This window comes from Vipera ursinii (genome assembly GCF_947247035.1).
Source record: "Vipera ursinii genome assembly, chromosome: Z".
NCBI classification, from domain to species: Eukaryota; Metazoa; Chordata; class Lepidosauria; order Squamata; family Viperidae; genus Vipera; species Vipera ursinii.
In genome coordinates, this window is record NC_139517.1 from 13,823,813 (window position 1) to 13,893,391 (window position 69,579).

General features: G+C 43.6%; 5 protein-coding genes across 6 annotated transcripts in view; 4 read left to right on the forward strand and 1 right to left on the reverse strand.

Annotated features, from left to right (window-relative positions):
* Positions 1-744: 744 nt before the first annotated feature.
* On the forward strand, positions 745-4,543 carry ASPHD1 (aspartate beta-hydroxylase domain containing 1; the record flags this gene model as incomplete). The annotated part of the gene is made up of 3 exons (XM_083376092.1): positions 745-1,501; positions 2,777-2,890; positions 3,935-4,543. The coding sequence occupies 3 exons, from the start codon at positions 745-747 to the stop codon at positions 4,042-4,044; spliced, it is 981 nt and encodes a 326-aa protein (XP_083232218.1). The 3' UTR covers positions 4,045-4,543.
* A 2,802-nt stretch (positions 4,544-7,345) lies between these two features.
* PAGR1 (PAXIP1 associated glutamate rich protein 1) lies at positions 7,346-16,130 on the reverse strand. Of its 2 annotated transcripts, XM_083376884.1 has the most exons (5): positions 15,825-16,130; positions 13,639-13,791; positions 10,726-11,125; positions 10,493-10,575; positions 7,346-8,666 (listed from the first exon to the last, which is right to left on the reverse strand). In XM_083376884.1, exons 3-5 carry the CDS (start codon positions 11,121-11,123, stop codon positions 8,482-8,484), a joined length of 666 nt encoding a protein of 221 aa, XP_083233010.1. In that variant the 5' UTR covers positions 11,124-11,125; positions 13,639-13,791; positions 15,825-16,130; the 3' UTR covers positions 7,346-8,481. The 2 variants fall into 2 exon arrangements, with proteins under 2 accessions (XP_083233010.1, XP_083233011.1); XM_083376885.1 differs by lacking the exon at positions 13,639-13,791 and having other exon boundaries at positions 15,955-16,021.
* Positions 16,131-16,758: 628 nt separating this feature from the next.
* KIF22 (kinesin family member 22) lies at positions 16,759-38,862 on the forward strand. Its single transcript, XM_083376870.1, has 14 exons — positions 16,759-16,793; positions 17,695-17,951; positions 21,840-21,967; positions 22,099-22,247; positions 24,549-24,989; positions 26,089-26,242; positions 27,368-27,442; positions 30,608-30,728; positions 30,893-31,064; positions 32,312-32,429; positions 32,517-32,590; positions 34,952-35,152; positions 36,551-36,610; positions 38,796-38,862. The coding sequence occupies exons 2-14, from the start codon at positions 17,701-17,703 to the stop codon at positions 38,829-38,831; spliced, it is 1,980 nt and encodes a 659-aa protein (XP_083232996.1). The 5' UTR covers positions 16,759-16,793; positions 17,695-17,700; the 3' UTR covers positions 38,832-38,862.
* A 6,023-nt stretch (positions 38,863-44,885) lies between these two features.
* KCTD13 (potassium channel tetramerization domain containing 13) lies at positions 44,886-54,207 on the forward strand. The gene is made up of 7 exons (XM_083378645.1): positions 44,886-44,998; positions 47,010-47,277; positions 47,924-48,093; positions 49,982-50,071; positions 51,189-51,241; positions 51,383-51,578; positions 52,665-54,207. Exons 2-7 carry the CDS (start codon positions 47,016-47,018, stop codon positions 52,905-52,907), a joined length of 1,014 nt encoding a protein of 337 aa, XP_083234771.1. The 5' UTR covers positions 44,886-44,998; positions 47,010-47,015; the 3' UTR covers positions 52,908-54,207.
* Positions 54,208-63,490: 9,283 nt separating this feature from the next.
* LOC310649039 (uncharacterized protein) overlaps positions 63,491-69,579 on the forward strand; it is a 6,288-nt gene continuing 199 nt past the window's right edge. Inside the window, exons 1-4 of the mRNA XM_083377288.1 lie at positions 63,491-64,625; positions 66,472-67,302; positions 67,986-68,018; positions 69,423-69,579. The exon at positions 69,423-69,579 is cut by the window's right edge and continues 199 nt beyond it. Of these exons, the coding sequence (XP_083233414.1) occupies positions 64,514-64,625; positions 66,472-67,302; positions 67,986-68,018; positions 69,423-69,472 (1,026 nt within the window). The 5' untranslated portion in view covers positions 63,491-64,513 and the 3' untranslated portion in view covers positions 69,473-69,579. The remainder of the gene's footprint in view (positions 64,626-66,471; positions 67,303-67,985; positions 68,019-69,422) is intronic.

Consider the following 69,579-nt stretch of genomic DNA (forward strand, 5'->3'; position numbering starts at 1 on the left):
TGATACGAGGAAGGAGAGGAAGACGTCAAAGGGAGGCATGGCAGATTAGAGGGGGGTGGGAGGGAGGGGGGAAAGCTCTAATCTTTTCCGGATGCCTCTGGTAGTCTATGTGCATGAAAAGAAATTACTGTAGACAATTGGCAACGGAGGAGTTCAGCCAGGAGGAGATAGAAAGAGAATCACAGAGGGAAAAGAGTGATAAAGGCATTTGGGGGAAAGACAGAGAAGGCAAGAATATTAGAAGATGGAATGACTGGGAAATGGACAAATGAACAGGTAGAGATTTTTTTAAAAAGGGTTGGGAGAAGGCAGGGAGGGGAAATCCATCTGTCTGGGTAAGGTATAATTTGTTTTGCAATAAATGGAGGGCACCAGCAGAGAAGGTAGTGAGGACCGGAGTTAGAACAGAGGGGAAATTACAGCAATGGAGGCAGATGAGAGGAGATAGACAGAATTGATAAGGCAGAATGAGGACCAGTTTAGAAGAAGAGGATACGGCGATAAACGGAGAGAAGAATGGGATGGTGGAGGGGGAGACAAGTGGCGAAAACGACTGACAGCAAGGCTCAGAAACCAGGCATCTGTCTAAAGAACAGATCCATGCAGCAGCCAAGCAAAATATGAAATGAGCAGGAAGAAATAGACAACGAGAGTTGAAAGGGCACCTGATGAATTGGCCTGGGCAATTCAGAATGGCTGGGCAGGCCAGCAGATTTGCATAAGATGCTCTAACTTTGCCCGAAGATGCCCAGCATTATGGCTGATTGGGGTCTCCGTGGTCTTCTCTCCCCGCTCCTCCCTGACCCCTCTACTTGGCACTCTCGACCAGAGCCAGCCATAGCTGTGCTAGGTTCTCTGGCCCTCTTCTTCATCTGGTACTGCTATCGTGTGGGGACAGGGCAAGTAGCCCCTGTGTCTCATCCACAAGGTGTGCCGACCGACGAAGGATGCCCTCGCCGTCCCCTCAGGGGTGATGCCATCAATCAGCGCCTGTATCGCAGCCTGCGAGATTACGCCAAGCGCTATTCGTGGTCAGGTATGAACCGGCTGCACAAAGGTATCCGGGACCAAGCCCATTATCAGCTAGGCGAACGGATGGCAATCCAGAAGCCCAGCGCCTTCTACCTCCCCGACTTGCCTTCGGCCCCCTATTTTCCCCGCGAGTCCCAGCGTCACGATGTGGAGATTCTTGAACTCAGTTTCCCAGCCATCCTACGGGAATTTGAGGGCATTGCCAGGGACTTTGAACCCGGAACGCCAGTGCCACGGGGATGGATGGTCAACGCCAACCCTGGCTGGCACAGTTATTACCTCTACCGACAGGGAGAGTGCATAGCACAGAATTGCCGCAGCTGCCCATGGACATATCGGGCACTGAGCGCGCTACGCACCTTTATCAACGCCAATTGCTTTGGAAACGCCTGCTTTAATGTCTTGCAGCCTGGAACTGTGCTACCTGGCACCTATGGGCCAACGAACACCAGGGTACGGTGCCACCTAGGTGAGCGAACGCTGGAGGAGCAATGAATGGGGCAGATCACAGCGCCTACTCGGAAGGGAAGGGGCCCCAGTATCTGAAAACCTGTATTGCCAGCATCTCCTTTCAGCGTAATACATGCTGTCTAATTCCTAAATGGGAGCTGTTTATAAGCTTGGTTTATCATTATTATTCTGTTTTATTAACTAAGCTATTTATAATTACTAGCAGCCAAACAAGCAGGTTGGAATAATTGTTGTGAACTGCAGCACTGCTTCAGATGCATTTGCTCCAGAAAACATCAGCAAATCTTATTTTTTTAGAAAATCTGCAGGTGACAAGTGGCATTTCAGAAGAGGCATTCTTTGTAGGATGCCTCTTCAGGGGAGGTGCTATGAGAAACAGGCATCATTGGCCAACACTTTGATTCACAGTGCAAATATGATAGGTAGGTGGGGTAGGTAGTACAAGCAGCATCAATTAAACTACTTTTATCTTTTTATTTAAGACAGTTTCAGCCCCCATCCCCGGTCTTATCACCAACTCTGGGTGGCTCCTAATCAAACGTTTTCTAATAGTTTAAAATTTTTCATTATCTCAAACTTAAAATCTCAGGCATTTGACCTCAGGTGAAGGCAGGAGGAGATGAACAGAGTTTTTCAGAAAAGGTGTTTTTTTTTTAATGTTGTGCAGATCTTCTTTTCCAGGTCTCCAATTATCTTCTGTGGTCCCAAAGGTGCTTTTTTCCAAAAGACAAATGGACTTCCTTGCTTCTTTTCTTTGAAAACTTTTCGCTTCTCATCCAAGAAGCTTCTTCGGTTACTGAAGAAGTTTCTTGGATGAGAAGTAAAGGTTTTCAAAAGAAAAAAAAATGCCCCAAGAAAGTCCAGTTGCCTTTTGGAAAAAAATCACCTTTGGGACAACCATGACTTGGAGGATTGAGAATCTCTGTAGACAATTATCTTCTGTAACTTCTATATTCCTGCTCTGATTGTCGTTTGCAAGACAGGCAGCTTTTTAACTTTCTGCTAAACCGAGAAGGGGGTCCCCAGGTTGTGGCCACAATTCTGGATGGGGAGATAAAAATTCTGTAGCCAAAGGAGATACCCATTCTTGGTTTTGCATATGACGGCTCCCTCTTTCTCACAGCCTAGGAAGTTGTTTCCATCATTAGTGCTTTAAACCAGCATGTTTCTCTCCTCTCTCTGGCATGAGGGAGTGGGGTGGGGAGGTGGGATACAGAGCATCCTTCACTAAGCCTCCCTCTCACAGCTTCCTTCCTTCTTCTTCTTCTTCTAGGCCTAAAAGTGCCACCTGGTTGCGAGTTGGTGGTGGGTGGTGAACCACAGTGCTGGTCTGAAGGATACTGCCTTCTGGTGGACGATTCCTTCTTGCACACCACAGCCCACAATGGTAAGAGAGCACAGAAAGCAGACTGAAGTGAGTTGACTTCAAAAATCTGTCTTCCCAAAAAAGCAGTTGGGGGACTAGGACTTCCTTGAAAAGTTCTCCATTGTATAAATTTGTTCCAGGAAGACACGGCCTCTTCAAAAGGTCCCAAGGTATGATGGACCCAATTAAATGCTGTCCTATTAAATTCACAACCATCTGACTACCTCTAGGCAATTTTTTTTCCTACCATTCCCTCTGTGTAGGATTTTGGGAAGTTTTCCAAAGAGAATGTATATTGCACAGTTTTAAGACTCCACCTAACAGAGAGTTGGGGTGTTTTATTTATTCCCAGGGAAAGGTCTTTCTTGCAGGAATAATCTGTTCAGGGCTGCATTGGGGAACAATGATGGGCAGGGCTGCAGCGCGTGAAAGGTGAAGTCCAAAGATAAAATAGGTAGCACCGAAATCCTCCTACCCATTTTCTGGTATTCTGTTATTTTGGTGATTGTTTGACAACACCAAACATGCATAATTGGCCAACACTCTGCTTCAAAGTGTAAGTATGATGAGTAAGGTGGGTAGGTAGTACAAGGAGCATCGAGTAAACTCATTTTACGTTTTTATTTAAAACATTTATATAGCCCGGGTCTTATGACCAGCTCTGGGTGGCTCCTAATCAAGTTTTCTAAAAATTTAAAATTTTAGGCCAGAGTTTTGCGGAATTATCTGGGCACACAAAGCAGATTAACTACAATTTCTAAACCATTAGCTATGGTGTGGGGTTTCTGGATTTGTCCAACATGCTGTTCTAAAATATAGTTGGCAGGTATCACACTAAACCACAAACTAGCCAACCCCATTTATATACCATATGTTTGCAGCATCAAATTATGTCTTTTTGACGTGATTTCCCCCCCCCCCTTTCATTTCACCTGGCAAGCTATCAGGGTGAGAAACATCATTTTGGTCAGATCTGCTCCAATTGTTGAAAAGGATTTGAAATTAAAGCCACATATAACATTGGGACTACTTGCGAGATGATAATTGCAACCATCTTTGTTACAGGCTCCCCCAGCGACGGACCTCAGGTGATTTTTATTGCTGATCTCTGGCACCCCAACGTAGCAGGACCTGAGCGACAGGCATTAGATTACATCTTTGCCCCTGGTCGATAGACGCTTGACCTAACAAGTATTGTGGGCATGGACACAATCTCACAAATATTTGCTGCTCCTCACAAAAAATCAACCACCCCCTACACTGTTGTCTTGATCTAGATTCATTGTTTTGCAGACTGAATTAGGTCCAATGTGTAACGCAAAAGCCACAGAGAGATTTGCGAAGCCATGAAAAATGTCTTTTTTCTTCAAGGTGATTCTGTGCCCTTTCAGAAGACTAGAGATTTCCGTGATCTGGGACATTCTGTTTTCCTTTCTTGCACTGTATAGTTCCTTGTGGTTCATTTCCTCTTATGGCACTGTTCTGTTCAGCCTGTGCAGGTGGGAATGTTGCTGACTACACTCTAGTACTAGTTACCTTCAAATTTAATGAAGTATATGAAATCCACGTTCTGTATTAATAGTATAGATTTCTCCAGGATTATTTTGGGAAGGAGGGTAAGAATTAACCAAAGTATAATACTCTGTTTCTACCTGTCTGTGACAAATTGTAATTCTTCCACAATATCTGTAGCTCAACATTTGTGTCAAGGGATTTCATTTCGAAAAATTCTAGCCAGCTGTATTCCAATAAAATCCTTACAGACTCATGTTTTTTTTTTGTCCAGACATTTTTTTTCTTGCAGGAGAAACCATTCAGAACTTACTCATAAGATGTGCTTTATGAGATTAAAGGCACTAGCCACAATTTTACTCTTGAACATCAGCCAGGTTTATTTAAAAAGTGCATTAAACTCTGATGTCGGGAAGTGCAACCAAACACAGTTGAGGGAAAATTACATGGGATGAAGATTAAAAGCTGCAGGAATTAAGGTGGAGATCTCTAAAAAAGTCACTGGTCACTGATAGGATAGTACTAGTATATGAGGAGATCATATAATGCACAATTGCCATGAATATCACTATCCCAAATCAAGCAAGCTCCTTTTCATTCATGTTTCCTGTACACTTTTAAAAATATTTTTAATTAGAATGCCACAGTACAGGTAGTCCTCGACTTACGACCACAATTGAGTCCAAAATTTATGTTATTAATGAGACATTTAAGTAAATTTTGCCCCATTTTACGACCTTTCTTGCCACAGTTATTAAGTGAATTGCTGCAGCTGTTAAGTTAGTAACGCGGTTGTTAAGTGAATCTGGCTTCCCCATTGACTTTGCTTGTCAGGTCGCAAAAGTTGATCCCATGACCCCGGGATGCTGCAACCATCATAAATATGAGTCAGTTGCCAAGCATTTGAATTTTGATCATGTGACCATGGGGACACTGCAACGGTCATAAATATGAGTTAGTTGCCAAGCATCCAAACTTTGATCTACTGACCATGGGGATGCTGCGACAGTTGTAAGTGTGAAAAACGGTCATAATTCACGAGCAGGGGGCTGGACTAGAAGACCTCCAAGGTACCTTCCAGCTTCTATTCCAGACATGTCAAACACAAGGCCCGGGGGATGGATCTGGCCCGCGAAGTGGTTTCATGTGGCCTGCGAAGCCATCCTGGAAACAATGAGGGAATGGCTCCTGCTCCCTTGGCCCTAGCCCAGGCCAGTTGGGAGCCAATGTACAATTTCGTGGTGGTCATCTATGCTGAAATACATTCAGTCTTAGCTTCACAAGGCCATCTGGAAACAGTGAGGGACCGGCCCATGCCGCGTCAGCACTGACCCCTGGGCGCACGCTAGGGAGGTATCACCCTTTGTGAGGAATGAAGAAATGCACCATCGCCTGGAAGTGGCCAGCATATGACCCTGCCTATTTTGGGCAGGGTAGGGCCTGGGCAGCGTTGCGCTTCTCTTCAGATTCGTGCCATCCGGCTCAGCCTCTCGGCACTGTCAGGAAAGTGCCCCACTGCCTGCCAAAACCGGTGCAGGCTGGGGGCTGGGCAGCATTGTGTAGGTAACATCGACTGTCATGCTGCTCATGGTGTCCCCTCCCCCAGAGCCCACCAAGCCGGATATGTGAAGTAGGCGAGGACCATGTGCTGGCCACTTCCAGGCGATGGTGCATTTCTTCATTCCTCACGAAGGATGACACTTCCTCATCTGCTTTCTTGCCTGTTTTTCTCCCTGCCTCATCTCAAATACGGTATTTTCCCACCACTCGAAGGAAGGAAGGAAGGAAGGAAGGAAGGAAGGAGAGGGAGGGTCTGAGGGAAGTCCTGCCTTAGTCCTTCCCTGCTGCCCTTTCACCATCCCCTTGCCCCATCCTCCTGGCCTATCCTGGGGGGTCTCCGATCCTATTGCTAAGGAAGCTTTGGATACAAAGCCAGGTCTCCTCACATGGAGAGGGAGTGGGCCTCCCTTTTGACTTTGCCCTCGTACCCATCATGAGCAACCTGGCTAAGGAGAGCAAGCACAGCAGCAGCAGCCTTGAGGAGGAGGTAAGTGCAGCTGGGCACCACCTTGGGGAAGTGGAGCTGGGCTTAGTGCCGTGGGTTCTTGACGGCTGGGCTGGGCATTTGACCTCCATGCCACCGTCCAACCTCCCCACCAAGGCCTGAGAGGAACAGTGAGGCTCCTCCAGTGGACCATGCCTTGGCACTTGCCCCGGTCCCATCTCCTTCTGCCAGAGACCCTCAGATCTGTCCCACTCCTGCCCAGACCCCCACAAGCACCCTTGATGTGAATGATGTAGAGCTGGGCGCACCCACCCAGCAGGCCACACCCACCCAGCCTGCCAAGGGCAACTGCAGTGCTGATGTGGCCCTCAATGAAACTGAGTTTGACACCTATTCTATTCTATTCTATTCTATTCTATTCTATTCTATTCTATTCTATTCTATTCTATTCTATTCCATTCTTCCATTCCATTCCATTCCATTCTACTTTTTTCAGTGCCATTGTAACTTTGAACAGTTACTAAATGAATTGTTGTAAGTCAAGGACTACCTGTACAATAAAAGTACAAAAAGTTTAAAAAGAAAGAGAAAAATGAATCAAAAGAAAGAAAAAACAGAAATTTGCCCTCCTATTCCTATCTCATTCTTTGCCTTCTTTCTGGTTCCCAAACTCATAAGACATCAGTTTAGTCTTTTCTTCTTACACCAAAAACTCCATAGAAGACTTCCAATCTTTTAAGTCTTTGTCGTTTCCCCCCCCCATCAGATTCCTGTCCACATTTTGTTTTAAATCCTCACAGTGTGAGTCACTGTTGTTCACCTCTTATACTTGTTCTTAAGGGTTTTTGGCAGTGGGATCTTATTATCCCTCAACTAATACTTCTAAAAGATACATGGATAATATGCTAAAAGAAGCAAACTGCGCACAAAAAAGAGCATTTCACACTTTTGAAGTGGAATCTGCTAAGTTTATTTGCCAGATGTGTGTCTATTTGTCCAAGTCTAATTATGTCCAGCAGGAATTCTAAATGCAGTTTTCTCTTTTTCCTACACAAGTTCCCAAGAGGAGAACCAAAAGACTCACTGTGTCCTCTCCCATTATGTTGTGGAGGAGACCACAGTCACATTTTCCATCTATGCATGTAAATAAATGTAGACGTGCTGATGTTTACAAATCGATTGTAAATTAACAGTTGATCAAGGTTTGGTCACCGTTTAAGATTTCTGATTAACAAGGCCATATTGCTTGGCAACTCTAGGTAGGGTACTTTCATTCACACGAAGGGAGGAACTGTTCTTTTGGCCTCCTGTAAGTTCGGAAATGGCAAGGGATTATCCCAGTGGCTGCACTGCCCTTTCACATCCCAGGACATTTGTGACAAGGCACCCCCAGGGCTTCATCAACTCCGAAATCACAGAAAGATTGAGGGCGAGCAGACAAAATGGGGTACAAGTAGCCTAAACTGGGACAGAATTTCTGTGTCTAAGCAAGGCGGTTGTTAAGCAAATTACACCCGACTGAACATTTTTGCCAGTTGTTAAGTGAATTGCTGAGGTTGTTAAGTTGAATCCAGCTTCCCTCATTGTCTCTGCTTGTTGGAAGATGGCTTGTGAAGGCCGCCAATAGGGATCACGTGACCCTGGGACACTGCCAATATCATAAACACACGCTGGTTGCCAAGCGGCTGAATTCCGACCCTATGAACCTGGGGACGGTCGTAACTGCAAGGACCAGCCATCAGTTATTTTTCACTGCTGTGGTAACTTTGAATGGTTGCTAAATGAATGGCAGTGAGGACTGCCTTATATGGCAAGTGAAACTGTTAAGTCCTCAACAAGTCCTCTCCTCCTGACTGGCAACTCTTTCCATTAGTGTACGAATAGTTCACAGAAATTAAATTAAAAGCAAACTCACAGAGTTTTATTACACCCCAAAACTTGAAAGCAAGTAACCTCCAGCAACTCATACAGGGATCGGAGTCAAATTCCAGGGCACTAACAGATGCGTTGGGTTTATGCGGGAGTTCTTTCCCCTTGCATCTGAATCCACAGTCCCAGTCCATCCTCCTCTCTCGGCTCCTCTTGCACATTAACGTTAGTATTTGCGCTGACGAAGGAAGAGACCAGAGGGCCGTTTTGGAGTGGGTACATCATCTGAATCAAGGTCAAAGAGGTCACAGCCAGTCTTCATAATTTGCTCCTCCAGCACTTTATGGCGCTTCATGTCCGACAGCACTTTGTCCAGGCGAGCTTCTCTTTTCTGACTCTTAGCTAATGTCCCTGGAAATTAATCACAAACCATGAATGGAAGATGAAGTTCCTACATCCTGCGGGCTTAATAGGCCAGCGAGGTAAAAAATATAATGCACTTCTTGCTGTTCTTGCAGAGAATCACAAAACAATTAAAAATCACGAGGAAGCAGGTGGGAGAAAACTGCCTAGCCACAGCATTTATTTGTTGGGTTAAGAAATTGACATCTTTGCTACCTATCAGTAAATTATCTCAATACATTTTTATACAGACAGTCCTCGACTTACAACCATTTGTTCAGTGAACTCTGATTTAAGCCATTTTTCTGTCTAGGATCTTCTTTCTAAAAATCTATTTTTTTTTTAATAAACCCTAGTGCAAGGGTCTTCAAACTTGGCCCTTTTATGACTTGTGGACTTCAACTCCCAGAATTCCTCAGCCAGGCAGCCAGGCATGCTGAGGAATTCTGGGAGTTGAAGTCCACAAGTCATAAAAGGGCCAAGTTTGAAGACCCCTGCCCTAGTGGGAAAGGTGGATGGGGGAACATCACAGACTCTGAAAATATAACCATTATACACACACACACAAACACACAAACACACACACACACAATGTACTGAGTCAGTATTGATCCCTGGTGCTTGGGACTTTCTTCTTTTTCCTTAGAGACGTCTCGCCTCTCATCCAAGAGGCTTCTTTAGCTCTGACTGGATGGTGGGGCTGAATTCTTCAGTCAGAGCTGAAGAAGCTTCTTGGGATGAGAAGCGAAACGTCTTCAAAGAAAAACAAGAAAGTCCAGTTGCCTCTTGAAAAAACACCTTTGGGACAACCATGACCTTGGATGACTGAGAATCTCCATAGACATTTTCTTGGCAAGGTTTTTTATAGAAGTGGTTTGCCATTGCTTCCTTCCTAGGGCCGAGAGAGTGGGACTGGCCCGAGGTTATCCAGCTGGCTACGTACCTAGGGTGGGACTAAAACTCCCGACCTTCCCGTTTCTATCCTAGTGCCTTAACCACTCGCCAAACTGGCCTTCTCTGGAGTTTTCAACTTCCATAAAAATGATTCAATGGGTAAAATTATGCAAGGTAGGAAGAGCTTTTGCCTTTTCTCTCCTGCATAAGCTAGAAGTTGGAGTCATCGAATACATGGTGGGAGATTCAGGACAGCCAAGAGGATGGTAGTTCTTCAATCAACTTAGCATCGGAGGAGGGATGACTATCAACTTTGCATTATAAAAGGGCCAGACATCAAGTCACGGAGAATGATTGTACTATCCACAACTGCTAGTAATCATGGCCGAACATGACCAATCATGAGTCACTTTTTTCAGTGCTGTTGTAACTTCAAATGGTTGCTAAAAGAAGGACTACCTGCATAGGGCAAGTGAAATTGGTCCTCAACAACTGCTCCTCTCCCATTTGCTAAACAAGCAGTTTGTTTATATTTGAATATGATATGATGATCTGAATATGATGGCGCAGTGTGTAGAACGCAGCACTGCAGGCTAACTCTGCCGACTGCCAGCAGTTCGACCCTGACTGGCTCAAGGTTGACGCAGTCTTCCACCCTCCCGAGGTCGATAATATGAGGACCCAGATTGTTGGGGGCCATAGGCTGACTCTGTAAATCGCTTAGAGAGGGCTATAAAGCGGTATATAAGTCTAAGTACTATTGCTATTTTGCAATAGGTAACCCAAGAGGGAAGGTCCTTACTGCACCCCCACCCAGCTAATTGGCTTCCCATGAGCAAGTGGTGGGCCAGCTTGGAGGCAGAATGCTGCATTCCTTAATTCATTGGCCTGGCAATGCTCTTCAGACTTCTTATGGAAACTCAATTGCCTTCCTTACGTACCAGGAGTTCTCCGTCGATCAATCAAGGAGCTTTTGGGAGAGGCAGGCTCATCGTCAAAGTCAAACTCAGTAGGCACATGAGGTCTGGAGCAAACAGAGGGGGAAAAAAGAATCAACCTGGCAATATCTCAGCCTCTCGTTCCTCCCCTTAACATAACCTCAAATCTTAAGATTCCTCACCCCCACACAAACACCATCCCAAATTAAGCCAAATACAAAAAAACCATTTCTCACTTCTCCTCTTCCTCTTCTTCCTGGTGTTCAGATTGTCCTTCAGATTTATCCTCATCTTCGCTGTCAGGCTCTGGGGTTGGGTTGCGCCGAGGGAGGATTTCGGCCTGAATCTCCAGAGTCCCGTGTTCAGCAATGAGCTCGTATAAACGGCGGATCTCCTGGGGTTCAGGCATCCAGGTATCTGGAGAATCCAGCTCCTCGTCGCTGCAGGGGACACACCAGTCCTCTTCAGCAGATTCATCACCCTTCCCTGATAATTCCCCCTCTGTTTCTCTGGCGGCGGCAGCATCTTCTTCCTCAGCGGCAGAAGCTAAATCTGGAGCAGGCCCATCTTCCACTGCCAAGGATTGCATCCCTGAGGTCACTTCCCCTTCCTCCACAGTGCCGGCCTCTTCCATGGCTGTAATAAAGAGAAGATGAGGCCACAGGATAAGCACAGATCTGGTGAACTCGGAGCTGTCAAGATTCTAAGATAACTGGCTAAACATTAGCAAATAAAACGCTGTAGCTATTCTAGTGCAGGGCTTTTCAACCTTTTCATCCATTGTACCACTTTTAGGATAGGGCAACATCCGAGTACCACCAGTCGCCCAGCAAGGGGTCAAAAACTTGACGACCCAAAAAAAAGGAAAAAAGTGATGTACAGGTAGTTCTCGACTTATAACAGTTCGCTTAGTGACTGTTCAAAGTTACAATGGCACTGAAAAAAGTGCCCACCAAGCCACAGCCAAGCAAGACACCTGCCTGCCTGCCCGCCCGCCCGGCGCCGCTCTTCCTCCTGTCCGAGGTTTTCATTGTTGTGAGCATTTCTGTTGAGGATTGGCAGCGGGGGTGGGGTGGGGGTGTGTTTGGTTTTTATTCCCTCCCCCTCTGCAGGGTGATTGCAGCAGGTTTTGGTCACTTCCCATGACCCTGGGACACTGTGACCGTCATAAATATGAATCAGTTGCCAAGCATCTGAATGTAAATCACAAGACCCTGGAGATGCTGCAACATTCCAGCTGATCGGCGGTTCTTCTGGGCTCAGAAGCGCCAGGATCAGCGCCGAGCTCCAGTTGGAGCCTGAGCCCTGACAGCCCTGCAGCTCCAGCCGTCTCTCGCTCAGCCTGTGCTGTGCTGCCACCGGTTCAGCTCATTCCCCTCCCCCACTACCACTTTTCTAGGATGGTCATGTACCACCTGCCAGGTGCCAATGTACCACAGGTGGTACCCGTACCACTGGTTGAAAAGCCTTGTTCTAGTGTTTATCCCCAAATGAAGAAAGGCACAACATAAAGTTGGGTTATTGAAAAGTAAGGTAAAGAGTCCCTGCGGATTTTACTCCACTACCCGTTGCTGACTGTGAGGGGCATTGCTTATCTCCATTTCAAGGCCATTGAGCCAGCACTGTCAGAAGACCTTTCCGTGGTCAGGTGACCAACATGACATCACGGAGCACTGTTGCCTTCCCACCAAAGTGGTACCTTTTTATCTACTTGCATTTGCATGCTTTCGAACTGCTAGGCTGACAGGAGCTGGGGCGAGGATGGGAACTCATCCTGTCGTATGGTATGTGGCTCTCCAACCTGGACTGCCGGCTTTCCTGCCAACAAGCCCAGTCTCTTAACCACTGAGCTGCCCCTGGGTTCAAAATATCCTGCTGAGACACAAATCAAGCTGAGATCTCTCCCTGTAATTCAATCAATCTAGTTCACAAGGTTGCTTGGGTCACCTAAGGAAAAACATACTGAATTCCCCAAAGAAAAGATGTAATGCAAATTCCAAGACTGATTATTGGAAATTATTTAAAATTGCTAGAGGCAAACCCTAAGGGAGCTTTTGTCAACCCAGTGGAATTCAACTTATCCTTTCACAATTATTTGGAGAGTACCAGTGTTGACAGGATTGTAGTTTGAACTTCTATGATTGTCAACATACTACCATTGAAAAAACATCTTCTGATTAGATGGTATTTTGGACACAAAAGTGCCGGTTCACAATAAAAAATAAATTTTTACCTTTGCTCATTTCGCAGGGATTTGAAAACTTGGCTTTTTGAGCTGTCTGGCCCAGACTGAGGGGTTTTAATTATTTATTAATGGGGTTTTAGTTTAAATTCAGGGACTTAATTTAATTTTAGTTTTAATCGATTTTAACTTTGTATGTACCGTATGTATTTTTAATTTTTCCCTGTAAACCGCCCTGAGTCCTACGGGAATAGGGCGGTATACAAGTTTAAATAATTAATAAATAAATAAATAAATAAATAAATAAATAAATAAATAAATAAATAAATAATATATTTATGCCACTAACAAATCGTCTATCAAAACAGCAAAAGATAAGGACTTCTAGGAGAAGTATGATGAACTGAAGACAGCTCTGTGAAAGGAGCACCAATGACCATGGCAAAGCCCAAGGAACCAGTGAGTAGACGGGTTCCTTGGAACTTCTCTGGATAAGGAAAGGACAAGAGATCACCCACATATACTCCGGACAATTGCTCTTCATAGGAGACCATGGGACAGCAATCTTCCATGGGTTTGAGTAGTGGGAGACAAAGGAATTAGCCATCTTGTTCACAACCATGGTGAAGCCTTTTAAAAGACACTAAGTTTGCAAATCTCACTTTCTAATGACTTTCAGAAATTCTCTGCTAACTATTTGGAAGGTATTAGAGAGACCTTTGGAATAACAGGATTTGAAAAGTCTTCATTGGATGGGTTTATTTTCAGCCTTGAACAAACAAATTAATTACAAGATTAAGAACTTAAAATTTTTGAAATAAGCAGCAAAAAGCTAAATATGATTTTGATCTAAAAAGTCAGAAATGGATTTAAGGAAGGGCCAAGGTAATTTGGAATACTGACTTTTGCTATAAGCTTTTGGAATTAACTATATAAAAAAGCAACTTCTCATGCAAAACATACTTACTCTGGTTAGGTTTTAATAATATCTTTTATTAGGCCTCCAAGAATGGGCAAGGAGGTTTTTTAAAAGGCCTTTTCACCAGGGGAATTAAAAGCAGTATACCAAGACGTTTTTGATTCCAATGGTTTTTTCAGAGATGGAAGTCATGATGGAAGCCTATAATAATTTAGAAGAATATACATACTATTACAAAAAGTATTTAAAAGTATTACAGGTGAAATTACAATCTTGGATATTCAGTTGCTTAAAGAGTTGCAGGAGACAAACATCACAATCCTACAGAAATCTAAACAGGTGTATATACAGTAGTATAACTTTATGTATAGGTGGATTGCCTTTCAATTAGTATACATAGTCTGATTATTCCAAAATTAATTACAACATTATTTTGAAGAAGGCAGTATAGATATATATGAATCTGATGGATGAAACATGAGTTCTCTGTGTCTCAAACCAAGTTTTCTTTACTTCAGGTCTATTATGTGTAATCATGGGCAATACTAATATAACAATTCACTAGAGTTGTTGTAACAATACAGCCAGTTTGGTGTAGTGATTAAAGGCTAGAAACCAGGAGACCATGAGTTCTAGTCCTGCTTTAGTCAAGAAAGTCAGCTGAGTGACTTTGGGCCAGTCACACACAGAGCCCAATCTACCTCACAGGCTTGTTATTGTAGGGAAAATAAGAGGAGGAAGGAGGTATGTTCACCACCTTGAGTTACTTATAAAATAATAAAGACAGGATAAAAATCTAATAAACAATAGCTAGAAAACATACACAAAATGTTGTCCGTTGAAAACTGTACAAATACAGGTAGTCCTCGACTTACAACAGCTCATTTAGTGACCGTTCAAAGTTACAGCAGCACTGAAAAAAGTGACATGATTGTTTTTCACACGGCCATTGCAGCATCCCCGTGGTCACGTGATTAAAATTCAGATGCTTGGCAATTGACTCATATTTATGACCGTTGCATAAATATCCCGGGATCAGATGATCCCCTTCTGCAACCTTCTGACAAGCAAAGTCAACAGGGAAGCTGGATTCATTTAACAACCATGTCAGTAACTTAACAACTGCAGTGCTTCACTTAACAACTGTGGCGAGAAAGGTCATAAAATTGCGGCAAAACAGAATTTTGGGGCTCAGCTGTGGTCGTAAGTCCAGGACCACCTGAACTGTGAACATTCTATTTAAAAATATTTTGAAAAGCGTACAGGAAACATGAATGAAAAAAAGCTTATTTGATTTGGGATAGTGATATCCTGGACAAATATGCATTAATTATGTTCTCCTCATGTACTAGTACTATCCTATCAGTCGGGCAAAATTCACTTCAGAAATGTCTCGCTTAGCAACACAAATTTTGGGCTCAGTTGTGATCGTAAGTCGAGGACTACCTGTATTTTCTGAGAGTTGCAATTGAATGGAAGTGAAGAAATAATCAGTAGCCAAAACTAAACAGGTTTTCACATCAATGTCATAAACTAGACCAGGGGTAGGCAACCTCGGCTCTTTTATGACTCATGGACTTCAACTCCCAGAATTCCTGAGTCAGCTATGCTTCACATCAATGTCATAAACTAGACCAGGGGTAGGCAACCTCGGCTCTTTTATGACTCATGGACTTCAACTCCCAGAATTCCTGAGTCAGCTATGCTTCACATCAATGTCATAAACTAGACCAGGGGTAGGCAACCTCGGCTCTTTTATGACTCATGGACTGCAACTCCCAGAATTCCTGAGTCAGCTATGCTTCACATCAATGTCATAAACTAGACCAGGGGTAGGCAACCTCGGCTCTTTTACGACTCATGGACTTCAACTCCCAGAATTCCTGAGTCAGCTATGCTTCACATCAATGTCATAAACTAGACCAGGGGTAGGCAACCTCGGCTCTTTTATGACTCATGGACTGCAACTCCCAGAATTCCTGAGTCAGCTATGCTTCACATCAATGTCATAAACTAGACCAGGGGTAGGCAACCTCGGCTCTTTTACGACTCATGGACTTCAACTCCCAGAATTCCTGAGTCAGCATAGCTGACTCAGGAATTCTGGGAATTGAAGTCCATGAGTCATAAAAGAGCCGAGGTTGCCTACCCCTGAACTAGACCATATTCATATCTTTTTTTGGGGGGTGGGGGTGGGAAGAAGACTCTGGAGCCACGCTTTTCTGAAGACCTACCCCAAATCTCCAAATGTTAACCGTGAGAACGAGTCAAACGAAGTGAAGGATTTTCGGTACAAGGAGTTCAGCGCCGTCTTACGAGCTGCAATCCTGCGTTCAAGTGCGGGGTTGCAAGCGAGATACTCACGGCTCCAAAGTATTTTAACTGCTTTGCAAGCATCAAGACGCCTCGGATTTAGACGCACGCCAATAGGAGAGCGGCGAGCTTCTCACCAACCTAAAGGCACGCATCGTCTTTTTTCAGAAATGGCACTCTGTATATGCTCAGAGGCACTACCTCCCCAGTCCCAAGGGGCGGCGCTAAGCCCCAAGCAAATGATTGGGCCACTCAGCTGCCCATCCACGCATCGGAGCTCGCGCCCACTTCCCCTCTAGCGAGACCGCAAAAGTAGAGCCCAGCACAATCGATCGCAGTTTAAGGCGATGAATCCAGCCCCGCCCCCTCTGAGCGTTAGAAAAAGGCAGGAGCGCGCGACTTGCTTTGGCGGTGCATTGCGCATGCGCTATCCTATCTATCTATCTATCTATCTATCTATCTATCTATCTATCTATCTATCTATCTATCTATCTATCTATCTATCTATCTATCTATCGCATGTATACAAAAAAAAAGTATCTTGTGGGAAAACTGGTTCAATGTCAAATAGAAGGCGTGACCGTATTAAGGTCGATTTTACGTGACATCCCTCCCACGCCCTCCGTAGCACTTCCGTTCCGAATTCGCCATGTTTTACGACGCATCTTCTCCAAACGCCATTTTGTTCCACGGCGCGTGCGCAAATTTCCGTTCTGTTCCCCTCCCTTCACACTGCTCTAGAGCTCGCCGCGAGCGTTGCGCATGCGCAGATGGTAAAGGTTGTTTCTTTTCTCCCATTGGTCTGTTTCCTATTACGGGGCGGGCGCCAAATACAAACGGAGATTGGGATCCGACTTTGCACGGGCTGAAGCGGTTTGGACTTGGTACAGGTGAGTGCAATGTGTGGAGGAGACACTTTTTTTTTGGAAACTGATATTTCGAAGTAAATCCCATTTTAAGTGCTTAGAAAGAAGTCCAAGTCCCATCAAAAGCCTCCTTGCAAAATAGGACTCCGACCCGACTTCAGAGAGGTTTTTGCATCCAAAAGCCAGCATTGCCGTGAGCTCACCGCCCCTACTTGTGCTAACATCGTGGCGTCATGCCGGCGCTAGTGTCACTGCAAGCACAACATAAGAGCCTTTGAGTTTCAACTTCAGGATCTGGCCTTCTAAAGAGCAGTCAGGGTTGATCTCCTCTAGGACTGACTGGTTTGATCGCCGTGCAGTCCAAGGGACTCGCAGGAGTCTTCTCCAGCACCGTAGTTCAAAGGCCTTAATTCTTTGGCGCTCAGCCTTTCTTATGGTGGAGCAGTGGGCTAATGCCTCCTTAAGTAACACCAGCTGCCTGCAATTAGTGCAGGTTCGCATCCCACCAGGCTCAAGGTTGACTCAGCCTTCCATCCTTCCGAGGTAGGTAAAATGAGGACCCAGATTGTTGGGGGCAATTAAGCTGACTTTGTAATAATGCCACTTGGGGGGGGGCGCGAAAGCCCTAATAATAAGCAGGCATATACATAGAATGAAGGCTACTGCTAAGCTTGTAAGCCGCCCTGAGTCTTCGGAGAAGGGCGGGATATAAATGGAATTAAAATAAATAAAATAAAATAAATTCCCATTTGCACTAGCGTTGCGGCATTGCGTGGGCACTAGCATCACCCGAGCGTCGGATGGGCGCTTGTGGCCCCATTTGCATCGTGGTGCCTCCCCCCCTAAGCCCTGGACCACCAACCCAGAAAGGTTGGTTTCCGCTGCGCTAATACATTTGTTCAATCGTGTATTTTTCCCCCCACAGGTATTCATGACAACTCATCAGCGATTAAGCCGGGCTGACTTCCGCCGCTCTGATAATGTCATGACAACTCATCAGCGATTAAGCCGGGCTGACTTCCGCCGCTCTGATAATGTCTCTGAGCAAGTACAGGTTTGTGTACGACTGCGCCCAGGTGTGGGGACAGGACAAGGTCAAGAAGCTCCATGTGTACGAGGTGTGGACTCCAATTCCTTGGAAATTCTCAACTGGAGAAATGAGATGAAGACTATGAAATACAAGTAAGTTGGGTAGGGGATTCAATAGATTTGAATGACTCTTAGTGTGCCTAATTTTCCACAGGATTGAACTATGCTGCAATGAGCAATGACAGATGCTTTTTCTTCTGGGTCATGCTACTTTTTATAATTAGTCTCATTGCATGCATGTACTATGGGAATGAACTGGGGGTTCATTGTATGGACAAGAGTCTGTTTGAGCTAGTGGTTAAAATACAAGGAGATGTTGAGTTTTAGTTCTGCCTTAGAAATTAAATCTGGTTGGGTGACTTTGGGTCATTCTCTCTCAGCTCAACCCATCTCCCAGGATTGTTGTGGGGAAAATAGAAGGAAGACATCCACACTCAAGGAGTATGCTCACTGCCTTGAGTTGTTTTTTTTTTTTAAAATAAAGCCAGGATATAAATAGTAAAATGCCAACAGTCTGTTGTGGTTCAAAGCTTCAGGAGAAAGGAGTCCAAGAGCCGCATAAGAACAGATACATGGTCGTGAGATATTTTGATACCGGTGGATATATGAAGACGGGTAATTTGGTACCTTTTGCTAAGGTCCAGCAAATATATCTAATTGCAAAGGAGTGTGGGAATTGTAAACAGGTCCTATATTTTTTTAAAAAAAAGTTATTAATTTTCCAGTTTTACATCCAAATATTTAGGAAGCAGTGTGGTGATTGGGTAATCAATAATCCCATAACAAGATCTTTCGAACACGTCTCAGGTTACATCATCAAAAATTCCCTCTCTATTTCCCTTGATTATTATATCACATTCAAATTAATACATTTCTAATTATAACTCGATCAGTTAAGACATTTATCAATGTATTTTTACTTATACATATCCTGTTTTTAAATTTTACCTGATTTCAATTACAGTGTTCCAATTTTAGCCTTTAATATCCACAGTATTTAGATTTCGGGTAACCCAAATTTCCCTTATTTCATTACAAAATAGTTGTCATATCTAAAATACACATATTGTTTACTTAAATGATGATGATGACCTATAAAGCTCTAAATGGCATGTGTCCGGATTATCTCAGGGAGCACCTGCTGCCAGCATCAATTTCCCATTGTCCTGTGCGCTCCCACAGGGAGGGCCTCCTTAGGGTACCGCCGGTCAGTGAGTGCCGGCGGGTGATCCCCAGGGGAAGGGCGTTCTCGGTGGGCGCGCCTGCCCTGTGGAACTCCGGACCGCCCCTGACCTTCTTTCGTTTCGCCGGGACCTAAAAGCTTGGTTATTTGATTTATCTGGCCTGGACTGAGGGGTTTTAATTTTTAAACTTTTAATTTTTAAACTTTGGGCTACTAATTTTTATTTAATTTTGTTTTAATTCTGTTTTAATGCTTATTTTGTCTCTTAACTTTGCCCTGTAAACCGCCCTGAGTCCTTCGGGAATAGGGCGGTATATAAAACTAAATAAATAAATACATTCTTACATTATTTCACAAGTATATTCTATTTCTCATCCTAGTACCTCATCACTTACTAATAAAGTATCCTTTATTGTCTCAATCCAACTTCCATATTATAATTCAAAACTATATTCTAATGGCTAATTTTCATTTCCCTTGTAAATCTAAGTCCTAAATATTAAATCAATATCTTTTAAAATCTCCTTAGCCCATTAAGTGAGATTTTAGGCTCTTCCATTATAAGTGGGGGGGAAAATCCCATTTTTTAAGTCTAACTCTAGCTTTCTTTTTGTGCCAAACAGGCTTCCATACCAGTGCCTTTAAATCCTCAGATGAATCTCCCTTCATTCCTACACATCTTATTTGAATCAAGGGAGACCATCCAGTTATCAATTTTTCAAAGGAACTGGCCCCTTTGTAATCATTGGATTGCTGCTCTAATAGTTCAAATCTCCATGTTTGGTTTAGAATATTTGTCGTCAGTTCAGTCTGGTCTTCTTCCGGTTTCATCTGGCTTGAGTAAGAAATCATGTCCAATATTGTGATTGTTGTTTGGTTGTCTAGGTTAGGTTCTCAATATGCTGTACTTGTTGGATCTTTAGCGTCCTCCATCTTAGTGTTGCTTTCTTCGGTTTCTGTTGCTTTTTGAATTGCAGATTTTTTTAGTTGAAATCAAGGTTTGGCTATCAAAGTTCTCAGTAGATTGTACTTTTTGTTCTTTAAAGTCCTCTTTGATATTAATTTCTTCCTCTTTTGTTGCTTTTTGGATTGTAAGTTCATCAGTTGAAATTTGGGCTTCATTTTGTAAATTTAAGGTGGCACCTTTGTCTTTCAATCCTGAATTCATTAGCTCAGTAGCTTCAAGGATTTTTTCAAGTATAAGTTTATAGTTAAGTTGTGGGTAGTATTCCTCCATTTCTATGGTGTTTACAGATAGTCCTTTAGTGGAGGCTATTTTTGATAAAAGTCAGTGAATGTCCACCTCCACTATTCCTAGAAGTTGTTTTAACCACCCAGCTGTTTCAAATTCTTATCTTTTTTAGATAGTACCAATGTTAGACACAAAAATAGTCACAAATTGATATCCACTCTGTTTGTATTACAAATAGAAAAGAAGTTTATTAGACTTCACAACAAAGTCTAAAAAGTAACGGTTTGCAAAATGTGGTGGATTCAGGAAGGCAAACAATGTAGCCAAACACTGAACCACACCCCAAATTCCAAAATCACATATTATTATACATCCTATCGCAATGCCCCATTCCCTCCCCCATGGCCCCATTGGCTTAGGCTTTGGAGTTTACAATCTATCAGAAGCGCCAAAACAGAATACATTATCTCTGCCCCTGTTTGCTTACATTATACTAATAAGATCCCTCCCCTACTATCCTGTTTCTAGAGGAGAGATGTCTCCCATCTTCTACACCTGCCAGGGGTACCAGGCACCAGAAGGTACTTAAAAACAATTCCTAGATGGTGATTCACACTGGGCCCCGTGGTAACTCCTGTTCTCCCCCTCCCTCCATTTGAGGCCTGTATTTTTCCCCATATACTCAAAGCATCTACTCAGGCAATTGATTATAAAATCATTATTATAAAATATAAAATATGATTACATGATAATACTAAAACCATATATGTTTTTATTTTTAAATTTCCTCGCTACTTCCAGTTATTTTCCACACCAAGGACAAATCTAGGCAATAAGCAGGTCTCACAAAGAAATTCACTTGCTATACCAGGCTTCACCACACGATGTCCCCAATAGCATGTATAGTTTTTTTCCAAACTCAAGTTAGGCTTTTATACAGTTTAAAAATTTTTTCCAACCTAACAAGTAGATAAGGTAATAGGTCCCCATAGAAATAGGAACTTTTTGGGACCCCAAATATCCAAAAGGTACAAGTCCAATTATTTAATTGTTTAGTTTAGTTGTTCTTTTCTTTTCAAAGCTTTATTTTCCCAAGGTAGGCAGACGCCGCCATGTTAAAAGGGGGGAAGAAATTTCAAGAGGCTTTTACAGGAAGATAGTTGGGATACAAGAAAGGTAAGGTAAGGTCTCACCCAATTCCTCTGTGGTGCTTTCGTTGTGCTTGGTGGTGATTTTGGCTTTCAGCTGGTATGGCTTAGTGATCGGCCATATTGATGGCCGATCTTTTCTCTGTCGGTCCAAAGGAGCTGTCTCAGATCAAACAGAAGGACTGCCGCCCTTCCACGATCTGTCGAGGATCCTCCTCACAGTCATCGCCCCTCCAGGGCAACTATTGATCCTTTTCAGGGTCTCCCAATGAAGGAAAACTAGGTGGCAGAGAGAGCGCTCTCCCCGAACGTCCGCCGGTGCAGCGATTGCCAACAGGTCCCATACTTTTTGTATCTGGATTTGCTGTCCCATTTCTCAAGACTGTTAAAGAAAAATTTCAGAGAAGCCAGTAAGCCTCTGTCCTGCATTCCTTTAACATCCATACGTTCTTCACCAGGTTTGATGCATTTTATGGTGAGGCAGCCACCCAACATGATGTCTACATGGGGTCAGTCAAGCCTGTCTTACACCATCTGTTGAAGGGGCAGAATGCCAGCGTATTGGCTTATGGACCAACTGGAGCAGGTGACTATAAGGCAGTGCTACAAAGAAACCAAATGACCCCAGAGGGGTTGGGGTCATCTGGGGGAAAGAACTGGGCTAAAAGGATATGATGATGCTATACCGTTCTCATCTTGTCTCCTGCCAAATCATAGGCAAGACATACACCATGTTGGGAAGTCCAGATTGCCCAGGTGTGATCCCTCGAGCGGTTCGAGATGTCTTGCAGATGACAAGGGATGCTTCAGAAGATAAATGCAAATACTCTGTCTCTATGTCCTATCTGGAAATCTATCAAGAAAAGGTAAAAATGCGTGGTTTACATAATTGTGCAAAGGGGAAATTGAGCCCGGTAAGTATAATGGCGCAGAATGGCAGGATTTTTCTGGGAAGAAGGGGATTTAAAGCATAATGGAAATAAAAAGCCAGATCTGTTGGAGAGAGCATGTCCAATTGATCATGGCAAATGATAGATGTGCATGTGAACTTTCTTTTTTTTCCCCCCCCCCATGCTGCTTTAGGATTTATCGCCGCTTTTAATGGAAAGTGTGTTGAATGTAAACATACTATTTGTTTACTGATTAGTATAGGAAGTTCTGGACAATCCTTTTTCTACTTTCATTCCAGGTTATTTGAACACATGATGGGGAGGGGGAACTAAAGCAAGAGGCAGTTGGAGTCAGAGCTCAGACTGAGTAGAGTTAGACATTGAGACACAATTTCTTATATGCCTCACATTTCCATTCTTTTCTGATAACTTTGCCAGTCCCTCTCTCTCCCAAGAAGTAAACTTAGGGATATTTCTTTATTTAGCATGCTTGTACATTGAGAGCAAGGGAGTCTACAATGTTATTACAGAGTAGTTTGACTGCCTAAGATTGCTCGTTTGTTTAGTTCATTATCCAGAGTGCACTGCAGGGAGCCAAGTAGCGCCACACTGAGTGGCTAACATAATAGATACCTCTTATCGAAAATCTCAGCTTAATCTCTTGAAGGGAGAGTTTGAAGTTACGTTAATTAAAGCAGACCAGTGTTGCTTAACCTCAGCAGCTTTAAGCTGTGTGGACTTCAGTTCCCAGAATTCCTCAGCCAACTTAAAAGTTGCTGAGGTTGAACAACACTGAAGTAGACCGTGAATCCTTAAGACAACAAGCTTGTCTACCTTGGCCTAGGAGATTGGCAGGTTGATTGGTGGTGCAACATTTGTCCCTCACTACCTCCTGCTCTTCCAACTCTTCTCTGATCACACACACACACACACACACAATATTCTACATGGCCCCTGGCTGGAATTATTTCAGTTCTAAAGATTGATGAAGAACTGAGGGATGATTATTGGGAAGGAACAGATGGCAAGGAACCACTTGCAAAGGAAAAGAAGAAAGCTAATAGCTACTGAGAGTATAAGAGGGGGAAAGATATGGACAATAGAGGACATGTGTAGGAGATGACCAGGTGGGGTTGAACACATTAATTTGGAGTCGCTATCATCCATAAGCTCTCCCCCTTGAAGTCCATTGATTCTTATCTGGCACCAATTGCCTTGACCGTTAATAGAGCAGATTCCTATGAATAGGTAGCAAAAAATAATCTCGTAGTGCTTTTGAATTCTCTCTGGGCTCCTGATTTCCTACGTCTCGACACACGTGAAGAAAAGACTGGAGAGGAAAAAAGGGGTGGGAATTTATAGTTCTCAGGATTCTGTTGGGCACCAGCTATCATCAGCCCAGCATTAGTGGCTAGTGCTGGAAGATGACAGCTCTCACGGAGACAAAAGCAATGCAACAGGGCGTGTTAAGGAGAAAAATGTTCTGTACCAGCCTACTACCGGCCCTGCAGAAAAGGCAGGGACAACCCCTTTACAAAACGGCAAGAGGCTGGAACTAAGCCTGCCAAATTTATTGACACAAAACAGAGCAAACCCAAAACACGAACAATGAAACGGGAGCTATATTTGCCTTCAGCAAACCAGCCCTCCCACACATTCCCCTTTTAAACAGTTCAAGGCGTGGCTTCTCTCTGCCTCCTTCCGAGGTGCCCCATTGCCTTCCTCTGTTTACTCCTGATTGACTTCCTCCTGTGTCGGGCGTCCTTGAACAGGGCCAGCTGTGGGTCATCTTCATCCCCGCTGTCAGGCTCACACAGCTGGGTCTGCGTCATAACCAGATGGGAGGGGCCTGGCTGAGGGCTCTGCAGAGCCTCAAAGCTATCCTCAGCAAGCTCTCCAACACCCCCCTCCTCCTCCTCTGAATCGTCCGACCCAACTGCCGAACCCACAGGCTGACCCTGAATCACAACAAAAAAAGCCTCTTATGCCTGAAGCAGAATAGGCAGGAAAAAGGCTCGTTTGACTGAAATTAGTCAATTTTTCTTGAAGAGAAAAACAAGAAACCAATGCAGAAATTGATTCAGGATCCTGTCATTGGAAAAACGAGATTTGAAACAGTTTTTTAAACAACTTAAAAATCAATGCCCAGATTACTCACCTTTGGGAAAAATGTGGTTGCTGGAATGTATTAGCTTATCTGGGGGAAAGCTAAACAAGGAGTGAGGGTTAAAATTCCGCATCCGCCATCCAAACTAGGGTTTTTCCTCCATTCCTCAGGTTTTGGACCTTCTTCAGCCCACCCTCCGAGACCTGCCCATCAGAGAGGATCGTAACCACAACATCCTGGTTCCAGACTTGACCCAGAAGGAGATTGCTAGCTTTGCAGACTTTGAAAGCCATTTCATACCGGCGAGCAAAAAACGAACGGTGGCATCGACTCAGCTGAACCAGCGCTCCAGCCGCAGTCACGCCGTGTTGCTGGTTCTGGTGAACCGGATCCAGGACTGGCCCACGTATGCTCACCAGACTGCGAAGCTGTGCCTTATCGACTTAGCCGGCTCCGAGGACAATCGAAGAACGGGCAACAAAGGCCTACGCCTGAAAGAGAGTGGGGCTATCAACAGCTCCCTCTTTGTGCTCAGCAAGGTGGTTGATGCCCTTAATCAGGGTTTGCCCCGAGTTCCTTATAGAGACAGCAAACTGACCCGCCTGTTGCAGGTAATTGGGATTCTCTCTTTCTCAAACCACCCCAGTGATGCCCTCGACATGATGTCCCATTGCCTGGAGGCGGTCCGGGTCTGGATGGGGAGGAACAGGCTTCGACTCAACCCTGACAAGACTGAGTGGCTGTTCGTGCCGGCATCCCGGGAAATTCCGATTATTCCATCTCTTGCCATGGGTGGTGAGCTATTACCCCCCGTAGATAGGGCGCGCAACTTGGGGGTCCTTCTAGATTCACAGCTCTCTTTGGAAGAGCATATTGGAGCTGTGACTAGGGGGGCCTTTGCCCAGGTTCGCCTGGTGCGCCAGTTGCGGCCCTATCTAGACCGGGATGCCTTGCGTACAGTCACTCATGCGCTCGTGACCTCTCGTCTAGACTACTGTAATGCTCTCTACATGGGGCTGCCCTTGAGGTCCACCCACAGACTTCAACTGGTGCAGAATGCAGCCGCGCGAGTTGTCTTCGGGGTTTCCCGATACTCCCATGTTACACCTTTGCTCCGCAAGCTGCATTGGTTACCGGTTGCTCTGCAGGTGAAGTTCAAGGTGTTAGTGATGACTTACAAAGCCCTTCATGGCATGGGTCCGGATTACCTACGGCAACACCTGCGGCCGGCGTCAACTTCCCTCCGTCCAGTGCGCTCCCACAGAGAGGGCCTCCTCAGGGTACCGCCGATCAAAGAATGCCGATTGGTGGCCCCCAGGGGCAGAGCGTTCTCTGTGGGCGCGCCAGACCTTTGGAACCGCTTACCGGTTGAGCTCCGGATGGCCCCCGACCTTCGCTCCTTCCGGCGCGATCTCAAAACCTTCTTTTTCGAACAAGCTGGCCTGGTCTGACGGGATGGGGTTGGGTTTTTATAAACAGTTTTAATTTTAATATGTATTAATTTTATGGGCATAATGGTTTAATGGCTTTTTAATTTTTGTATTCTGTTTTTATTATGTATTGCCCTGTTCATCGCCCTGAGTCCTTCGGGAGAAGGGCGGTATACAAATTAAATTATTATTATTATCTCTCCTCTCCCCCCCCCCCCCAACCGGGATGGGAAGGAGTTGGCATCAAGGACTGATATTTCCCCTGGAATCTCTCCTCTAGGACTCTCTGGGAGGCAGTGCCCACAGCTTGATTATTGCAAACATCGCTCCGGAGAAGAAGTATTACTTTGACACTCTCACAAGCCTCAACTTTGCTGCAAAGTCCAAACAAGTTGTGAATAAATCCTTCACCCAAGAAGCCCTGCCGCAAACTGGTAAGTCAGGAATTATGAGGTCTGGGCTTTGGAGGAAAGTTGGGAATTCTGGAAGCCACCAAGCAACGAAAAGGCTGCTCTGTAGCCTTCAGCACTTGAAGCTTCCACGATTAGATTAAAGGGGGAAATATCGGTGTGAATTGCTCTACCCAGAAAGGCTAGGCAAGTGGTGGGAGCGCGGGGGAGCCAGACCTTTTCATCATGGCACCTACATTCCGGAACACTTTTTCCCAAAGTCTAGACCAGCCATGCTGGCTGGGGAATTCTGGGAGCTGAAGTCCACATATCTTCAAGTTGCCAAGTTTGAGAAATAGCGGTTTACACCAGGGCTTTTCAACCTTTTCACCCATTGTACCACTTTTAAGATATGGCAACATCCGAGTACCACCAGTCGCCTAGCAAGGGGTCAAAAATTTGATAACCCCCCCCCCAAAAAGAGAAAAAAGTCACGAAGTACAGGTAGTCCTCGACTTAACAACAGTTCGCTTAGTGACTTTTCAAAGTTACAATGGCACTGAAAAAAGTGCCCCCCAAGCCACAGCCAAGCAAGACGCCTGCCTGCCTGGCGGCGCTCTTCCTCCTGTCCGAGGTTTTCATTGTTGTGAGCATTTATGTTGAGGATAGGCAGTGGGCTAGGGGTGGGATGCTGTTTGATTTTTATTCCCGTCTGCTGGTTTTGGTCACTTCACATGACCCTGGGACACTGTGACCGTCATAACCAACATTCCAGCTGATCGGATCTTCTTCTGGACTCAGAAGCACCAGGATCAGCACCGAGCTCCAGCTGCAGCCTGGTGCTGATCCTGGCGCTTCCGCTGAGCCCTGACAGCCCCGAAGAAGCGCTGATCCTGATACTTCCGCTCAGCCCTGACAGCCTTGCAGCTCCAGCCGTCTTTCGCTCAGGCTTGTGCGGTGCTGCCACTGGTTCAGCTCATTCCCCTCCCCCGCTACCACTTTTCTAGGACGGTTGCGTACCACCTGCTAGGTGCCAATGTACCACAGGTGGTACCCGTACCACTGGTCAAAAAGCCCTGGTTTACACCAAGTCTTAATGTAGTAAAGAAGAAAGTGTTTCAAAAGGTTTGGGGGCAAAAAAAATAATCAAATCTAAACCTGCCTATATAGGTAATAGGAAACCAGCAAACCCTGGGAAAAGTGAAACTCTGAGCAACCAACCAGAAGCAGGAAGTTCTCTCTCAGGTAAGTTCATGAAAGGGGAGGAGGGCTGACCTCATTATACCTTCCATTTTGGGGAGGTGAGATCTTTCTTCAGTCTTGGAATTAACACTCTAGAGTAGCATTTCTCAGTTGGAATTTTGAGAGGTTACTAGGAGTTCTGCCTGAGGTTGTAATTGAAGAAGAATAAATAAATCTTTTTTAAAAACTTCATACACAATGCAATGTTAGCAATCACCGTGGTGGGATGCTTTCACACCGCATTCGGCTTCTGGCCTGCTGATTTGCTGTTGTTGTTGTTGTAAATGCTGTAAAACATGGACCGTGTGTGGGTTAGGAGCATATTTGCATTGTTAAGTTTTCACATTTCATATTTTCTGGTGATGTTTATGCCATGGTTCCCTGAGATCGGGAAATTATTTCAAAGATTTCTCTTTGAAATAATCATCTTTATTATTCCTAATGTCTTAATCTGTGTTGTGTAGATTCCTACCTGAAAGATGGGAGTAAGTTAAAATCTCTGGGATCTCTGAAATTTATTTTTCCTGTTATCTTCATTTCTCAAATAACATTAAGCTACATAATAAAGGTGTATCTAATCTTTTTCTGAACATTCTGACAAGGAGGCCATCCTATACCACGTATTGCACTTTGCTAGCTGCAGAACGGCAAGAAAATCGGAGTTCCACTTGCTTCTTCCTGAGTAAAGACTGGGATTTTCCATATAAAGAGTTGGTGGGGAATTAAGGGGCCAACCTACCAAATTATAGTTTCAGGCATCAAGTAAAATATTGTCTGATTTTTTTTCCTTCTGTGACCGGAGAAATATCCTTAGAAATTTTCTAAATCATGGAAAGAAAGGTCCTTCCAAAACGTGACAGATGAAGGCCATATTCCAAGCTCTTATTTGTTACCCGCTGCAGTCAAAACAATTCTTTCCTGATAACAAAAGAGTTATTAGTTCCATTTGTTAAGGACTCTGTGAAAAGGGGGGGCTCAGATGACCCTGCTTTAATTTGAGGGTTCTTTGATATTCTCTGAGCTTGCTTGCTTGCAGACATTTCATTATCCAAACTAGGTAGCATCATCCGTGCTAGTAAGAAGTGTAGTTTGCTGTCAGTTTATATTCTAGCGTGGCTTGCCATGTCAGTGTTGGTGGGGGCGAACTAAGAGATTTTTTGGTTGTGCTGTTTACTGTTGGCTCTTTGGCAGTTTCTCGACTGGCGTATTGCTTATTTGATTGCTGGCCTGAAGTTAACCTTGGAGTTAATCTATGGCAGGGGTGTCAAACTCAATTTCATTGAGGGCCGCATCAGCATTGCGGTTGCCCTCAAGGGGCTGGGTGGGTGTGGCCTGGGTGGGCGTGGCTGCCTGGGTGGGTGTGGCCAGAGTGCATATGGCCTACTGGGTGGGCGTGGCCAGCTCTACATCGTTGGCATCAAGGGTGCCTATGGGGGCCTGGCCAGGAGTGGGACAGATCTGAGGGTCTCTGGCAGAAGGAGGGTCTCTGGCCAAGGCAGTGGGGGCCGTTCCCTCACTGTTTCCAGGATGGCTTCGCGGGCCACATGAAACCACTTCGCGGGCCGGATCTGGCCCCCAGGCCTTGTGTTTGACATGTCTGATCTATGGTGATCTGGGGGCTGACTGCTGGTGGAGAGCTGCTTGGCATTTTTTTCTTTCTTTTTGGGCGGGTGATAGCCTCTTTTGCAAGTACGCGCACACCCGGCTGGCCACTCACCCGGCCCAGTTGTGATTAGGCCACAGCCCAGTAATGAGTGAGCCATGCCCCACAGGTTGGGGACCCCTGCTATAAGCCAAGGTGCTTGTGGGACAACACTGATAGTCCTCAATGTACGACCACAACTGAGCCCAAAATTTCTGTTGCTCAGTGAGACCATTGTTAAGTGAATTTTGCCCCATTTTACAACCTTTCCTGTGACGGTTGTTAAGTGCTGTTAATTAAATCACTGCAGTTGTGGACTTAGTAACACGGTTGTCAAGTGGCTTCCCCATTGACTTGGCTTGTCAGAAGGTTGCCAAATGAATCAGTTGCCAAGTGTCTGAATTTTGATCCTGCCACCACGGGGATTTTGTGACGGTTGTCAGAAATAGTCATAAGCCATTTTTTTCCACTGCAGTTGTAAGTTGGTACAATCATTAAATGGACTCCCAAAGATGCTTTTTAAGGAGGCAACTGGACTTCCTTGTTTGACGGAGAATCTTCATAGACACTAAATGAATCGTTAAGTCGAGGACTACCTGTGGAATATTATATCGGAGACTACAGCTGAGAACACTTTCCTGGCAAATTTTCCATCCTACCTGATCTCATAGCTTCGTAGCAACACACAATAATAATACTAATACTAATACTACTACTACTACTACTACTAATAATAATAATGGGATGTTGTCTTTTACAAATTCAGTTGGTTGGCCTATTTTAATGCTCTTTTTATTTTGACACATGATGGAATGATTTTGAATAATACACATCGTGAAGGGCAAAATCATAATGTAAGAGACAAGGTTTCTTTTCCTAAAAGCTGCCAATGGAGTTGGACAATAGGGAAGAGACGGGTTTTGAGAATTTTATTTCTATATACTTCTCTATCAGATAAACAAAGGGCTTTGTTCTGGCGATGGACCGAGTCACAAGCCAGCCAGTTTTAGCCAACAGAATTGTATGAAGCAAGCCTACCTGACTAGTTTTGTGGACCAGCCTATCACGCAATGGCAGGAACTGAATTGACTGAATACAGTTAATGACCTCAACTTATGGCCACCGTTGAGCCCAAAATGTCTGTTGCTAAGTGAGGGTCCTTGAGGTTTTTGCCCCATTTTACAACCTTTCCTGCCACGGTTGTTAAGTGAATCGCTGCAGTGGTGAAGTTAGAAACATGATTGTTAAGTGAATCTGGTTTCCCCGTTGACTTTGCTTGTCAAAAGGTGTTCACATAACTTTGGGATATTGTGGCCGTCATAAATATGAACCAGTTGCCAAGTGTCCAGATTTCAATCCCAGGACCGTGAGGATTGCTGCGACAGTCATGAGTGTGAAAAACAGTCGTGGGTCATTTTTTTGTGTGTGCAACTGTAACTTTTGAGCAGCCACCGAACGAATGGTTGCAAGTCTTATCCGTAAACCGTGACTGTTGGGCAAAGACAGCTGATCCTCTTTTTCCACAGATGCCAAGAGGCCTTGTCCAGGCTTCAGAGATGCAGGCCCTGAGGCCAAGAGACCTTTCCTACAAGAAGAACCTTTCCTACAAGAAGAACAGCCAGGGCCACCTGAACTGAAGCCGCTCAGGTGAGTCACCAGGTATTTGGTAGCTTTGGGTGCAGTCCAGTTCTTTCATGCCACAGAGCCAAGCCACCTGCCGAATGCTGGACGCAGGAGGGATTGTTGCTCTGGCTGGCGTGTTGGAGGAGCGAGACGGGATCTGACATGGGGCGGGCCTTTTTCTGTACTAGTGGTTTGCTGCCTCTTGAGAATCTCAGCCCCACTTTGGCTGAACGATTGCTACGATTGGAGGCCCTAGAGAAAGAACAAGCTGGGAGCCAGATGTTACCTCTCCTTAACACACCACGCAGGGAACGGCTGAACGTCCTGAAACTCCTGCATGAGACACGCCGTGAGATGAAGGTCTGTCTTTTGTGATGTGACGTGACTTAAGTACAGTGGTACCTTGGTACTCGACTGCTTTGAAACTCATCGGATTTGGTACTCGGCACACAAGCCAGAACATGTCGATATCGGTTGCCTTGTGACTCAGCTATATTATTCCTTATGGGAAAAATCTGATTGGTACTCATCGCGCCTCCTGGAACCAATGAACGATGAATACCAAGGTACCACTGTAATAGGAATGCAATATTTAGTTGGATGCTCAGATTAATTGATTTTTTTTAAAAAAAAATGGTCCTCATTAACCAGTCAGATTTTTAGAAGAAGGCTGGGTCTTTCTCTAGTCTTTTAAAATAAAATTCACCCATACTGAAAACTGAGCAGAGTTTAACCCATTCTTTAAACCAAGGTACTTGTTTTCTGTTTGATGCAGATAGGAATATTTCTGCTGAGTTGAAGCTTTTTAAAAGAAGTGTGTGTGTTGTCTTCAAAGCCTGTGTGCGAATCACAAATGGATGCATTTGACTGAAAAAGATGACACCCTAAGCATTTCCTCTGATAATTGTTCTTTTCTCTCTTTTGCCCTCCTCACTTTTTTTTAATTCAGAGTTGTGGGAATGGTAGATGTTAGACTTCAAAGAGGTTTTAAAAAAACCCACTGATTAATATTCTGATTTCTGCTGTGCTGATCCTGTCCAGTTCATGCATTCAGAAAAAGTAACCGCATGGTACTATTCATGTTCACAATAAGCAATAGAGGAGAGAAGCACTTACAACAGGGGTGTCGGGATGTGTCGCGACATATCGCGACTTTTCTTCCGTTGCCGGCAATGAGGTGGGCGTGGTTTCGGCATGACGCGTGCAGCCCACGGGCCGGCAGTTTGACACCCCTGACTTAAAAGCAAAAGATTGATAAGAGTGGAGACTTGGAGGAAGGGCAAAATGGAGGCCAACGAACCAGTGATCCATGGCCCCAGTTCCATTTGAATGGAACGGTGAAGAGAGAAATTAAAAAGGGAGGGATTTGGACGGAGCAGGTAGCCCCAACCTCATGGCAGATGCTGTTAGGTAAATTCAGTGCCACTTGTGCGTTGAAGGGAGAGAGGTTCATAGCAATAGAGGCGATGACTGACTGCCGTAAGATCACGGTTGAACTATTAGTTCAATAGCAGTCTTTTCTTTTCCACAAAGAAATCATGCAATGTTCTTCCTTTTCCCCACCTGCTCCTTAAATTAGCCCTTATTTTACCCCCTGCTTCTTCCAGAGAGTTAAAGAAAAGCAGTTAGAAATGGAAGCCGAGACGCTGAAGAACAAAGAAGTTGCGCTTTCCCCCCGAGCTGCAAAACCCCGAAAACAGGCCAGGGTACTGCCCCTCCAACAAGGTGAGAAGGTTGGGGAGGCTTTCGAAGTCAGACTTTCCTTATTCTCCTGTGTTGCAAGATCCCAATTTGCTTTCTTTTCCTCTCCAGTGCAAACACCTGTCAAGAGTCAACAAGAGGAAGGTGTTACTAAGAAACAGAAGACCAGAGGCCGAAAGAAGAAGGTGGGTAAATCAATTTTGGCTCCCTTTTGATGAAGAACAGGAAGGGTGGCAGAATTTTCCCTCTAGCCGATTTGCCACATGTATGTATCACAGTTTTAAAGGCAACTCAACAAACATCCCTGGGAAAGAGCCATTTCAGACCGTCAATTGGAAGCCTACGTCCTCCAGATGTTTTGTTAGCTGCTAGCATCCTAAGCCATATTGTGACCAGCCAATAGCAACTGAGGGTGCAGCCATTTTTGGAGGACCCTTAGGGAGAACTGGGATAGGGGACCTTATTGGTTCATGAAAATTACTACCCAGGTTTGAGGGCCTTCTCACCTTCCCTGTGCAAATTGGGGGTTGAATCTTGGAAACCAGGCAACAAATACTGTAGTAGCTCCAAGTATGAGAGACTTTGGCTTTGATGCCTTAGTGCAGGACGGCCTTGTGCTCTTTTCTGAGGTACATTCACGCACTTTAGACAATTGGTTAAGGAGAAGGAAAGACTGTAAGATTGGTAATGCATACTAATAATGTCCTCGCTCTTAATTAACAGGACTGTACACTGTGATCCAAGAAACTGCAGAATAATTGTTAATAGTGTGGGGGCACGTGTCATTTTAAATTAAAATTTTGCAGAGTATGATTCACACTAGGTGCTGATTATCTGAATCGTAGTTAACTATGCCACACTTGGCTGGGGGTGTGTGTCATAAACACAGTAAGCAAAAACCTATGATTTATGGCTTACACTAAGACAGAAGGAGATAATTTTAAAAAATGGATTAGACGGTCTATAAGGAGGAGGCAGTGGAACCAATCAGACACTGCAATTTAGGTTTGTGGTCGGTGGAAAGAGTAGAAAACTTGCTGTTTCTAATATCTGCACCGACCATATGCTTCAAAACTAGATCTGATTGGTTCTGCTACCTGCTACTCACACTCTGGGGAACAATTTCATTTGGAAACTGTCCAGCAGCTTTAACAGCGTAGGATGGCCAGCAGGAAGAGAGAACGGTAGATGTTTTGGCCCTAGAGACATGGATTTCCTAGAAAATTTGGCCAACGAGTATGATTCAATTAGCATATTTGTCTTATTAGTCATAGTCTTCACAGGTATTAGGGCCAAATCGTTTGACGTCCCGGGGGCGGGGTGGAGGAATCAAATGTAGCTGCTTTATCAAATTTGAACATTAAATATACAGAACATCACAAATATTTTTATTTAAAATTTGAAAAGACCATTGGGCAATAAGGAATGCAAAAATAGTAGCAGTGTAGTTTTGCTTTCTCGTAGTCGCTGTTGTTGTTTTAAGATGAACCACTGCAAAGCATTCTGTTTTGAATTTGCCAAACATTCCCAGACTAAAATATTTTCCACAGGAAAAAAAATTACCCTACATCCTTAGCATTGTTACTACCGTCACTAAATAAAAGCAGGTCATGGGGGAGGTAGTCAGGGCAATGGACAAGCAGCCCTGAGAAATAGCTTTGTCCAGAGACTTCTCAAACCTGGTAGTGCTTCTGCGTCTTGTCATATACTATAGCTTCAGTGTATAGGGAACTACTAGGCAGACGAATTAAGGGCCGGTCAATAACTCACCAAAACATTGAAGGCCAATAGATACCTAACAGTGGTGAGGAAAGCATATTTTGGGAGGAATGAGATCGTGTTAGCAAGATAGAAACTTAGAATGTGTCTTAGTTAAGGCAAACTTGAAATCCTCTTTGCAGTATGCTTTATCAAAACTGGTACGAGCTACATGAACATAACTGATACGTTTCTTTTCATTAAGGCAATAACTCTTGAGGCTAATTACAGTGGAGGGGGAAGTAATTTGAGGGTTTGCCAATTATGAATATTTATGCATCATCTGTTACCCCTGCATGGGTAATAGTATGCACCTGGACTTATTTTTTCTCCTCCTTTCCTGAAATGTATATATATATGCATCCTTTTGTCTGTAGGAGCCCCTTTGTCAGGCGCTTCCCAAACCCATTATTTTCTGGAGGGAATTACTCCAGCACCCACAGAATAAACAATTACTTCGTCAGCCTTATTGCTTTTGATTCCACAGTGTATTGTGATGTAGGCAAATTGATTGGACCAGTGGATAACAGGTCTTTTGGGGAAAAGCTCCGAGCAGATCTCGTAGCTTAGACCAGGGGTCTGCAACCTTTACAACTTTTAAGACTTGTGGAATTCTGGGAGTTGAAGGCCACAAGGTTGCAGACCCCTGGCTTAGACAATCATTTCTTTGCCATGATTCTTGTCTATATTAATAGGAGGTGGGAGTTGATAAACGGCTATGTAAGAGGGGTTTGGTTTTTAAAAAGCAGCCTCATCAGTCACTCTCTGTTTCCACGTTTGTTTTTCAGATTTTAGACGACTCTGAAAACAAGGCTCCCCTTGACTTTGAGATGACAATCCATCCAGATCAGCTGGCTCATAGCAAAGCTAATATTCTGTCCCTCATGAACTCAGGTTCCGTGAAAGATCTTATGGGCCTGCACCTCATTGGCAAGAAAAAGGCACAGCTCATTGTGAGCTGGAGAGAAAATCATGGATCTTTTGAGAAGGTGAGTGGTCTCAAGAGGGCAGAGTTTACTTGGGGACATATTGCTGACCCCATAATTTCTCACACCTAGACAAGCAACTCTTTTTATCATCTGAGCGCCACACTTTTTTAAGTAATAACAATCCGATTCCATTAATCATGTATTGCAGCCGTTGCGTGCCAGCTTTCTTTCTTTGGGGCTTGGGGAATCATAAAGGTGACACCTGCTTATGTCTGTGATGCCCAACAGAGCTATTGTTTGTAGTTAGACTGTTGTAAATTGTTCCAAAAATTTAGACAATCCAAAGTCCTCATGGTATTGTACTTTGTGCCCCAATAATAATAGTACCACTGTTGGTTTCTTTCAAATGTTTGCAATCTTCATTTGCAAATAAGCAACCTGTCTCCAGCACTGTTAGTTTTTAAGAAGAGACAGCCATTTGTCTGAAATGGTCTAGGGTTTCCTGCCTGAGCAGGGGGTTGGACTAGATGACTTCCAAGATCCCTTCCAACATTATTATTGTTGTTGTTGTTGTTGTTATTATTATTATTATTATTATTATTATTATTATTATTATTATTATTATTATTAAATCTGAGTGTTTTGTAATCCTTCCCAATTCCACCATCATCACCACCATTACCTCCTCCTCCTCCTCGCCTTTGAAAACCATCAAGGGCATGGAAGTGTTGCACCGAAGATAGGTGATATAAATGTTAACCTCTAGTATAATTTATATCCTTTTATTGACATTGCACTACAACAAGCCAAAACAGTTTTGCCACCACAACCCGACCATTTTGCTACCAGAACTTGATTATTTTGGTGGCACTATACAGGCGGTCCTTGACTTGCAACCATTCATTTAGTGACTGCTTGAAGTTAGAATGGCATTTTAAAAATGACTTATCACAGGTTTTCACCCTTACAACGGTGGCAGCATCCTTATGGTCATGTGATCAAAATTTGGGCACTTGGCAATTGGCATGTATTGATAATCACACTGTCCCGGGGCCACGTGATCACCATTTGTAAACTTCCCCGCTGGCTTCCAACAAGCAAAGTCAATGGGGGGAAGCCAGATTCATTTAACAGCTTCATGGTTCTCTCAACAACTGCAGTGATTTGCTTAACAACTCTGGCAAAATAATAATAATAATAATAATAATAATAATAATAATAATAATAATTGTAAAATGAGGCAAAACTCATTTCTCAGGGAGAAGGGCGGTATATAAATGTTATTAAATTAAATTAAATTAATTTCATGATAGAAAAATTGGGCTCAATTGAGGTCTACTGTATTAGGGAGAGTTCTGAGGATCATAGTTCATAAGGCTGTGGATTGCCCAGTGCTGTTCGAAATGATGGGCTATAGTAGCTTACTGTATCGTGGTTTTGGTTTTTTTCTTTTTATAGGTACAGGATCTTGAGAAAATTCCTGGTATTACAGCTAAACAAGTAGACTCTTTTATGGAGGTATGCATTTAGCCAAGTTTCTACTCAGTTCAGAGAGAAAGATTGTCTAAATTATGTGATTTCATTGGATCAGAATTCCAACTGGCGGTGTGGCTGGCGGCAGGGAATGATGGAAGTTGTCACTCAATAGCTGGAAATTCACCTTTGTGTGTTGTGGGGCGGGGCTGAAAATAGGATATCAAATATGTAAACATTCTGTTCTATTACAGAATCCCAATACTAATCCAGCATCTACATTTATGAGTTAAAAGTTTAAAAAATTTAGCACCAAAAAAAAAAGGTAATCAGTGGTACCAAATGACTACAAATAAGTATATAGGTTTTTTTTACTCAAAGCCAGAAAAGTTGCTAGCTTCATAATTCATTAAGAAAAATAATAATTTTACTTTTTAATGAGAAGTGATCTAGCACTTCAAAGGATAAATGCTATGGACTCTCCTGTGTTTCCTTTTTACTAAAAGCAGAGTTCGACTTGCTTACTAGCAACGGAGGGGAGACTTAAGTGATTTATTCTTACTCCACCTTCCTAGATAGAATTCCTTGCCACTTATAGTGACTAGGTTAATAATGAAACATATTTTTAATTAAGGTAGAGTTTCTGAGTGCTGTATTAATGGCTTGATACTACAGTGGCTGAATTTACATGTTCTAATAAGGCATAATTCCCAGTTTAGCATTTGATGGATTATGAAACTATTATGTGCTGAATTACTGAAGACATTTCATTCCCCTTGGTTGCTCACTTTAGAAAACCGGGAATCTAAATTTAGCATAGCTTTCCATTATATTTCAACATAAAACATAGTTAACTCAAGGAGAAATTAGATGCTAGAGTAAAACCAAGCCTCCAAGCTATACACACACAGCTTGGAGGTGGAGAATATGCAAGAAAATGATGATATGGTCAAAATACTCACTTGCCTAATAATTGTGCACACAGTGTACAAATGCTGGCTTATTTCGGATTGTCCCGGGTTTGCAAGCAATGGAGGCTATGTTTGATGTAGCAGTTTTATTTAACTTACATTAAAAAGGGAATAAAGGATAAAAACAAAATAAAAAAGGAACAGGGCACAAAAAGAGAGACAATTGTGTACCCAGAATTGGTCATGCTTAGAGCAGAGCTGGTGAAATTAATTAAACCTGTTAGTCATTACTAATTTGATCCATTGATGGATTTATTCTCAAAGTAGAAGCATCTGGATCCAGACTATGGTAGGAAAGCTTCCATGAGAAATGATAGGTTAAGGGAGAATGGTTTTTTTTTATCTGTCCCTGTTTTATATACATAATTTTTATTAATCTTATCAAAATATATAAATGAAAACAATGGGAAAGGGAGGGGGAAGAGAGAAATATAGGAGAATGGAGGAAAAGGCATTAGCTTCTGACTCTTCATTGCAATAGAATAATAACATTACAGCTCCAACTTACAGTTTTGCATAATTAATAGCCATTTCTATAACAGCAAACTTATCTAATCAGCAAAAGCTGAAGACAAAGTTTTTATTTTATTTTTCCTTTCAAGCACAAATCCAGAAGCGGAGGTTTTGCGTAAGTGCTTTTTCAAAAGGCACCTGGACTTTTCTTTTTCCATGAGAAGACGTTTTGCTTCTCATCCAAGAAGCTTCTTCAGTTCTAGCTGAATGGTAGAGAATTCACCACCACTGAATTCTCTTTTGAAAAAGCACTTTTGGGTTGCTAAACCAAGTTTTCATCATAGAGGTAATCGGGCAATCCCTACTGATGGAATAGTTCAGATAGTACAGACATGTCAAACACAAGGCCCGGGGGCCGGATGCGGCCCGTGAAGTGGTTTCATGTGGCCCACGAAGCCATCCTGGAAAAAGTGAGGGAACGGCTCCCACTGCCTTGGCCCTGGCCCAGAGACCCTCCTTCTGCCAGAGACCCTCAGATCTGTCCCACTCCTGCCCAGGCCCGCATAGGCACCCTTGATGCGAACGATGTAGAGCTAGCCACGCCCACCCAGTAGGCCACACACACTCTAGCCATGCCCACCCAGTAGGCCACGCCCACCCTGGCCATACCCACCCAGCCCCCTGAGGGCAACCGCAATGCTGATGTGGCCCTCAATGAAATTGAGTTTGACACCCCTGAGATGATAGCTATATTCTGTATCTGTGATCAATAAAGGTTTAACATTGCTTTTTTTCCAATTGTGCAGGCAAATATCATCAAATGTCTTCGAAAACTTCAGTAACTGGACTGGCACTGAAACAGCATCCCCCATACCACGCTTTTTTAATTAACATTGCTCGTGTGTTCGTTTTTATTTAACTAATACAGGTACTCACCCTTCCATCCTTCAGAGGTCAATGAAACGAGGATCCAGATTGTTGGGGGGAACAGGCTGACTCTAAACCGCTTAGAGAAGGCTGTATAGCATTGTGAGTCTATTGGTATTGCTATATTAGATGTTAAAATCTCAGAACAGTATTTTTAATGATTACATTTCTCATCCTTGGCCCTTCACTGTAAACAATCCAGCATTCACAACTATCAAGGCATCAACGTAAAGAAGATGGGAGCATTTTTAGTGGGCAATAAAGGAAAATCGTTAGTTTTTAAATTTTGGACAGTGTTGTCTCACACCATTTTATTTTATTTTTTTTAGTTTCCTTGGTCTTTGTCAAAAATTCTGATTTTAAGCTAATTTGGGATATTATTCCAAAGGTGTGTATACATTTTCCATCCTGTATTAAAATTTGGGTGTAACCAACTTACAATGGTTATTTTGTATTTTAAAAAGCATTGGCCCAGGCAACTAGGTTTTGTAGATGATAAAGTTTGGAATATGTCCTCTCACTGCTAATGGTCAAGGATAACAGTTGCTTCTGGGTTTTCTGCTGTGGGTGGTATGCTTTGGACTCACAGAAATCAATACAAATTATTTTCAAACGAGTTGACTAGTAACCCTTACGAAGCCAAATGTCTATGGAGATTCTCAGTCATCCAGGTCATGGTTGTCCCAAACGTGCTTTTCAAAGACAACTGGACATGAAGCCAGTTCTACTCACCAGTAAATTCTTAACACAAATGATGCTTCCTGTTTAATATCTTTGCAGAGCACAGTCATGACAAATCGAATGAGGCTTTATTAATTTAATCTGAAAGAATCTTGACAAAAGTATTATGGGTAATGTATGAGAACAGACACAAAACATTTCTATTCTCACCAGAAACTTAAGCCTCTTAAAATTCACGTGTAGTGTTTATTAACCTGCTAACGCAGGGGACCCCAACCCCCCCGGTCCGTGGAGCAGTACCGGTCTGTGGCATGCCAGCAACTGGTCTGCACAAAGAAGCAAAGCCCCATCCGCAGGATGCAGGCAGCAGACAAAACCACGCAGCCTCCGGTCTGCGGAAAAAACTCTCTCCACAGAACTGGCCCCTGGTGCCCAAAAGGTTGGGGACCTCTGTGCTAAAGCGAAGGAATACCAAGTGATCTCAATGGATTGAACATTTGTGATTCTTGGTTACATATTTCTACCAGCCCCCCCCCCCCTTCCAAGTTCGCAAAACATGGTTGGCAGGGTTGTAATAAAATAGGTAGGGATACATATGCTGAGATTTGAATTATAGTAGCTCTTAGCGTTTCTGCTCTAAATATGGTAACGCCCAAAGGGAAACAGGTGTGCTGTTGGTCTTGATATAAAGCATACCTCTGTGATCCAGTGAGATGCTCTAGACTTAAAATTTAATTTCTGTGTGACATGAATATTTCTGGTAGTCAATTTGGTACCGGATGTGTCCCAACCCTTGCTTTTCGTCTGGTCATCAGTTTCTTTAAAGTGGTATTTTCCAACCAAGTTCTCTGTTTCTTTCCACAAATCAAGCCCTTCCACTGATGACCTCATTCCGCTAAACTAAAGTATCGAATCAGTTGGGAAATAAGGAAAAAGGATGCAAAAGAAGTAGGAATCATTCATTTATAATGGCATCTACGAATGTTCTTAATAGAGGTACTGAGTCAGCAGTTGGGGAAGGAAGGAAGATTATTCCTACTCTGAGGAAGCATCGTCTTGTTTACTGCAGAAACTGTTAGACTTTGGCCTAATCCAGTAACATTTATGTAAATGTTCTTCCTGCATATTGCTCATCTATATGGAATCAGGAACAAGGAAACATTTTTCTGTTCAGGCCAAACACAAGGCCCGGGGGCCGGATCCGGCCCGTGGAGTGGTTTCATGTGGCCCACGAAGCCATCCTGGAAACAGTGAGGGAACGGCCCCCGCTGCCTTGGCCCTGGCCGAGACCCCCAGATCTGTCCCACTTCTGCCCAGGCCCCCATAGGCACCCTTGATGCGAACGATGTAGAGCTGGCCATGCCCACCCAGTAGGCCATACGCACTCTGGCCACGCCCACCCAGTAGGCTGCGCCCACCCAGGCCACACCCACCCGGCCCCCTGAGGGCAACCGCAATGCTGAAATGCCCTCAATGAAATTGACACCCTTGGTTCAGGCTATATATTTTTACTTATAACCTACTGAGAATTCAACCTAAAGGGGTAGAGGGAGGACCTGTGGGTTTTTTTTCTTTCTGTCACCCCGTTTCTCCTGCATCCTATATCTTGCTTCCTAAAACAGGTCCCCAACCTTTTGGGCATCAGTTCCATGGAGAAAGGTTTTTCCACGGACCGGAGAGTGCGTGGTTTTATGTGCTGCCTGCATCTTGCCAATGGGGCTTTGCTTGTTTGTACGGACCAGTTGCTGGCATGCCGGAGCCTGGTACTGGTCCATGGACTGGGGGTTGGGGACCCCTGTTCTAAAAAAAATTGTTCTATAATCCCCCAAATCATTCTAAAGGAAAATAAATAAAGGTTATTCTTTTATAAATTGTATCAAATGTAACACCAATGAATTGTATCAAATGTAACAAGGATGAATTGTATCAAATGTAACACCAATGAATTGTATCGAATGTAACACTAAGATGGGCTATCTATTTCCTGCTCAGACAGAGAACTCACAAATGGTAATCAAAGTTCTTTTTAAATGTTAAAAAGGATAGGAACATCTCAAGGTTGCGAGAAAAACAATATAATGTAGATAATGTAGTGACGGAAGTAAGGAAGTTGTTACAATAAGTCTTTTGGATGTAAAAGTTCAAAGAAGATCTTTTAGAAATGTAAATGACATCAAAGTTTTTTTAGGAGTAACATGCATCAAGAAGAGAAAGTATAAATGCCTGGTTTGAAACTTGTTCAGCGCGCTCTTTGAACCCAATCCAAATTGGGAAGGGTCTAAGAGGCCGCGTTTGCAAACGCTTTTATTTTTTTTTATTTTCAATTTTCTTTTCAATAAATTTTTGCTTTTGTTAACCAGACTTGACTTTGAGTTGTGAGTATCAAATTTTGGGCTTTTAAATCTCACAATCTTTTTGTCTTTCGAGCAGGGGCATCGAACCAGTGGGCAACATGCAGCCCTGGATAGTTAGTAAGGCGGTCCCACAAGATTGTAAACTTTTAACATTATTTATACACATACATATATACATTAACTTTATTTTGCATGTAGCCCAAAACAATGCCTCTTCACTCAATGTGGCCCATGCAAGCCAAAAGGCTGGGTGGACACACCTGTTTTAGAAGAAAATGGATTACTGTAATCAGTGCTTTTTTTGTAAAAGAAAAAGGTGCTGGAACTCACACGTCATACAACCTGCCTTGCCTATCCTACAAGGTTCCATCCAAAAAAGGTGCCGGAACTCCGTTCTGAGCGTTCTATGAGAAAAAAAGCCCTGACTAATCACTTTCCAGTATCATGCCCTGCTGTTTCTAACTGACAAGCAAAGTCAATGGGGGAAGTCAGATTCACTTAACAATTGCAGTGATTCATTTAATCATGGCAAAAAAGGTAAAATTAAGCATGATTCACTTAACAACCACCTTACTTAGCAATGGAAACTTCTCAATTGTGATCGTATGTCCAGGTCTCCCTGTGCCATATTGTACAATCACAAGTCTTGTCACATCTTAAAAAGGATACACAAATGCCATAATACTTCACACATGTAGCAGACTGTAAATCAACAGAAATAACATCTTTTAAAATGCGACAATATTTTTTTTTAGATAGGACAGAAATAATACAGGAGGTCTGGGAACGGTTTCCAAGAGTATTCTCTTGAGCTCAGGTCTTACAGCAATCTCTTGCCCTCAGCCTAAATAACTGGCTTCACAAAATTTGTATTAACTAATGTACTCATCCCCTTCATGGATTACTGCCTTGTCGTGGCGAAGGGGCTTGCGTAATTCAATGAAGCTATGAGCTATGCCGTGCAGAGCCACCCAAGACGGAAAGGTCATAGCAGAGAGTTCTGACAAAACGTGATCCACTGGAGAAGGAAATGGCAACCCACTCCAGTATCTTTGCCATGAAAACCCTATGAACAGTACCAAAAGGCAAAACGATATGACGCTGGAAGATGAGCCCCTCAGGTCGGAAGGCGTCCAATATGCTACTGGGGAAGAGCAGAGGGCTAGTACTAGTAGCGCCAGAAAGAATGAAGCGACTGGGCCAAAGCCGAAAGGACGCTCAGCAAATAGATAGGGAAGAAATGGAGGTAGTGACAGATTTTATTTTCCTGGGCTCCAAGATCACTGCAGACAGGGACTGCAGCCAAGAAATTAAAAGACGCTTGCTCCTGGGGAGGAAAGCCATGGCAGATCTAGACAGCATGCTAAAAAGCAGAGACATCACCCTGCCAACCAAAGTGCATATAGTCAAGACTATGGTCTTCCCAGTTGCAATGTATGGCTGTGAAAGTTGGACCATAAGAAAGGCTGAACGCCAAAGAATGGAGGCCTTTGAGCTATGGTGCTGGAGAAGACTCCTGTGAGTCCCTTGGACTGCCAGGCGATCAAACCGGTCAGTCCTAGAGGAGATCAACCCTGACTGCTCTTTAGAAGGCCAGATCCTGAAGCTAAAACTCAAATCCTTTGGCCACCTAATGAGAAGGAAGGACTCACTGGAGAAGAGCCTAATGCTGGGAAAGATTGAGGGCAAGAGAAGAAGGGGACGACAGAATGAGGTGGCTGGATGGAGTCACTGAAGCAGTAGGCGTGAGCCTAAATGGACTCCAGAAGATGGTAGAGGACAGGAAGGCCTGGAGGAACATTGTCCATAGGCTCGCGATGGGTCGGACACGACTTCGCAACTAACAACAACAAATGGCCTTCCTAGTTGCAATGTACGGCAGTGAAAGCTGGACCATAAAAAAGGCTGAGCACCAAAGAATTGAGGCCTTTGAACTATGGTGCTGGAGAAGACTCCTGCAAGTCCCTTGGACTGCAAGGCGATCAAACTGGTTGATCCTAGAGGAGATCAAGCCTGACTGCTCTTTAGAAGGCCAGATCCTGAAGCTGAAACTCAAATACTTTGGCCACCTAATGAGAAGGAAGGACTCACTGGAGAAGAGCCTAATGCTGGGAAAGGTGGAGGGCAAGAGAAGAAGGGGACGACAGAGAATGAGGTGGCTGGATGGAGTCACTGAAGCAGTAGGCATGAGCTTAAATGGACTCCTGAAGATGGTAGAGGACAGGGAGGCGTGGTGGAACATTGTCCATAGGGTCGCAATGGGTCGGACACGACTTCGCAGCCAACAACAACAACAATGTACTCATAATCTGGATCACGCAAAATACAGATGTGCAGGCATCCCAAAATGTAATGACCTCCACAGATTAAATTAAATCTGGGAGGGGAGGGGTCATTAAATTCGTCCTGCGTGGCCCCAACCCTAGTTTACCAACGTCGGAAGGAAAAACCAAAAATGATGTGCGCAAGTACGATTACTCAAGATGTTGACTTTTCGCGTCACACAACCTATAAAATCAATCCGGGGTCACATTTGAGACCCTCCCCTCCATGTTGCCTAACGAAAAAGACGGTGGAGGCACCGCCCGGATGCGCAGACGGGGGGGGGGGTGGAGAGAGAGGTTGCCCACCTACCCCCCTGATAGCGCTAATACCACTTGCGGCTCCTAGCTGCCGCCTGCGCATGCGCTCCCCAGCAACCTCGATTGACTTAGTCTTCCATCACTCCGTTTCTTTTGACCCTTCACTGCGGACGCGATTTCACTTTCTGCGCAGGCGCAGCTGTATAGCCAACCGCGGCAGGTTGAAGGGGAAAAAAAAAATCAACCCGCCTCTGTCTGGTTTAAGCGGCCGGTACCCGGATGTATAGAGTAACTGTTCCGCGGAGGGGCGGGGGGGCGCGACGGGGCGTTTGTGAGCATGCGCACTGTCGCCCTCCCTTCCTCTTTCTCTTTGGTTGAAGCATCCTGCGGAGCTGCTGCCCCGGAGTCCAGGCGGGGCTGAAGGGGAGGGGCCTGGCTTGAGCCCACCCTGCTGCCCTGGGGGAGGTGAGTGGATCAGGTGGTGGGTGGGCGAGGTCGGGGTGCGGCGGGAAAAGGGTGGCGGATCTGGGCTGCAGAAACCAGAACTATCACTAGATGGCAGCAAAGGAGCATAAGGAACCTCAATCGTTTGCTGCCATCTAGTGGTAGTTCTGGTTTCTGCAGCCCAGATCCGCCATCCTTTTCCCGCCGCACTCCGACCATCTGGCCGGGAATTGCACTCAAGATTTGTCGCCCTGAGTGGAAAAGAAGCCCCCCCATAGGAGAAGCAAGCTGTTGTAGGGCCAATGCAAGCATAAAGGTTGGCGAAAGGAGCTCAGAGGACTTAAATAGGGTTAGACTTAGAACAGGGGTCTTCAAACTCGGCCCTTTTATGACTCGTGGACTTCAACTCCCAGAATTCCTCAGCCAGTGTGCCTGGCTGAGGAATTCTGGGAGTTGAAGTCCACGAGTCATAAAAGGGCTGAGTTTGAAGACCCCTGACTTAGAAAATGGACTTGTTCATAGCCGATGCTGTCACCTATTTCCGTTATACATTAATATCCTGCTTTTCTCACAGGCTTGGCACACCCCAAGATCCCAGAGCAGTTGCTCAAGAAAATAACAGTAATAATAAATAATGCAAGAGTGAATAAAAGACAGCCTGGTGGTTGGGCAGGCATGAAAATGAATACAGTAACATCTAGAGAGCACCAGGGCTGGGCTGGGCTGGGGCAAGCAGGGTGGAGCCAGGCAATAAAAGGAAATGATCCTGGTGGGCAGGGATGTTGGTTGGGGCAAAGAGCAGTTAGCCCAAAGTTGAAGGCAAAGCCATTGTTTTCCCATTAGCGGTGCCAGGTGTGTGGAGTGTCACGCAGAAGCCGAAGGCAGAAGGTAGGTTGGGGTGTGCTAGATCTCTAGGAGGACCCCATCTTCTAATATCTCTCTCCCCAGATTGGTGCTCTCCGGACCAACTCCTGTAATGTCTGACAACCAGCGTAGCCGGATGGATCGCGGCCATTCAGTGCCAGCATCTCTGGAGGGCAAGAGCATGGGGTGGGAAGGTGGCTCCAATCACTCTTGAAACCTACAGACAGTTCCTTTCAGTTAGGATCCTGGGAGGGGGGAGGGGAGGGAGAGGGAGAATGGGATTTGTGTGTGAAAAGATTGGTGGGGTGGTTCTGGCCCTGATCGCTAGTTCCTTGATTGCGTTTATGTCTGATCTCGTACATTCCTGCTCTACCTTGGGTTTAGATATGGTGACTAAACATTACTTGGTTGGTTTGGCCCAGTGTCAGACAAGCAAGTCACTATGTGGCTTAGTATGATGCGTCACCTCAAGCGTTCTGTTCCTGAACTCTTAGCCAAAGGGATTACAGGTAGTCCTCGACTTACAGTTGGTTTAGTGACCGTTCAAAGTTACAACATCACTGGGAAAAGTGACAGGACCGTTTTTCACACTTACGACCATTACTGCATCCCCAGGGTCATGTGATCAAAATTCAAATGCTTGGCAACTGACTCATACTTATGGCCGTGGCCATGTCCCAGGGTCATGCGATCACTTTTTGCAACCTTCTCACAAGCAAAGTCAAAGGGGAATCCAGATGCACTTAACAACCGTGCAACTAATTTAATGTGCAGTGATTCACTTAACAGCGGTGGCAAGACAGGTCATACAATTGGGCAAAATAACAACTGATTCGCTTACCAACAGAAGTTTTGGGCTCAATTGTGGTCTCAGGTTGAGGACTGCCTGTACTTCCTATTTGGTTCCAGTTAGTGAAGTATAAAGCAGATCCTGTAAGCTTGAATGGTATCCATTACTGCTTCCTGTCTTACGGAATTAACCCAGTTTTTTTTTCTTGCAGAGGGCTCATATAAAGTGGGGGAGGTGATAATGGCAGAGCTGCAGGGAGACATTTAGCCAAATAACATTGGAAATAAATTTGCCGGGAGGATTTCCAAGGCTGCATCTTGTTTCTTCTTTAAAAACAAACTAAAAAACGAAAACGAACTGTCTTTCTCATTTCCATAGCTGGCTATGTCAGCTGAGGCCACGTCCGATCCATCCCCGCCCCTGGAGAGTTGTGCTCCGCTGGTCCCAACCCAGCACCGACGGGATGGCAGGGGTGGGGTAACCGAGATGACTTTGGACCTCAAGCCCCTGAATCCCAGCAGCAAGTACGTCAAGCTGAACGTGGGAGGATCTCTGCATTACACCACCGTGCAGACCCTGACCAAGCAAGACACGATGCTCAAGGCCATGTTCAGTGGCCGAATGGAAGTCCTCACCGACAGCGAAGGTATGAGCCTCAGCTTGCCCCATCTCTCCCACAGCTAGGAATTGGGTTTTCTACATGATGGAGATTGCATTGGGGATTCATCCAGCGTGGTTCCCAGGGAGCCCTTGGACAATTTCAGGGTGACTTATTTTAGAGCAGGCTTTTCTAACCTTAGCAACTGTTAAGAGGTGTGGACTTCAACTCCCAGAATTCCCCATCCAGCCTTGCTTGATACTTCCTGGAGATATCCCATCCAAGGCCAGACAAGGTCAACTTGCCAAGACATAACATCCAAAGTAGATTCATTAAAAAAAAAGATTCTGTTAGGTCTAGGTTTGTTACATTTTCTTTTCTTTTTTTTGAGATAAAGTCCATTGTAAGCCTAGAATTAAGTTAAACAAGAACTGATTCTTCTACCATCAACACAATGTCGTATCAATGCAAATAATAACTGTATCTTCTCCTCTTAAACCATTTTGGAATGGGGAAGTTGCCTATGTAGATCCTTCACTCTGCAGAAGGGTTTTTCAGCCTTGACAACTTTGAAGACCGGTGCATGGCTTGGCTGTTGAATTCTGGGAGTTGAAGTCCATATATTTTAAAGTTGCCAAGCCTAGGAAAGCCTGGTCTACAGCATCTTTAACTCTAAAATTAACTGCTTTTCCAGGTTGGATCTTGATTGACCGAAGTGGCCGCCACTTTGGAACTATTCTGAATTATTTGCGAGACGGCTCAGTATCTCTTCCAGAATCCCAGCGGGAGCTGGAAGAAGTGTTGTGTGAAGCCCGGTACTATCTGATCCAAGGTTTGGTTGAGGACTGTCAGCTTGCACTACAGGTGAGGGTGGCTGGGCTGAGAAATTAGAAGGCCCAATGACTTCCTTGACTTCCACTCCTTAGAAGAGATGACAAGAGAGGGAAGCGGGATCTGTCCTGTCCACCTAGAAGGACCAATGGCCAAGGGTTCCTCTCTTTTACCAGAACGTGCTTTCACTTGGGTCCTATCCTCAGTAGTATCTTCTAGCATCATCCAGCCATTATTGTCTCATTTGTAAATATATGGAGGGTGATGCAGTGGTTCCGTTATTGGACTACAAGTTGGAGACCCAACTTGTAGTCCATCCTCAGTCCTAGAAGCTCACTGGGTAACTCTGAGCCAGTCTCCTCTCAGCCCAAAAGCTGGGCCGCTATAGTGAGGAAGATGCTAGCTAAGTGGTTCCCCCTTTAGTCATGGAAGCACCCTGATTGACTCTTGAGTTAATACTACTGTCTCAACCATACCTACTTCATAACATTGCGGTTGAAGTGTAAAAAAGGGTAAAGGGGAGAGAGAGAGAGAGAGAGAGAGAGAGAGAGAGAGAGAGAGAGAGAGAGAGAGAGAGAGAGAGAGAGAAATAATTGCCCAGATATTACATGAAAAGCATGGGTACCTACCTACATTCATATTTCTCCCATTTTTGTATATGTTTATATTGAGTATGAAGGAGAACTGGACATATTAAAAAAGCATATAATTTTCAAGTGTTACTTGCAGTTCCCTTTTAAAATTTCTGTTAGACTCTATGCCAGTGTCCAGCTCACAAGCCACATGCAGCCCTGGACAGCTAGTAATGCAGCCCAATAAAATCATAACCATTTAAGATTATGTCCATTTATATACAATAACTATGTTATATATTTTATACGTGACCCATGACAATTCCTCTTCACTTAATGTAGCTCAGGCAAGCCAAAAGGTTTCACATGCCTGCTCTATGCCTTTAATTTTAATTCTAAATCTTCCTTCAGCATATACTAACTTGGTTTACATCAGTGTTTTTCAAATTTGGCAACTGTATGATGTATGGACCTCAGCTTCCAGAAATCCCCAGACTGAATGTTAGCTGGGGAATTCTGGGAATTGGAAGTCCAGTCGTCTTAAAGTTGTCAGGTTTGAAAAACATTGGTTTACACATTACTCTGCACTGTGGTACAATTTCTTTAATTGAGCGTTAGCTCTTGTGCAAACACAGTGGTTATGTTTTCTAAACCATCGCTTATGGCTTAACAGCTTTTGTGGACCCAGTCAATTATAGCTTATTCAACAAATGACGATTTCACAAATCGTGTTTTAGCATGATGTATGAATCTGTGGTGGCTCAATGGGTTAGGACGCTGAGCTTGTCGATCAGAAGGTCGGCAGTTTGGCGGGTCGAATCCCGAGTGCCGTGTAACAGAGTGAGCGCCTGGAAGCAATGTAATTAAAACTGGAAGCAATATAATTAACCTCTAGTAATATGCGCAGTGGGTTAGGACGCAGAGCTTGTCGATCAGAAGGTCGGCAGTTTGGCAGGTCAAATTCCGAATGCCGCGTAACAGAGTGAGCGCCTGTTACTCGTCCCAGCTTCTGCCAACCTAGCAGTTCGAAAGCACGTAAAAATGCAAGTAGAAAAACAGGGACCACTACAGTGGGAAGGTAACAGCGTTCTGTGCGCCTTTGGCATCTAGTCATGCCAGCCACATGACCACAGAGATGTCCTCGGACAAGCGCTGGCTCTTCGGCTATGAAACGGAGATGAGCACCGGCCCCTAGAGTCGGAAACGACTAGCATGCATGTGTGGGGGAACCTTTACCTTATGAATCTGTTTAGTAAATCGGTAAATAATGAATAGAAAGTCTAGAAAAATATTTCTGTTTCTCTCCTTCCTAGCAAAAAAGTGAAAAAAATAATTTCTCTCCTTCCTAGCAAAAATGCGAAGCCTATGATCCTCTCTGCCATATCCCCATGGTGACATCTCCCAAGGAAGAGCAGCAGATCATCTCAAGATGTTCGAAGGTAAGGAGGCCGAGAAGGCACATAGGTTTTTCTTCAGGAAGTCATAGAGATCAGGCAAACTTGCGTGTCTTGGATGCACGTCCTCATATATCAAGGTATCAAGGTGGATTCGGAAACGGAACTGGTTAAAGACTGTATGATAAAGTGGTCACAAAATATTCAGGAACCAATTTCGTTGGACACTTGGGAGATAATTTGGGTTAGAAATGTTAAATTTACTCAGGCTCAAAATTTAAGAGAAAATTTTTATAAAATGTTTTATAGATGGCATCTGGATCCCAAGAAGTTGTCCAACACGTATCCTAATTTACAGTCTAAATGTTGGAGATGTGGTAGTTTAGAAGCTACCTATTTTCACATGTGGTGGACTTGTAGAAGTATAAAAGCTTTTTGGATCAAAATTTGGTGGAACATTCAAAAGATTTTTAAGAGAAAGATAAAGTTTTCTCCGCAATTGTTTTTATTGGGTATTGTTGTAGATTGTGATGTTAAAGAAACTAACTTGATGTTGAACATGATAACAGCAGCACGGTTACTGGTGGGACAATATTGGAAGAAGGATAGTTTGCCCACCTTAGAAGAATGGGTGTTTAAAGTTTCTAATCTTGCAGAAATGTCTAAGATTTCTGCTTATTTGAAAGATCATTCACAGGAAAGATATATTTCAGTTTGGAGGAGATGGATAAATTATATTCAGAACAAATATGGGACTAAAAAGTTCCATTTAGCTTATGAGTAGATTTTAGTGGGATATTGTTATTGGTACTTTGTTTGTAGTTATGTTAAAGGGGAGTTAAAGCACATTATGAATTTGGTTAATTGTATATTATGCATAATTTTTATTTAGAATATGATTATTGTAACTATAATCCTGTATTTAGGTCTGGGAAGTGGGGGGGGGGGAAGTGGGTGGGTTTGGGGTGGGAGGGATTTGGGGATATATTGTAAAATTTTGTTTTTGTAAAACTCTTTAATAAAAAAAAGGTATCAAGGTGAGTGCTTGTAAACGCAGTCTCTCCATCCCCATTATGAGGGAAGATCTAGTTTGCTCTGCTGTCTCTCTTAGCGAGAGGGCTGGTGGTCTTCAATTCATTTGTGTCTCTCGCCTTCCTTTTAGCCTGTGGTGAAGTTACTGCACAACAGAAGTAACAACAAGTATTCCTATACCAGGTAAGCTATGGTCCTGTTGTCAGAATAGGATGACCTTGGGATTTTTGCTATCTCCCAGGTCATCCACTAGTCCCGTTTCTTTCGTACTTTCTACACCACTGTTTTCTTCTTTCTCCCCCCCCCGACCCCTCCCCCCCAAAGTAACTCTGATGACAACTTACTGAAGAATATTGAACTGTTTGACAAACTAGCTCTGAGGTTCAATGGACGGGTGCTTTTCATCAAGGACGTTCTTGGGGATGAGATCTGCTGTTGGTCATTCTATGGGCAGGGCCGCAAGATTGCGGAGGTTTGCTGTACTTCCATTGTCTATGCCACCGAAAAGAAGCAGACCAAGGTAAGGTGTTGGGTCAGTCCTCAGGACTCCAAATACGAAGCTTTGATTTTCTAATACGGGTAGTCCTCAACTTGCGACCAGTCGTTTGGTGACCAGAGTTACAGGAGTTATCAGCTGCTCTCCCCCTCCCCAAGTCACAAGATTGCATTTTAGACACTCAGCAATAGGTCCCCGTTTATGGCCCTTTGCAGCGCTCTGTGGTCACATGACCACAATTTACAACGTCTTTTGCCAAAAACGGTGTTTACTTCCAGTGCCCACTGCGGATAATGGGTTTGCTTAACAACTTTGGTGATTCATTGAACAACCACTATAGGGGGGAAAAAACTCATAAAACTGAGTCAGTCATAGGATGACCCGCCTAATCAGCGTGACTTACAACTGTTAATTCCAGCTTGATTACAGTTGTAAGTCGAGGACTACCTGTATGCTTTGGTATCTTGATATGGAAATGTAAGCTATGATCATAAAAGAAAATACTGTGTATTTTCCTGTCCTAAATCCAATTAAACGTGTAAGAAGACTAAACTAGAAGCCTGCCCAGTCTAGAATTCTGTTCTTGCAAGAGCTAACAAGATGCTTAAACTCACAGGAAGGACACAAGGCAGGAGTTAGTTTGCGTTCTTCAGCCCCTGCTATTGAGCACATTAAAGGTAAAGGTTCCCCCGCACATGCGTGCTAGTCGTTTCCAACTCTAGGGGCCGGTGCTCATCTCCGTTTCAAAGCCGAAGAGCCAGCGCTTGTCCGAGGACGTCTCTGTGGTCATGTGGCTGGCATGACTAGACGCCAAAGGCGCACGGAACACTGTTACCTTCCCACCATAGTGGTCCCTATTTTTCTACTTGCATTTTTTTAACGTGCTTTCGAACTGCTAGGTTGGCAGAAGCTGGGACGAGTAACAGGCGCTCACTCTGTTACGCGGCACTCGGGATTCGACCCGCCAAACTGCCGACCTTCTGATCGACAAGCTCAGCGTCCTAACCCACTGCGCATATTACTAGAGGTTAATCACACTGCTTCCAGTTTGAACAGGGACTCCACGGGGATGCTTAGACTTGCTTCATCTTGCTTTCTCTGGGTGTACAGGTTGAGTTTCCCGAAGCCCGGATCTTTGAAGAAACGCTGAACATCCTGATCTATGAGACACCACGGGTGCCAGACAAGGCCCTCCTGGAGGCCACTGGGGGAGTTGCGGGTGGAGGCGGAGGCCCCCTCCGTGCTGGCGATGATGAAGACGGGCGGGAGCACCGCGTCCGGCGTATTCATGTCCGCAGACACATTATGCATGATGAACGTCCTCATGGCCACCAGGCTGTTTTCAAAGACTGATCCGGCCTTGTCTCCAGGGTCTTCATCACTCCAATTCTTCCGTGCCAAAGGAGGATCTTTTTTTTTCCCTTTACTGTTTCATCCAAGAGGTCCTCTATGGTGTTTGTGTCCTTTCTGTTTGGGGTCTTTTCTTTAAAAAAAAATCCCATTTCTTTATAACTAATTTGAGCACATCTCCTTCTTCCCACCTACTACTGTGACAATAAAAGGCCTTGGTCTGCCCTATAATTTATTGGAATGTTCTAATTATTGATTCAAGTCTTAATATCTGGCCTTTTCTCCCCAGCCAGCCCAATCAGTCTGTCTTGTTATCTTCACAGTATACACAAATTTAAGATTGTGGTCCTCCCTTCACAACTTCTTTAATCTGATTGCTTTCCTTCCAGAAAACAGATTCCCCTTTAGCTCTGTTCTAACCATCCCTAGTCTGATGGCTTTATGGTTCCTTAAAGGCTGCTATAAACTTTATATCCACAGAACATTTTTAATATCAAAGTAGATATAAAGTCAAATATATAAGTCAAAACACCTGTCTTAATTTAACTTTGGACTTACACCATTTAATGACTGCCATTTTGGAACCTAGTCAATCTGTTTTTCCATTTCTTTCTCAGCTATCTAAAGCAGGGTGCTTATCTAGATAATATTATCTAGATGATAATAACATTTAACTAATTCTGCAGTCTACATTTTAGTGGACTCTTCCGATGTTATCTTTGCCTTCTGATACAACTGAATCCAAATTTTATCTGAAGTCTCCACCCACTCACAATATAAGGTATCTTTTAAAATGCTTTTCACCTTTAGTTTAGTAGGCATATGCCATATATATATATATATGAAATGTTCCCAAGGCTCCTGGCCACAATCGGATGCAAGGTTTGTTAGAAAATTCTCCATTTCTTTGGAACCCCACAATACTTTTACCCTGTATCTCCCCTGTCCAACCTACCACGCTATTTGAACTCTCCTTCTGTTTCCTGTGGGAATGGGTACGCTGTTTCACGTTAGATGTAGCAAATTACTACAGGGCATTCCAACAGCCCTTTAATCCTCTAATTTGATGGAATCTATTTGGATGTGCCAAATAATGGCAATAGGGGAGAGAGTTGACATTGTAATGGACTAATGTGTACTGGACTCAAGTTTTCCTGCAGCTCCCCAAATCCTCTTTCAGTATATCCTCCCCTCCCTGGAGGAGGTCATCTTGAATTAATTATTGTAATTTTGTATTTGCATAATTTATTTAAACTGGGTTTTTTTCCTATTAAATTATTGTAATAAAGTTTCCTGCTTTAAAAATAAACCTATTGTCTGTTATTTCTCTTCTTTTCCAAGGGACGGGGAGATTTCTCAAGCAGCTTCTCTTATCCTAGAATATTTTTTTTAATCCCATTTATATCCCGCCCTTCTCCGAAGACTCAGGGCGGCTTACAATTTAAGCACAAACCAATGTGCTTAGCAATAGCCTTCATTCTATGTATATGCCTGCTTATTAGGGCTTTCGCCCCCCCCAAGCAGCATTATTACAAAGCATCTGCCTAAGCCAGGTTGTTTGTCCTTTTCTTAATTTCAGATGCTACAGTTGAAGTTTCTGGGTACAGTTAGCAAGGCATAAATCTAATCCCACATTTACCTGTTCTCTGTGTAGCCTCTTATGGGAGAAGGGGAAAAATGAGCGTATGAATATGTTTCTCATCCAGTTCTGGATCTTTCAGAATCTACATTGGAAAAGGTGAATAGCTGTTACTGTATCTCCTACATCAGACTTGTCAAACACAAGGCCCGGGGGCCGGATCCGGCCCGCGAAGTGGTTTTGTGTGGCCCCCGAAGCCATCCTGGAAACAGTGAGGGAACAGCCCCCACTGCCTTGGCCCTGGCCCAGAGACCCTCCTTCTGCCAGAGACCCTCAGATCTGTCCCATTCCTGTCTAGGCCCCCATAGGCACCCTTGATGTGAACGATGTAGAGCTGGCCATGCCCACCCAGTAGGCCATACGCACTCTGGCCACGTCCCACCCTGGACACACCCACCCTGCCCCCCCCAAGGGCAACCACAATGCTGATGTGGCCCTCAATGAAGTTGAGTTTGACACCCCTATCCTACATGAATTGAGTAAAACCATCCAATACATAAGAAAGAAAGGTTACTGTACAGGATTACATGAGTAGCTTCTTTGATTTTTTTTTAAAAAAAACTACTCTGATGTCTTCGTATCTGTACACAAAAGAAGACTTGATCAAGAACACGGGGGCATAACCTCAAACTGGAGGCTTGTTCAAGGAGGGAAGTTCAAAAGTCATATTAGAAAGTATTATTTCACAGAAAGAGTAGTGGAAGCTTGGAAGCAATTTCCAGCACAGGTAGTGTGGGTCAATTATCAATAACTGAGTGTAAATATGTTTAAGATAAACGTATCTATCATCCAAAAAAATAAAAATAAAAATTTAAAGAAAACAACAAAAAAACCCTCAAAAGGCAGACTAAATGGACAACTGAGTCTTTTTCTGCTATCAGTTTTCGATGTTTCTAACTGAGATACTTATTAGATCTTTTCCTTAACGTCCTCAATATTTGACTTAGCCGGCCTGGACTGAGGGGTTTTAAGGTTTTAATTTTAAATTTTAAACTGTTTGGGGGCTATTAATTTAATTTTAATTTGTACATTGCACTGTTTTAATTTGCCCTGTAAACCGCCCTGAGTCCTTCGGGAAAAGGGCGGTATATAAATCGAAACAAACAAACAAATAAATATATTTTATATTTCCATTCCCACAAATCCTATTTTTCGTAGTCAATTGTTAAAAAAGACTTCCAAGACCTGGAAACCAAGCTCAGATTGATAGGCCCTTGTATTAAGATTGGATACAGCATTTCCAGACATACATTGGCAGAAACGTTTATGCAAGGAACATTCCAAAATGCTATTTTAACAAGAGCATGTGTGGGTAGCAGTGATAAAAGAGAGAGACAACAGTGATAAAAAATGCAGTCACCTCTGGATTTTAAGGACTTCGTACATCATTTATCTACCTTTAAGTTAACCTTGATTCTTCACAACTGCCTGGACACGTCCTTGCCGTTGTTTTTTTCTTGGCAACATTTTCAAAAGTGAGTTACTACTGCCCTCTTTCTATGGCGGAGAGAGACTGGCCACAAAGTTATTCAGCTGGCTTTGCCTAAAGTGGAACGAGAACTCTTTCTTCTCTAGGTTTCCAGCCTGCGCCCTTAGCCACCATCCCAAACTGGTTCTCATACAGTGGTAAGGTAAAGGTAAAGGTAAAGGTTCCCCCGCACATGCGTGCTAGTCGTTTCCGACTCTAGGGGCCGGTGCTCATCTCCATTTCAAAGCTGAAGAGCCAGCGCTTGTCCGAGGACGTCTCTGTGGTCATGTGGCCGGCATGACTAGACGCCAAAGGCGCACGGAACGCTGTTACCTTCCCACCGTAGCAGTCCTTATTTTTCTACTTGCATTTTTACGTGCTTTCGAACTGCTAGGTTGGCAGAAGCTAGGACGAGTAGCAGGCGCTCACTCTGCTACGCGGCACTCGGGATTCGACCCGCCAAACTGCCAACCTTCTGATCAACAAGCTCACCGTCCTAACCCACTGAGCCGCCGCGTCCCTCCATACAGTGGTATCTGCATTTAAAAGTATATATATCGAACTGCGATAGGAGCACTTGGTCTGCATTTGGCCTGATATTTGAGGGATCCTTGCTTTTCTCCAAGCTTGCTTTCTTGCGGACATTTTACTACCCAAATTAGGTAACATCATCAGTCAACCACTGAAGAGAGCACCAATGGCCCCTCATTTCAACCCTGAGCTACAAATGTTCTTTTACTGGAACTGATGATAATTTTATTCCACCAGATTTTGTTGTTCCACAAGGATAATTTTTTTTCCTACTTATATATCTTCCTCATTTAATTGCTACTCCAATTTTAAGTAGATACAATGACACGTTTTTCCTAAACCAAGCAGTGCTAGAATAGACAAATTTGTGTGTGTTTAATAATGCATTTTGGGCCAACAGTATCAGGGACCAAGTGTGCGGAAGAAGCAATTCAAGAAAGAAGAAATAGAAGCCTTGTGGAAAACATCTCACAAAAATGACACAATACAGAGCAAGCAGCCAAGTAAGAAGGAACAAAGTAAAATCCCTAATATAGAAATCAAAATAACAAACACCAACAAAAGTGGTGTCAATTATGTCAAGATAAGACAACCAGAAAAGAGTAGATTTCATTTTGGAAAATGTGAAAAAAGAAGTATCAACACATGATACAATATAAAACATAGCCTAAGTGAAAATGTAAAAAAAACCAAACCTAACTCTGGTAATGGGCATAAGAACCAGAAGTAGTGAATGCACACACACCTCTTATGTTTGCCCATAAAAAAAATCTAGGGCCGTGTGGGGTCAAACAGCAATTTGAAACTTCAGTTGGTATTATCCCAATGGTATCGTCAATAAGATGGGCATAAAATACAAGCAATGCAGAAATGAGAAAGGCAATGCCTATTGAACAATCTCAAACCAGGCAAATACCATGTATAAGGCAACGCCATATAAGCAGTAGGCCCACACATCCAAAATTAATCATCCTTTGGAGTTGGTCTGGTGTTTTCAACATGACAAAGACCTTAAAAGTTCAATTTCAGTACGCATTGACCATTATGTCTGTGGGGGGGTGGAACTTGCGATGTACGCAAGAAGTATACACCTTGAGTCATCCTAGTGACTAAATAAGATACATCAAGAAAAATAACTGGGGCCATGAAGAATTAAGGAACTCCCAACAAAAAGGGATGCCCTCCATAAGTGGTATACACACTCAGGAATCTGCTAGCTCTAAAACGTACAAGGGTAGAGGACATTTTAAGAAAAAAAATTAGCCTTCAGTCAATAGGTGACCTAAGTGTAATATTGGCCCTCTTGTTCAGCATATTCCATGCTATGCTGTGCTATGGAGCAAGAAATCTTTTCATAGAAAGAAAACGTAAATCCAAGGCCAATTATCCCCACAAGTTACTACCCTCACAATCTCCTACGCCCAGTCTTCCGCAAGTATTTCCTGGAGGGTCACTTGATGGGTTTTTCTAAGGTGTAATTAGCCTGTAAATACATTTCAAATGCATGGAGCATCAAAAAAGAAATTCACATAATAAATGAATGCATGCATGTAAATAGTTAAAAAGGTAAAGGTTCCCCCGCACATGCATGCTAGTCGTTTCCGACTCTAGGGGCCGGTGCTCATCTCCGTTTCAAAGCCGACGAGCCAGCGCTTGTCCGAGGACGTCTCCGTGGTCATGTGGCCGGCACGACTAGACGCCAAAGGCGCACGGAACGCTGTTACCTTCCCATCGTAGTGGTCCCTATTTTTCTACTTGCATTTTTACGTGCTTTCGAACTGCTAGGTTGGCAGAAGCTGGGACGAGTAACAGGCGCTCGCTCGGGATTCGACCCGCCAAACTGCCGACCTTCTGATCAACAAGCTCAGCATCCTAACCCACTGAGCCACCGCGTCCCTATGTAAATAGTTACATACAAACAAATCAACACCCAAATGTTCACCATCCCACTGTTCCCTTAAGCTAACATAGCATCGGTCCCAGGCCAAAGTCAATCAGTTGCATGGTAATGCAGCAGTGCCAACCTTGTTGTAGCTGAAGTGGTGATCAGTCTGTTCAGCATCTGTAATGATCAGCAGGAAAAGTGTAACCAAGTCCATTGTTGTATAGATTTCGGTAGTGTGGAGAACTCTTTGCAAAGTAGCTGTAATTTCTCCGCACAAGTTCCTATTAAAATCTACCAAATCAAAAGACAGTCATTAGTCATTAGGGAGCCAGTGTTCTATTAGCACTCACCACCCATCTATTGGTATTTCCACTTGGGTTCCATATTGACGTAAACAGGCATTTTCTGTTCTGTTGCTATAACTTTCAGTTGTGTCCACCGGCAGCAAAACAGGTTCTTCCTTTCACACAAACCCTTGGATTTACGTTTTCTTTCTATGAAAACCCTCTCCTCCCAGAATTCCTGAGCCAGCATGGAAACTCTTCCTTTCCCCTGAGCATGGCTGGCTCAGGAATTCTGGGAGTTGAAGTCATAAAAGAGCCAAGGTTGCCTACCCCTGGCCTAGGCCCTAGGACAGGGGTAGGCAACCTCGGCTCTTTTATGACTCATGGACTTCAACTCCCAGAAATCCTGAGCCAGCATAGCTAGCTCAGGAATTCTGGGAGTTGAAGTCCACGAGTCATAAAAGAGCCAAGGTTGCCTACCCCTGCCCTAGGAGGTGATACCGACAGTTTTTCTTTCGCAACAGATACAGGCATTGCTTACCAATGCCTCCCTCCTAGAGCTGAGGGGGGAAAAATAACCAGCCCCAAATCACCCAGCCGGCCCTCATGGCCAAATCAGGATTTGAACTCAGTTCTCCAGCTTTGTAGCTTGTGGCCATAACCACGAGACCAAATCAGTTCTCTATAAAGGTTTCCCTTCCCCTCCTTGGCTCCAAGGAAAAGGAAAACAAATTGAGCACATACAGTATACAGCAATTAATCATCTCTTTTACAGTCGCAAAGGGTTAAAAAAAAACATGCTGTAAAAAATAATTTCACAGGATTGCTCCTTTGACAAGAATGCCCTCAAATGCATTATTAAACATAAATCCAGACTAAAATTGCAAAGGAAAATCATTGAAGTTTGACACACACACACACACCCCCAAACAGAATATCAGAGTTGGGTGGGACCTTAAAGGTCTTTCTGGTCTAACCCCCTACAGAAAAATGTTGTCCAATTTTCTCTCAAAAATCTCCAATAATGAAGCACACAGAGTTTCTGCAGACAATCATCCCTCCCTTCTCAGGCAAAAATTGTCAGCAGAAAAAAGGGGTTAAAAGGAACAAGGAAAAAACACACACCCCTTTCCTACTCAGATACAATTTCAAAGGCAGAATGAGATTTGCATTACCTTGAACATTCTGTCCAGCAGTTAATATTAACTACATCTCTTGGAACTTTTGCAGAAAGAAAGAAATTACTCAAAAGTTACCAAGGTGTAGGGAAAAAAATCTCCAAAACAATCACCCACAAACATCCAGAGGTTTCTTAATTTAAGAAAGGGGGAAATAGGAAATAATCCCTTCAGAAAAGATCTCAAATACTATGTAACCAATGAGTTAGCCAAAATTCATGCTTAAAAAATGGTGCTTTTTCTAGTTTTTAAAAATCAAGCTTTTTTTGGTGTCCGGGGAAGGAAATTCCTGATGCCAGGGTCAGGGATTTTTGTGCCCAGGCGGCGATTTTTTTTTTACCCAAATATAAAAACGGATGCCAGAATGAGATTCGTGATTAAATTTCAGCTTAAAATGGTGTTTTTTCTAGTTTTTAAAATCAAGTTTTGGCTTGATTTGGGTAATAGAACAGAACATTTTCAAAACAAAATTTTGCACTAATAACAGAATTCTTACATCCACTTTCATTCCTTCCTTTGTCCCACACATCCCAGTTAGAAAAGGTTGGGGGCAGTGAATGCATTTCCCACCCACCCCAGGAGAGGGGAAAGAAATAAGTAATTTTCTATGAGTTTTCTATAAAATAATAATAATAATAATAATAATAATAATAATAATAATAATAATAATAATAATAACAACAACAATAACAACAACAACAATAACAACAATAATAACAATAACAATAATAATAATGATGATGATGATAATAATAATAATTTTATTTGTATACCGCCCTTCTCCCGAAGGACTCAGGGCGGTGAGTTATCAACTTACGGTAACTCACTATGTTCTCTCACAAAATAAAAGATCAAAGTTTTCGCCTTTCATCCCGGCATAAAACTCCCCACTATGTCTCTCAATCTCTCTTGTTCCACTTACATCAGCGGTCTTCGAACTTGGCCCTTTTATGACTTGTGGACTTCAAGTCCACAAGTCATAAAAGGGCCAAGTTCGAAGACCCCTGACTTACATATACCAACATCTTTCCATTCTATGGGATCATCCCCATTCTGTTTAACACATTTAACACATTCTATTGTCTTTCTAATTACTAAGAAAAGGCTAACTAGCCCTCCTTCCCAGGTCTTAGAAATGACTTAACACACACACACACACACACACAACCATTTAACATTATTCCCAGACCTGTGGAGGTTTTTGTCCCTTTTAAATTTCCAATTTTTTCTTTCCTGGGGCAACTTGTGGCTTGTTCTCCGGGCAGCGAAGAAAATGCATTGAGTGGTTCTGATAAAAATGTAATGGGGGGAGGGGGCTAACTACTTCCTATCTGTTCATCACTGCTTTAAGCCAAGCTGAGAAGCCCAATTTTTGATTTGTTGGCTGGCCAAACATGTCAACAGTTTTTTTTCCTTTTCTTTCATTTTTGTTTCACTGTCCAATTGGAATTATACATAGGTAAAGGAATATTTATGTAAACATATTCAAAGGTACCTTCAGATTCCCATACATGCGCACACACTTTTAACAAGCCCTTTCTCTTTTCTATTCAATTTAGTTTTAATTCCATTCGAATCCTGCTAGCTCCAAGAAAATTATTATAGAGACACATCAACAGAAGTCACATCCAAATTGAGTATTTAATTTTCCAACTTCCCATTCAGACAGGCTAAATTTACCTGCTCAATCCCAGGTGGGAAGAACAATACTTTCCTTTCCTCATGGCTTTCCATGCCATGTGGGCCCCAAATTGTTTTACCAGATCCAGGAGATTTCAGTCTCTCCAGGATCAACTAAAGAACTTTTACTTTGCTCATTAGAATATCAACAGACTCAAAAGATTTACCTCTTTTCAGAGTCATCTAGTGAACTCACTAGAAACTAAAAGAAAAGTTAACAGTTCAACACTCACCAAATTTCTTTTGAATAAACTTCATTTGGATGGAAGCCTGCTCAATGGTTTAGTGCCCTTTTATAATTCATGATCTTCCTTTTTAAAAAAAAAAGCACCTTTGAGGCAATGTGTCCAGTGAAAGACAAAAGAAAGGCCCTGAAAAAAAAATCCAGGGGCGCACCTACCTATTCCTTACCTTTGACTGGAAATCATTGCTCAGAGGCAAAATTCTGCTGGCTGGCTATTCACCAAATTGATGGCCAAATATGGCTCACGCCTTGGCGTGCATATTTTCCAATGAGACAAAAGGAGACATCATTTTATTGCAATTTATCAGAATATTCAGACAAAAGGGATTCCTCTCAGTCAAAGAGGGAACCCAGATCTTTAGCTTACAACACCTTTTATAGTTAGCATAACAAAGAAAATTCCAAGAGGAAAGTTGACTGGACAGGATAAAAGTTACCTCCCTTTGCATAGGAAATCAGTTACATCTGGGCAAGCATGTTATACATTTGCATCCCATAACATCACACGTGTTCATTAAAATGAGGTCTGACATCAGAAGAGGCATAAATTGCAAGGAAAAGGGTTGTTTAGAGTTTACTAAAGAGATTGTAGTATTTAATATTTTTTAACTTTTATATATTGTATTTTATTGTATTGCCCTGTACACCGCCCTGAGTCCTTCGGGAGAAGGGCGGTATAAAAATTAAATTATTATTATTATTATTATTATTATTATTATTATTATTATTATTATTATTATTATTATTATTATTATTATAATATTATTATTATTATTATTATTATTATTATTATTATTATTATTATTATTATTAAACCAGACCCCAATTTATACTAACAAACTTTTTCTTTTATCTTCAGATAACCTTCAGCCTGTTTCTCTCTTCAATTTAGGAATGTTAAAAAGCTATTCCTACATTCCTGTCTGTATTGTACCTGAACGGAGAAAACAATCAACCTGAAGATGGATCTTTTCAGTTGAGGAATGTTAAAAGCTATCTTAATCAATCCACACGTCTCTCCTACATTCCAATCTGTAAGGAACCAACATTATTTTCAGAGTGAGCAAATACCTGACATTAGAATACATTACAGGGGTCTTCAAACTTGGCCCTTTTATGACTTGTGGACTTCAACTCCCAGAATTCCTCAGCCAGCGTGGCTGGCTGAGGAATTCTGGGAGTTGAAGTCCACAAGTCATAAAAAGGGCCAAGTTTTGAAGACCCTTGGAATACAAAATAACCGCGCTAGTTAACAAATGACAAAATCCACGTCTATGGACCCCCCCTCAGTACGAAAGGCTGGAGAGAAACCCAACTAACGTCTGAACCGAATATCGTCTGAATCTGGTTTTCACGCGCGCCGCCTCCCTGTGGAAAAATGTTAATAGGTTTGAAAGAAAACAGCCCCTCCCCTCCCCTCCTCTCCCCTCCTCCCCTCCCCTGGCCACCAGCTCCCCCGCGCCGAGCCGCGCCCTCCTGCGGCCACGTGACAGCCGGAGAATCACGGGACGCGGACGGCCCGTGCGCTGGAGGGCCCACCCCGGAAGCCACCCTGCGCTGGAGGTCACATGATCCGAGGAGGCCAAAGGGGGAAACCGGTCACGTGGCGGGGGGCTGGCTGGCTGGCTGAATGTGCCGGGCGGGCTTGGGGGGAATCGCCTGGGCCTAGAGGAAAGGAAGCGACGGGCGGGAGCGGAGAGCCTAGAGAGCGCTGCGGGGCCCGGTGAAAGGTCGGCAGGAGCCTCGGAGCAAAGCGAGGACGCTGCTTCGGTTGGGGGGAGCTTTCCTCGAGCGGAGCGTTGTGTGTTTTTTTTTTAAGTTTTTTTAGGTCGAGGTTCCTGGTAGCTTCTCGGGGGAGCCGGAGGTCGGGCTTGGGGTGGGGTGGGTGAGTTAGCTGGGCCTCCCACGGACGAGAACTGGGGCGAGAGAGACCCGAAAGACCCGGGCGGACCGTAACGGAAATCCACCGGCCCTGTGAAAAAGCAGGGGAGGCGGCTTGGATCCGGGCTTCCGAGAGCTGCTCTAGAGGGCAGCAGAGCTCCGGGCAAAGGAAGTCGCATTGGGTGTGGGGCGCAAGCAAGGCAAAGCCTCGGGAGAGGGAAGAGGCATTTTTTTTTTTATTTTTCAGGCGGCCAGAAAGCTTTTGTTACGGTTGCTGCGGAGAGGACGGTTCCCGGGAAGGGATTGCAGGCCGGTGCTGAGTAACGCCGGAAGGGAGAGTTTGAAGTTTTTTTTCAGGCCGCTGAGCTTGAAGGGACGACAGAATCCACTCCGTCTGCGTGTGTGTGTGTGTGTGTGTGTGTTTTGTAAGCTTTCTACAAGAGTTTGTATGGGGCCGTTTACCAGGGGGGAAAGTTTAGGGCGTTGAAGCAAAAGGCCCGGTGAAGAATAACGAACGAGCCGGGGATACCGATACGAAATAGCCCGTCTCGCGCGCTACTCTCGGCAAGCATCGCAAATTTGGAGGCACGGGCGAAGAAATCTGGGGATTTCACTGGAGCAACGTCTACAGTTTGAGTAGCTTTTTTGTAGTTCCTCATCTTGTTAGTTTGAGAACTATTTAACAGTGTAGAAGAATCATCACCAGGAAGCTTGTGTTTTCTTTAAAAAAAAGGGGGGGTTGGAGCTGGACTTCGGTCAGATCCCTGGTGTTCGGTATCTTTCGCCTCCTTGACCTACATTGAAGCCTAGGTAGAGGCCATGCAGAAAGAAGAACTGGGCATGGATGAGAATCGCAACCCAGAGGAAGAACTGCGTCTGCTGGGAGGAAAGAAGGAGAAATGCCATAATCTCAACAACCGTATCCGAACAGGTAACTTGAGCTACTGGCCTTCCCTCCCGTATTTTATGTTCTAAGTTGTTTGAATCTGTTACGAGGCTTGCAAAAATCCAGGTGCCTAGGCATCCAGAAGGTCACAATTTGGTTTGGGCGTTAAAACTGTTGAAAGGTTTCTCAGTTATGCACCCAAAGGGACTTTTCCTTTAGCTTCACTACCCTTCACCAAATTTTTGCATGAGTTCTCTAACTTGTAAGCCCAAGAAATTACTCTGACCATATTTTAGCTGTTGCTGTTGCCTTAACAATAAACTACTTTCAGAGCGTAATCCCTCCAAACTAGCTGCCGTGCATTGCTGTTCTTAATAGACTCAATCAATACTAGACAGTCTTACCCTAGATAATCAATTGCCCCCACCCCAACTTTCCACAGAAGCCTGGGGCTGTCTCATTGCTGAGTAATTCTGAACTTCCTAAGTCATCCTTTCTCCCACAATTGCTTAAGTTTAGTGTCTTCTGTTTGAGTCATTGCCTTAAAACCTGACTGTAAAGGTTTCTTAGCTTTGATGCCAAGGAAAGCAAAGCCTCCTTCCTCTCATTCACTATTTTTTTGTACTGAACAGAGATGTTTTCCCCCACCTTGTTTTTTTTTATACCTCTGTTATCTTTTGACTGGAGATGGCTTTACTGCAGGGGCCATGAAAATACTTCAAAAAAAAATCAAGTGTGTATTAGATGCATTCTTTCTTGTCTATTGAAAAATGTGCAGTTGTCTGCTACTTCAGCTTATGTAATGATTTGGTGTATAAGACATTTAAATCAACCTCCTCTTCCATTATACTAATGGGAAAAAGTGGTTTGTTTAGAGTAAAAAGTTTAGAATCTTTGGACACTTGGTTTTATTTTATGGTTTCTCAATTTGCTGGAGGAGGTGTTCAGGATTGTGATGTGAAGGAATTTTTATCCCTTGACGGGGATTGAGAGATAGGTTTATGTCATGGGCTTTGACATGAAACCCTTGTGTTTAGCAACTTGATCAGTTGCCATTACTGATTAGGAAAAGCATCAAGTGAGTGAACTGATAAGAGGAGTCACTCCATTTCTCCCATTTTTTCTGTCTTGCTTCTGTACCATGTACGAAGGAAGAAAAAACAGTTCCTTCCCCCATCAACCTGTTTGATGGTTTTATCAAACTTCCTCCAGAATTGTATCCTGAGTCCTTGTTTGGTCTGAGAAATAGGATGCTTTTCTGACCAGAATGCGAAGATAGCTCACTGGCCTATTTGTATTCTGTTAATCCAAAAACGTTGTCTAGGTTAGAATCTTCTTATTGAGAGCTAAATAACAAGGAAAATAGACAGTTGCTGAGTAAAATCTGTTTTAGATTTAAACATTTGTTGAACCCCACATCATAGCACAGAAATTCCTTCTTCAATTCTCTTTATTTTGCAACGGCCACACCATTATTTTTCTTGGAAATTGCAATATTACTTGGGAGATTTAGCAGCTTCAAGGATTGCTTTTTAATGAATAAGAGCCCTAGCCATTGGGTATTCTCCCATTCCAGCTTGCGAAGTAACTTTAATGGCAATAGGAAGTTGAATTTCAGCATCCTGTTTATTCATAAAATTGAAGAGGTGTTGCATAGTCTAGGAACAAAATCCCCTGTACAAATATATAGATGCCAGCCTGAAATGACTTAGCACCTTCTATTATTGAACCTTCTAATACTAATGCATTAGAAGAAAGGAGGCTACAGGGGGAAAGTAGAAAAGGTTGTTGTTTTTTTCTCAAAAGACCTTCGGTGAAATGCTTTAGAGGGGGAAAAACATTTTATTGTGCAGTTAGTGACATAGATCTCAAATCTGCTTTCCTTCTTCAGGATCATGGGAGTCAAATGGATATACTGCAAGTTCTGAGATAGCTGATGAGCCCAGTGTTCCCCTGAGTCCTTCCAACAGCCTTAACATCCGCAATCTCCAGCTGTCTGAGCGAGAACCTCCCCAGCATACCCGCCGTTATCCTCCTAATTTCCATCATGGCCGGCCCTTCCGTCCTGCCTACCGCAAAACGTATCGAGGCAACACCTCAGACCGCAAGGAATGGGGACCTAGCACTAATGGCCACCACTGTGCTCCAGAGGGTCTTTCCAATGGGCGATGGCAGCATCGACGCCGTGGCTATTCTGACTCACCCTCCCCATTGTCTTCCCCCGAATTGGAACGAGTCAGCACTATCAAAGCCAGTGAGAAGCCCGCTGTTGCATCTAATGCCTCCAGTGTAACCACTGAGGAATCCGAGAAGGAAACATGGTCACTCTTTCGGCCCCTTCCCGCTTTCCCAGTTGATAGCAGCAGTGCCAGGATCATTCCCAAGATCTCTTATGCCAGCAAGCTGAAAGAGAACTTGGATCAACCAGGCAAAGCCTGCCATGTTCCAGCCTCGGCGGTCCGCACCACTAATAGCCTCCCCAACTGTGTCTTGGCGCCACCCCCCAGCAGTCCCCCACCAACCGATAGCAGTCGGCGGCAGCATCTGGGAGCCATCTTCCAAAATGAGTGGGGCCTCTCCTTTATCAATGAGCCGGGAGCCGGGCATGGAGGGGGTGGTGGAACAGCACCAGTCAAGGAGACAGAAAATGCAGATGCTGGAGCATGTTGGGAGAACATGGAAGCCAGTGACTGGCAGGCTGCAAGAAATTATCACTTTGAAGGTAAGATAGCCTTAAGAGTACAGTACTGCCCAGAGAAGGGGACGTCTGCATGTTTTGAGGCTATTAATCTATTGGTAGCAGAATATACTGAGCAACTTTCAATTATAAGAAGCAGTCACATTTCAGTAGCACAGAAACCAGCTATTGGAATTAGTGGAAGAGGGAAGGGGCATGGATATTGTTTGCCCACAAAAAACCAGAAGGGTAATAAATAAAAATCAACTTACAGTATTTCCTAAACTTCATTTTTCATGTTTTATCTGGTAAGGATACATTGACCCTATGAATCGGTTTTGAATTAACAGTTTCAAAAGGAGTCTCATTCCCTTTAACAATTTCCTTAAAAGGCTAAGGAAAAAAAGTGTCTTCATTAAATTTCAATGGAGTCGGCAAGAAGCTTTTGTGTTTCCTTAAGAACCCTTTGCATTTTACTTCTATTATTTGAGTATTACTATAAGTTCTAGCATTTAATTTTAACTGAGTCAGGGTTCTGAGTTTTGTGTTAAATAATGCAGGGAGATGGGCATGAGGTTGCTGCACACCTGGCCCGGCTTTTCTCAATGTTAAGATTTAGAAACTTTTTGTTTGACATAAAGACAGTCAGAGACTTATAGTACGTATTATTTAGGAATAAAATACAGTAATGCTTAGCTTCTAATCTTTTTTCTTCTTTCCTGATACAGAGTGGAGCCATATATGGGAGCTACATAATCAAGGTAAGCAATGGAAGAACTTTCCTTTAAATTCTTAAGTCAGATGAATTTGCATTATGAGATGGTGATGCAGCTAAACTAGTAACGCCTGCATAGGCAGCTATTTTTAGCTTGAATGGGGATTATATGGGACCTTGACTGTGTTTTCATATTCCTAAAGTTGGTTGAAGTTGAAGTTAAGGACTGTATTTTGGGACTAGTCCCTCTAGTGCAGGGGGTGTCAAACTGCCGGCCCGAGGGTCGGATGCGTCATCAGGAAGCCACGCCCACCCCTTTGCCAGCGATGGCGAAAAAGCTCCGATATGTTGCATGACATCACGTGATGTCACAAATTTGACATGTCTGCTCTAGTGGTTCGAGGTTTCCTGGGGGATACAGTGACTTGAAGTAAAGATTTGCAAGCGGAAAGTAAATTGGACGAGTGTGGAGGAATCAGGAAAAGGATGTGCTGCTCCAAGATTTGTGAGAATATTATTTATCAAAGACAGCCTTCCCCTAATGAATACCCTTTTATATGCTGGGTTGACCATGGTCCTATTGGCTGGGGATCCATCCTGGGAGCCTCAGTTTTAGAGTTTACAAAATTGGGCAGAGCTGACCATGAATATCATGGGAGGCAATGATTTCCCAATAAATCTACCTATTCCACAACAACATATAGTCATCTCAGAATAATAACACTCACATCAGTTTGGCAAAAAGATATCTTCATCAGTTTTTAAAACATATTGCCTCAGTTATGCATGAGAACATGTATTCTGTTCTTTTGAGCCATAACTGCAAGTTGGTGTTGATTTCATTCTAGGTGTTTTGCCAGACTGAAATACTGAATCACACCTATAAAATACTTCCTATCCCCATTCATGATCTGGATAATTTTAGAGACAGTTAACATTTGAGAAGCTACTTAGCAGTATCATTAGTCATCATGCTCCTGGATTCAAAAGTTAGCCCGATGCATTCTCCCTCTGCAGAAGCAAATGAAGGGAATGCGTATCTGAAGGAGAGTGTCTAGGAAGCAGAATTTAATTCTACTTGCATGATGCTGGGGGTGTGTCTTTTTTTGTTTTGTTTGTTTGTTTTGTTATAGTAATACATAACATGCTAGGTCTAAAAACTGCCCAATGGTTGATAAATTTGTACAAGCACGAGCAAAACCAGATCTCTCAGATGAGAGCAACAGCAGAATAATGTTGTTCTAATTTTCCGCCCAAGGTTCTTATTTGTATGGGATAATTGTATATATTGCAGCAGATATGTACAAATGGCATCTTTTAAGCATCTATTTATTTTGGAAGAGTATATCCTGCAGGAAGCATAGAGCTGGAAGTTTGCGTGCTACCCATCTAGCATCTCTCTTAAAGATACACTTTTCACCACATTTTCCATTTTTATTTTTTCTTCTAGCTCCTAGCAGAGTGATGGTCTACTCGGAAACCTTGGATGGGAAAGGTTAATTCCACAAATATCCAGGGGAAGCACCGCTAAGATATGGGGGGGTGTATGGGGAGAGGCCAGGCAACTCACCCAACCCTCTTGAAGATTGGAGAGTCTGGGCATCTTG

What these genes read in the sequence shown, in the direction of transcription:
- KCTD13 (XM_083378645.1), top strand. Translation starts at nt 47,016, where the DNA reads ATGTCAGCTGAGGCCACGTCCGATCCATCCCCGCCCCTGGAGAGTTGT. An exon ending in ACTGTCAGCTTGCACTACAG is followed by an intron (nt 48,094 to 49,981) that starts GTGAGGGTGGCT and finishes TCTCCTTCCTAG; the next exon opens with CAAAAATGCGAAGCCTATGA. An exon ending in CCGAAAAGAAGCAGACCAAG is followed by an intron (nt 51,579 to 52,664) that starts GTAAGGTGTTGG and finishes CTGGGTGTACAG; the next exon opens with GTTGAGTTTCCCGAAGCCCG.
- PAGR1 (XM_083376884.1), bottom strand. Translation starts at nt 11,123, where the DNA reads ATGGAAGAGGCCGGCACTGTGGAGGAAGGGGAAGTGACCTCAGGGATG. An exon ending in GAAGAAGAGGAAGAGGAGAA is followed by an intron (nt 10,576 to 10,725) that starts GTGAGAAATGGT and finishes TGTTTGCTCCAG; the next exon opens with ACCTCATGTGCCTACTGAGT. An exon ending in TGATCGACGGAGAACTCCTG is followed by an intron (nt 8,667 to 10,492) that starts GTACGTAAGGAA and finishes ATTAATTTCCAG; the next exon opens with GGACATTAGCTAAGAGTCAG.
- KIF22 (XM_083376870.1), top strand. Translation starts at nt 17,701, where the DNA reads ATGACAACTCATCAGCGATTAAGCCGGGCTGACTTCCGCCGCTCTGAT. An exon ending in TTATGGACCAACTGGAGCAG is followed by an intron (nt 21,968 to 22,098) that starts GTGACTATAAGG and finishes GCCAAATCATAG; the next exon opens with GCAAGACATACACCATGTTG. An exon ending in AGACACGCCGTGAGATGAAG is followed by an intron (nt 31,065 to 32,311) that starts GTCTGTCTTTTG and finishes TGCTTCTTCCAG; the next exon opens with AGAGTTAAAGAAAAGCAGTT.